The following is a 55,547-nucleotide window of genomic DNA, read 5'->3' on the forward strand; positions in this document are numbered from 1 at the left end:
CCCGTGGGAAGTGAACCAGCGGAAGGAAGACCTCTCTCTCACCCCCTCTTTCCCTCATTTGCATTTCCAATACATAAATCTTTGTTAAAAATTATACATCACATGGTAATTTTTGGGCAAAGGTGGAAACTTTATTTATAAACACAGGCAATGAGTTGGATCTGGTTCCAATGATCCAAACCCTTGCCACATAACAAGGGAGAGAAGGCCAGGTCAGGCTGAGAAATACCCAGCACTCTCCCCCCCACACCCGGGATATAGCAGGAATGCCACAGGGAGCTCCTCCATTGCCCCCCCCCAAAGTCTCTGCTTCTACTGCTCTCCCAATTGCCCTGGATCCAGTGCCCCATTCCATGCCTGCCACCACCATCACACCGGGCTCCCCTTCTCCCTTCCCATTCCATGCTCAGCCCACCTCACCCTCCCTTGCCTTCTCTCACCCACCCTTGGCCCACCCTGACCCTCGCTTGGCACACCCTCGGCCCACCTGCACCCTTGCCCGTGCCCATACCCCCATCCTGCCTTCTCCCTTCCCTCACCCATGTCCACCACTCCCTTGCTCCCCAGGCCCTCTCCCCACCAACTGCTCTCCCTGCTCTGTCCCTGCCCTCGGCACCTGTCCCTGTGCCACTGTGCTGGCAGCAAGGCCTAATAACTGCTATGCAGGATGACATCACAGAGGTCTGGCCTGTGCCAACATTCTGTGCAGGTGATGTCATCACCCTCAGTGGGACTGTGAGCCACATATGGAGCACACTCACTCTTGTTCACTGGGCACTCTCCATATTGGTCCACTTCCCATCCCATCATGGGGTGGCAGGTGTAGATGGGCTCTTACGGGGCTCATGACCAATGTGACCTAGTTTTAAATGAACCCCAGAGCAGGGGTGAGTAAGTGTACAACATTCCTTCAAATCAATCACAGCAGAGCTGCCCCTTCTCTGCTCCTAGGTCTTCCTCAGGCTAGGTAAGAGGTCAGTGCCGTGGGCTTTACCCCACAGAAAATGATGACAAATTGATCAGACCACAATGGGACATGGACACTGACTGATGGAGTTATGAACCTTGCCCCTAATGCCTTATGTGACCTCAGATCTTAGCTAAGGACATTATGCTCTCCCATTTGCCAAGGCATTTTAAACTCCTCTATTTCCTGTTTTCATATACATTGGATTAGACCCATGATGCAGTGTGTCTACAAAAGGTTCTAGGCAGATTTCCATCTCTATGCACAGAGTCTGATGACTCTAGAGGTGTGGGCGTTGGGTCCCTGGGCTTGGGGGTGTTCTTGCAGTGGGATCCCATGCTGCCATGTCAGCCCATACAACTGCCATGGAACTGGCAAGTTCCACACTCACTGTCCCTCTGGCCCCAGTCAGGTGTCACATAACTATGGGACATTTCCTGGGAGCCTGTTGGAGATAAACCAGCATACAGGGATGAGGAAGAGGTGGTAGTGAACAGCAGATTTGATTCCAACCTCCTGTTCCACCTCTAGACAGAAAGGAGGAGGAGGTGAGGGAGGTGGAAACAGACAGCTCCCTGAGGTCTTAGCATCCTCAAGGCTGTTCCTGTCAATTTCCTACAAAAGTAGTCAAGTTTTCTCCCTTTGTCCTTCCTAATCTCATATTTGTTATCAAATCTCCAGAGCCTAACTTACTACTTAGAACACATTATGTTGTCGGTAAATGTTTAATGGGAGAATGGCTTTATTAATAGCTTGATCAAGAAATTCAGCAACTTGAACCATGCCGGGAGCTGGCGGCACTGCAGGTCAGCGATCACCACCGACCCAGTCAATTCAGCAGCCTGGGTCACCCCGCGTTGCTGAGCCGCAGCCCCCCCATGCACACAGCTGGAGGAGCTGAGCAGGAGGCAAATGAAGATAAAACAATGTCTGCAAACCTGAAACACCCTTCCTTGGGAATTTTGGTCTTTCAGAATACTAGTTTGGTTCTAAAAGAGGAGGGACCACGTTATCTATCTTCCACAGCAGTGGTTATTGCTGAACTTTGGAAGATAATGGCCTATATTTTATTAGTTTACAAAGACGACAAATATAGTCTAAGAGCACTGAGCCAAGTACGACAGGATGAGATTCTTAATAAACCCATGGAAACATTATATATATATATATATATATATATATATATATGTGTGTGTGTGTGTGTGTGTGTGTGTGTGTATATATATTTCACCTTTGAAACTGTGGGAAAATGTTATGGACAGTTGGTGCCTGATCAGTTAGATCAATTAGATTTCCTGGTGTCACACAATATGATTGGGTGACTATTGTTCACAGAATCTATTATGTATTTTATGAGAAAATGGAAGAAAAGAGCTCAGGGTTCCAACCATAAAATAGTGTCACAAGATAAATGTGCATTTGATCAGTTCAATTTGTATACATGGATTGAAATGCCACACTGTAGCCCATAAATATTACAGCTGTTGTTAACAAAAAAATGAAAATACCAACATTTTATTTGGTGTATAAAATTAAGAGATGTTAAAATGTTTACTATCACAACTAATATTGCAGTATTTAGAAACATTTCATTAATATTGAGACAAACATAATCTGGAAGTAATTGGTCTTACCAAGATGAGTGGAAAGGCTACCATGGTTTATTTTATTGTTGCCTTCAGTTAAGAAAAATGGAATTAGAGCAATGCAAAAATGTGAAATCAAATGATAGACTATTTTTTAAAAATTGAGATTTTACTGGTGTTGAGAATCAATACACATTTTGATGTGTACACAATTCTTAACATACACACCAAGAATCTTAAAGGCTTAATGTTCACAAAAACACAGTAGAGTTAGAAAGGAAGAATATATGCCAGGACAATAAAGAGTAATCAAATTTAAAAATATCAACTATAGTCATCCACAATAAATTAGCAGTTTTCAGGCTCCTCTCAGAAATGATGTACCCGGGAGTGTCTGCCCAGCTGTAATTGTCACATGTTTTAATGTTTATTTCATGCTTTGGAGAGTTATGTGGTCACCACAGAATAAAATCAGCATATTTGCATTGATGAAAAGATATTTTATGCAATTCCTCATTCTCCACCAACAGAGACAACTGTTGATTTAAATTTTTCTTAAGAGATTTGCCTTTCCTTACATGTCTGTATAATTGGATTCCTACGGTAGAACAGTGTTTAGTCTTTTGATTCTGATTTCTTTTTTTAAAAGATTTATTTATTTTATTTGAAAGTCAGAGTTACACAGAGAGAGAAGGAGAGGTAGAAAGGTCTTCCATCCACTGGTTTACTCCCTAGTTGGCCACAACAGTTGTAGCTGCACTGATCTGAAGCCAGGAGCCAGGAGTTTCTTCCAGGTCTCACACGCGAGTGCAGGGGCTCAAGGACTTGGGCCTTCTTCTACTGCTTTCCTAGGCCATAGCAGAGAGCTGGATAGGAAGTGGAACAGCCAGAACTTGAACTGGCTCCCATATGGGATGCTGGCACTGCAGTCAGTGGCTTTACCTGCTATGCCATAGCACGGGCCCCTGATTCTGATTTCTTTATGTGTTTCTTTTAGTTTGTTTCTTTAGTGACATGTTTTTTCTTAACTTCATTTTTGACTGCCACATAGAGTTAATTGTGAAGATACACAACTCAATTTTTTTCCTTTCACATAGACATTTGATGTTTTCCCATTTGGATTTCATGAATAGTGCCGGGGTGGGCCTTTGTGTTCATGTCATTTTATATTTTAGGGGCATAACTGCAAGTGGAACTGCAGATCAATAACAGTAACTTCATCTAAAACACTCTGAGAAACTACTCAACTGTTTTTCAAAGTGTCTGCACCATTGTAGTGGAATTGCATGAAGCTCTCATGATCCTCAGTCAGATCTGTCAGCATTCATCTCTTGCTGAGCCATAGTCATTTTACTGGCTGGGAAGTGGTATCTTCTTGAGGTTTTGATTTGTGATTTCCTAATGACTAATAGTAAGCATATTTTTGCATGGTTACTGGAAAAAATGCATAATTTAATTCATTAAGTGACTTGAACATTGTTTATCTCCATTGTATTTTATATTTTTTGTGTAGTATTAGGGTATTCTTAATATTTTTATTTGTATTTTTCTTCTGCTATTTTTTTCTGCTGTTTTTTTCAGAATATTCATTGTTGCACAGAAATACAATTGATACTTTTACATCTGTTCTATGCCCTGAAAGATTACTGAATTTTACTTTGAATATATAGTAAATTCATCAGTATTTCTTTTATATGCAGTATTTCTTTTATATGTCTTGAACAATGCAAAGCGATTTTGCTATTTCCATTTGAAATCTGAAGACTTTTTCTTTTTCTTTTCATGATTTATTTAGTAAAGTTTTCCATTACCATGTTGAATAGAAGTGGTAAAAGTATTTGTTTCTTGTTCCCAGTCCCAGCATTTGTAGATTTTTCCATGGGTGGCCTTTCCCTGACAGAAGTTCTCTTCAATTCCTAATTTGTTTAGAGTTTTACTATAAGATAGATTTAGAAAAAAAAAAAAACACAAAACTTGTATTTATGGGGTTATCGTATCTTGACTTTCCTTTATTTTACTAGTGAGTATAATATTAACTGAATTTTTAAATTTTAAATTTTTTAATTTGAGAGATGGGGACTGAGAGCTCCTACATGCATGCTTACTGCACAGATGCCTACAATGGCCAAATCTGAGCTTGCACAATACCACACCCCCAGAAACAGAATCCACATTCCCAATGTTGGTGGCAGGAACCCAATTATTTGAGCTATCACCACTGCCTCCAGGGGTGTGCATTGGCAGCGAGCTGGAGTCAGGAGCCCAGGCTGAGATTTAATTGTGGGAATCTTAACCAGCATCTTAACTGCTAGACTAAATGCCCACCAGTTCTCTCTTTATTCTATGCCTCTAGTCTGTGTATCTGATGTTATGTCAGTATCATCCTATTTTGATTGCTGTTGATTTGTAGAGAGTTTTGAATTCAGGAAATGTGAGACCTCTAACTTTGTACTTCATTTTCAAACTTATTTTGGTTGTTTGGGGTCCTCTTACATTCTATATGAATTCTAAGTTGTTTTTAACATTTTCTGCTAAAATGAAATGTTGATGTGTTTAGAAGGATTGCTTTGAATATGTAGATCATTTAGTGTGGTACTAACTTCTTAAAATGCTTTTTATTTGTGTCATCTTTAATTCATTTCATTAACACTATAGTTTTTGGTGTTTAAATATTTTATTTCTTTGGTTAAGTTTATTCCTAAGTAATTTACCCTGTTGATGCTATTGCAAATCCAGCTGTTCTCTATATTTCCCTTCAAGGTTGTTCAGTTTTGTATATAAACACAACTGCTTTTTCTGTTTATTTTGTATTGTACAACTTTGCTGAATTGTTTTTGTACCAGCTTTATTGAGGAATCTTGAGTGTTCTCTACATACAAGATCATATGAAAAAGGCAAAGATAAAGCTTACCTGCAGAATGTATCTGCTGTTTGCCATGTGGGAATTAGAATAACATCTAGTAGACTTATGGACTAGCACTGCTAAAGGAGTCCACTGATTCACCCATTGGTGTATCACTGCTATCTATCTCCCTGCACAGACTCCCCAGGAGACTTCTTAAGGGATGGCCTACACTGACAGATGCCTGTTGTGTGTTGCTGACAGCTGCATATAAGAAACATGACTGGGGCTAGTGCCATGGCTCACTTGGTTAATCCTCCACCTGTGGCACCAGCATCCCATATGGGTGCCGGGTTCTAGTCCCGGTTGTTCCTCTTCCAGTCCAGCTCTCTGCTGTGGCCTGTGAGGGCAGTGGAGGATGGCCCAAGTGCTTGGTCTCCTACACCCACATGGGAGATGAAGAATCACTTGGCTCCTGGCTTCAGATCAGCGCAGCTGTAGTGGCCATTTGGGGAGTGAACCAAGGAAGGAAGACCTTTCTCTCTGTCTCTCTCTCACTGTCTATAACTCTACCTGTCAAAATAAATAAATAATTTTTTTTTAAAAAAAGAAATGTGATTGATCTCATGTGCTCATTTCAGACATGGGTACCTCCATCTGGGTGTTCCAGAGCCTTGTGTGCCATGGGATGGTGAGTCTGTGTGCACCACATGATGGCTTGCTGCAGCTCAGGTGCTGCTGATATTGGAAATGACCCCCTAAAATTATATCAAAATGTGGCCCTTTTAAGTTCCCCAGAGCACCATCTGGGATGCCACATATGGTATTGAAATTTGAGGTGCCATATGTTATCACCAAATGCTTATTTAAAAATCTTTCATATTAATAAGCCTGAGAGCATTCGTGCCTTGGTTTGAATCCTGGCTCTGCCTCCAACCATAGGTTCCTGCTAGTGCACACCCTGGCAAGCAGCAGTTGATGGCTCAACAATGTGGGAGACCCAGATAGAGTTCCAGGCTCCTGGGTGTTGCCTGCCATGGCCTGGCTCTTACAGGCATTGGAGATTGAGCCAGCAGTTGGAAGATATCTATGTCTCTCTTTCTTATAATAATAATAATAAATGAATAACATAATTAAAAGCCTAAATCCTGACACTGAGCAGGTGTTGGCAAAAGTTCATTCCTAGAATTTCAGCAAACAGTTACCGCAGACACAGGCAATGACACCTATGCTTACATTGTCATCTCTTCTAAAACCAGCCTGGAGGCATCTGGGAAATGTCCCAGCTCAGTTACTGGAGGAAATGAGCACCCAGTTGATCCCAGAAAAGCCAGCTGGGTGGTTAAAGTGAAGGCAAAGCCAGGATGTTGGAGCTGCTTCCTCCACTTCTATCACTTGTCATGTCACACAGGGTGTGATCACACTGGCCCTGCCAACTCCACAGGCCATTTAGGTTTACCTATGGGGCAGGTGTTTAATTGGAGTTTAAGAAGCCCATGTCCCACTCTGGAGTGCTTGAGTAAAGTCCTGCAACTGGCTCTTGACTCCAGCTTCCTGCCAATACACAGCCTGGGAACCAACAGTGATGGCTCAAGTGATTGGATCCTTGAACAGAGTTGTTGTTTCCTGGCTTTGGCCTGGCCAAGCCCTGGTTGTGGTGGGTATTTGGAGAGTGAACCATCAGATGAAAGCTTGCTGTCTCTCTGCTGTTCAAATAAATGCCTACATGCAAAATTTAAGTGAAAAATAAATTTGCCCATAATATTGCTAGTATTCACTTGCTTTAACCCAGGGATACAGTAACAAGCAAGATGTGTTTAATTAGGGACTTGTGTTGTGAAGCAGCATGTGATGCCAGCATCCCACGTCAGAGCACTGGTTCAAGTTCTGATGCTCTGTGCCTGATCCAGCTGGTGTATATCTGGGAGAGAAGTGAGGTATGGCCTGAGTGCTTGGCTCCCTACCACATGGGAAACCCCAGTGGAGTTCCTGGCTCAAGACCTAGTACAGCCCTGTTTTAGCCATTTGAGGAGTGAACCAACAAATGGAAGATCATTCTCTCACTCTATCTCTCTCTCTCTCCCCCCTCATCTCCTTTTTTCTCCCTCTCTCTCCATTTTAAATAAATATTTTTTTTAAAAAAGATTCAGTGATCCACCCATCATCCCCAGACATGCATGTTGATTGCTAAGCATTCACCACCACCAACAGCTAGTGGAGCTGTGTGATTTGGGAAGCTTGCAGCCTTGCAAAATAAAAGTCATCACCCCCACTTTACAGAGAGGAAAAAAGACAGTCTGACACTTGCCATAGGTGAAATTGGTATAGAGAAGGCCCTACTTCCAAGTTTAGCCTGATAGGGCTGCCACATTTAGCCAAGAAAAAAACAGAAGTACCTGAAACAATAATAGCAAATGCCCAGTTCCATTTGCATGCTACATAAACATTGAAAGACCCCTTAGTGTAATCATATCCCAAATGTTCCATGGAATGCAATATATTTGTTATGTTTTTTTATCCATTCATCTGACGTGTGAATTGATCTGGGTTGATCAGAAATGCAAATGCATCTAAATATTGCATAGAATATTAAATAAACTCATGAATTATGCATTGGTCAACTGTTGAGAAAATTCATCTTGGAGTCCTGTATTTTTCCTTTAAAAGATATTTTAAAGATCTATATATTTATTTGAAAAGCAGAGTGACAGCACAGGAGGGAGAGACAGAGATATGTTCCATCCACAGATAGACTCCTGAAATCCTTGCAACAGATGGGGCAGGGCCAGGCTAGAGCAGTGAGCCAGGGCCTCATTCCAGGCCTCCCATCTGGGGGCAGGAACCCAATTTCTTGAGCCCTTGGTGTTGCCTCCCAGGGTCTGCAGTAGCAGGAAGCTGGAGTCAGGAGCAGAGCCGGGCATCAAACACAGGCACTCTGATGTGTAACAGAGGCAGGGGAACTCCACTTTTTGAATAAGTTATCCTTTCTTTTTTGAATTCCCTGTGGTACTGAGTAAAAAAATTCAATTGAGTATATTTGTGTGGTCTACTTGGGTTCTCTGTTCTGTTTGTCTAAGTCTGTCCTTTTCCCAGTGTCACAAATTCTTGATTACTGCATCTACAGAGTGAGACTTGACATTGACTGCAGTGAATCTTCCCACTTTGTTCTTCCCACTCTCCCAAGACTGTCTTAACTCTCCGTATGAATTTTAGAATAAGTTCACCTAGACCTACAAAAATCATGCTGGGATAGTGATGGAATTGTATTAGAGTTATTTACTAATTTGGGGAAACCAGCACCTTTATTACATTTATCCTGTAATCCACGGGCACAGTACAGTTTCCAGTTCTTTAGATGTACTTCACCTTTTTTAAAATCAGTATTTTGTTATTTGGAGTGTACAATATTACACATATTTTGTTAATACTATACATAAGCATTTCATTTTCTCAGATTAGTTGAAAGTGGCATAGTTAATTTCAGGTTCTACATCTCCATTGTGAGTATTCAGAGAGAGAATAAAATTTTTCATGTTTTTAAGCTGGAAAACATGCTAGAAAGAGAGAGAGAGATAGAGAGAGAGAGAGAGAGACTCAGGCAGCATGGCCCTTTGCAGTAGCCAGGAGAGGCCAGGCCCACACAGCTGGGACAACCTGTCCCCAAATCATCATGACATGAAGAGAGCAAGTCCCACTCACCTGGACCTGAATCCATCCCCGTGTCCTGAACTTGCTTGCTGCCTAGAAAACAAACTCCAGCTCAGCCAGTCACTTGACACAGGAGTGGCCTCTAACTGCTGTAGAATATGGAAGGAGCAGTGCTTGGCAATGATGACATCATGTAGCGCAGTCACAATGGCACCCTCCTAGATCAGCAAGTCTCGGGGTCAGGGTTCCCAACCCCCTGAGGAATAAGAATCCCCTAGCAGTGGGGCCTGTGGTCCCTCCTGGGATCAAGAGAAAAGGGCAGATGTGGGGGAGATACGTCATGGGCTCAGATGTCCCGGTTCCCTCTGTCACTCTCTGGACAATGTCCCAGGTCACTGCCACCCTCCATCCTCCATCCTCCTTTTCCTCCTCTACAATTATATTTTGTATTGACTTTTGAACATTTCCATTTTGGATTAATATGAGAGCAATGTGTGCCCTCACAATTGACATACAACTACCTGAGGTCCCCGTACTTTGCCTACCCTTGCAATGACCAGAACTGGGGAATCCATGTGGCACCACCCCCTGCCACATGACAGGCTTACCCTAGCACTGCTGATCCAGGCTGTGCCTCTTGCCCGCCTCCTGGCTTCTCCTTGCTGCTGCTATTGATTTGGGTATCAGAATCCAGAGACTAGGGTGAGTGGTGAGGCAGGCTGCCTGCCACCTGCCTGGGACCTTGAGCCAGCAGGGACCAGACTATCTGCAGGAGGAACAGGGACTCTGTCCTGGACACAGGCAAGAGGTGAAGTATTGAGTCACTGTGACTTCACCACCAGCCCCTGACACTGGTGCTGACCACAGACACTGATGTTGACAATAAGCATATGGTGTCAGGAGCACCCACAATCCCTAGGGCTCCCAGATAGGGGACATCCACATCTGGGGGACACCTTCACTGTCAGCACCATTAGACCCCTTCCAGCTCCTCGGCCGGGCATGGTTGCCTCTGGCTCCTGCAGGGACAGTGAATGCCTTGCAGGATTTGTGGAGCCTCCTGGGTCCTGCTGTGGCCAAGCTTCTCACTACTCTCCCTGTCCCAGGGGACCTGAGCTGCAATATCCCACTGGGTACAAGTGTGAGCCTGTGTGTGTGTGTGTGTGTGTGTGTGCGCGCACACAAGCCCATGTGTGTTCCTAGCTATACAGGTTCCATTGCTGGTGTTGTATGTACCTGTCTCCTCACCACCCTTGTCTGGTCTCTCCTGGAGTGAGGATGGAGGGAGGCCAAGGGCAGGGTTCTGTGAGGAAGCTGGGCCCTGGCTAGTGGAGGTGACTGTGGTGTGGTGCTGGGTGTGCTCTGCAGAGCAGGGATCCCCACCCCACCCCAGACATCATCACATTCAGGGGCTCCAAGGATGAACCACTTCCCAAGGTCTCAGGCAGCTGGGTTACCAGGTGCTGCTGACCAGGCCATGGGTTGAGTAATACAAGAAGAAAGGTAGGAGAACTCACTTCAGGGACATTGCTTCTGTCACTCAGGGGGTCATATGGTGTCACCTCCCATCTGTCATCCCCCCTCTGCCATCCACCCTCATCATTGGAGACTAAACAGGGTGAAGTCATGGCAAACATGTCCCTGCAGCCTATCCTACCCTCCTGAGGCCCCACAGGGTCCCACTCCCTGTTCCTTAACCCTGACTCACACTGTGATAACCCCACACCATTGCTGGCCTGGCCAGGGCATGTGACCATCAGGGTTAAGGAAATGACAGAGCTCCTCCCACACAGAGGATCCTGAAGCCTCCCAGTCCTGCTCCTGCCAGGACAGTCATTCAGGCCTCACCTAACCTTGCTTAGTCTTGGATCCCACCCTCTCTTAGGCTGCTACACTCCTGCCTGACAATTCTCCATCATCCCCTCATGGTCCTGCTTGTGCTGACCTCCTGTGAGCTCACAGCTTGCCCAGTAACTGAGCCCACAGTGTCCAGTGTCTCCAAGGACTGCACTTCCACAGTCTCTGCTCAGGACAGGCCACCAGTGTCCTTGTCCCAAGGAGACTCTTCATGTCCATGAACTCACCAGTTGTCTCCATCACCCACTGGTCTACTTCTTCAGTTGTTAAATTATAGTATATATAGTAATTATTCTTAGTCAATTTGTTTCTCTTCTCTAGGTTGAATCCAAAGATTTTTGATCAAATAATTAAAAGAAGAAATATTTATAGAAGATAATTCACATTTTCCGTTCCTAATATTTAGGTGCCTATCAACAAACACTGTGTCTTTTCTGTGAATCCATAGAGTCTTGTGGTTTCTGGTCCATAACATGAAGCATTTACTGAGTGAATGTGTTATTTTGAAACTACCAAGTGTCTGCTGCATGATAAAATAATGTAAAGAAGCTCCAATACAAAAATATTTTAATAGTTTTTGAAATATACAGTTATAGAATTCTCTGAGTATTACTGATAAAATTAGCTTCTCATTTGAAAATATTATATTAAAACACAAATAACACATTGACAATAACCCTTGTGCTCCAAGAATATTCCCCATCAATACTATAAATCCCAAACACATAAAAATCCTACAGATATTATTTACATATTTAAACCAAACTATGATTATAGTAAACACATTCATTGATCAAGTACAATACATCAGAATTGTGGCTTAGAGACACTACGAACACAATTATAGGTGCAGTTTCATCAATTTTCATAAATCTTCTACCATAGCCGCCCTAGCACTGTCTTTGTGAACCCATTCCATATATATGGTAGTGCAGCACACATCATACTGAAGACTACTTCCCTTTATTACTGAGCTGTTTATGTTACTGAGAAACAGGCCAAAATTTAATGCCAGTGAAGACAAAAATGTAAAATTAAAACAAAATCTTGAAAATATCATTCTAATTTTTTTAATTGCATGAGTACTATTTCATCTTAGGTAGCATCAAAATAAGCAATAAGAATTTAAATAACACAAAAGATGATCAACTGTTCCTAAAATATTCATAAATATTTTCAATAAAAATAAAAGCACTTTGTCAGTAAAGAAATAATGTCATATCTATTGCCAGTTTTAGGTTGTCAGAGATTTGAAGATAAGTGTGCAGCATAATATATATATATATATATACTATAATATAAAATGTGGTGTAAAAATTGTAAACAATATTTTAAAGGGATCATGTAGGTAAATGTAGTATAAACAGCAATATACTTGAATGACTAAGGTGTGTTCACACTGTATAAACTACAGCCCATACTCACATGGTTTACCTGGCACTGCTGCTCTGCATCATGATCGGTCCCTCCATTAGAGAGACTGCAGCACAGGATTCAATCATCTAAAACACTCTGAAGCATGCTAGTGAGATCCTTTAATCCAAAAGTGCACCCTCAGCTACTTCTTTGCTAGGAAACACATGAGCAAAACTTGTGATTCCCTTGCAGACTTGTGCAATGGCAACCAGAAGGAAGACAGCAGAAAATCTTCTGGCAGGGAAAGTAAGATTCTGTGCTAGTCTTCCTGTGACATGCTTACACGTTATGTGACCTAAACTATGACAACTGTATTTTAAGGACATATTTTCTTTCTAGAGGAATGTTTAAAAGTGGAGTCTAAAATTAAAAATTGTCATCCTATAATTCAGTAGTCTACCATCTGGGTTAAGTTTTCACACATGAGAACGTGCATTCCACAGGCAGAGCAAAAGTTAAACAGTTTCAATCAAATTCCCTAACTGGCTTCTCTCTTCCTATTGATTTCTACTTCACTAGGCTGGAGGGGAAAGAGAGGGGCGCTCCTCCAATCCACCCCCACCAGCTCCCACCAGGAGCAAGGGCTTTGTAAAGAGAAAGCTACACTCCACCCTGCAAACATGAATGTGCAGCAAGAATGTATCCTTTCTCTAAGGGAAGCCAGGCTGGGGCCATCTGCAGGGAGGGAACCAGATGCAAACGCACAGCCCTGCTCCTCCTGGGTGGGGGGCTCCCGGTTGGGGTTGCTCAGTGCTCCTGAGATTACAGTGTCAGGCGCAAGCAAGACAAAGCAGCTTCCACAACAGGCATCTTCTATCAGACCAGTGCTGGGGAGAAAGGCATTTCAAAGGGTGCTTTTGTGAAAAGTCCAAGTGGTTGCCAAAATTATACTCCAGGGGGCATGGGTGCAGCAAGGGGAGGCACGGGACAAGGGCAGGGGTGTGGGGACAAAGCTACACAGCCGGGTCAGCAGGAGGGTCCAGTGGAAACTGGGGGGCAAGGGCGGCCCTGGACTGGGGAATGAGGATGTGCCCTGAAGAGGGCTGTGAAGCGCAGGGAGTGGAGAGGAAGGAAGGGGCTCGGGACTGCTGCGTCCTTCATGGCCACAAACGGAGCACTGCATGGCCGTTGTCTGGCTGGGTGGCCCCTGTCTGAGCCCCTGGACCCAGTGCCCAGGCCTTGCCAGAAGGGTCTGTGGCCCTCACAGCCCAAAGGCCTGCCAGACCAGTCAGGATCCAGGCTCCTCATTGAGCCTCTGGGGTCAAATCTGCCCCTGTAGATCTGAAAGCAAGGGATGCATCCCCAGAAGGGGGCGCCATGGAGCCCACTGCCCAGGAGTTGTCCCACCTCCTCCCTCCCCTGGTGAAGTGGAACTGAAGCCACCAGCTGTCACCCAAAGACACCCCTCAGGCGGCTTAACCACCCTAGTGTCCCCCAAACAGGCCCAGGTGAACTCTGCAGTGTGCAGCACTTCCTGGTGTTGCATGCTTGCTGAATTCCAAGCCATCTCAGTGACTATCAGGGAGGAAGCACCATCTTAACAAGGTAAGTAGAGGCTTCTGTGGCTCATACCTGTGTGCAACCACATTACTATGTGAGAGGAATAAATCTGTGGTCCCCACTGAATCTGAGCTGGCCTGGCCTGGGTGGTGCTCCCCCCCTCACTGTATCACAGGTGCCAGGAATCAGTCTGCCAGGGTGGAACACCGACAGGCAGCTGGCTCTGGGAACACCTTGTCTCTTTCTGTGCAGGGGGCAAGTTCGTGGGCTGAGAGGGAACCCCCTGCCCCCTGTGAGTTTGGGAGCCATGTACACTGTGAGTGTGGGAATTCTGTGACAGAGATGTGGAAATATGTAGAAAACTGCCAGTGTCATTATTCACTTAGAAAGAAAAATATTTGTATGGTGCCACAAAGGACCTCAGCCAAAACAGACATAAGTAAAAAGGACAAAGCAAGAGTAATTTTTCCATGGATTCGAAATATAAAGATATTTTCAATACATTCAGGAAGGTGTGTGAGCACACTCAAGAAAGAACTGTACCAACAAGGTTTGAGTCCACCACTTTATGTGAACTGGAGGCATGGGGTGGTGTCTGGGGCAGAACTTAATTAAATATTCAAAGGGGGCAGGGTTGGGGGAGGGACCTGAGTACCACTCATTTCCTTGACCTTTTTGAGAAATCCTAGAAGTGTCATGGCTTCAGGTGCATGATGAGAGTAGGGTGCCAACCATGGTGAGTTTATTACAATGACTTTATAATGAGCTAAAGGCCATCATGGAGACACAGTTGGCAGCCCTGTTGGTTATTTCCAGCTGGCACCTGTTGTAAGTGCTTAAACTGCAGGAGCTTCCATTTTCCACTGCATGGAATCTGGCGTGTTTGGTGCTGCAGCAGTCAATCTTCCTGCTAGCTATCCCCCACCCTGACATACATCAGTGGAACCCCACACATAGGTACAATTTTATGTGCCTTTTAAAATTTGTTTTAATTATTTTTATATATCACGTCTCAGCCTTTAGGCTAAGATCAAGTGTAAAAACTTATTTTTTTAAAGAAAATTAATTTTCCCTATGGAGTCCAGAAAGAACACGGCCCAGCTGACACCTTGATTTTGACCCAATGAGACCTTTGTTGGTCCTCTGACTTCCCAAACGCTAAGATCAGACAATTTTACTGTTTTAAGCACTAAGTTCCTGGTAATGTTTTAAAGCAGCAATAAAAAATTAATACTATCACTTAAAAAATACTGTCAGATAATGACATAGACAAAGATGTATAAACTAACAGAACAGAAAAAGAAAAACAGCTTTGGGGCAAAGGGCCCAAATACATACAGTGGGAAAAATACAATCTTTTCAGCAAATGGTCTGGGGGAAAGTTGTATCCACATTCAGAAGAATTAAATTAGATCCTTATTTCATACCATAGACACACATAAACCCAAAATACATTAAAATCTTAAATATAAGACCTGAAGGTGTAAAACTACCAGATAAAAGCATAAGAGAAAAGCTCTACAACATAGGCATGGGAGATAATGTTTTTGATAGTAACCTGAAAGCAACAAAACAAAACAGACAAATGTGACTACACAAAATGAAAGTTTTTGCACAACAAAGGAAACAACAATGTAGAGACAAGACAGACAAAGGACCTCAACATACATATCTGAAATGAAAACATGCACGTGAACATGCACATGGGAAATGGCTGGACACCACCAAAAATCAGGGAAATGCAAATTCACACCACAGTGAGCTGCCAGCATCACATCCATTAGAATGGCTTTTATCACAGATGAAAGATAACACGTTTTTGTGGATACAGTCTAAAGAGAACTTGTGTATCACTGCTGGAAGTGTAATTGTACAGACAGTGTGAGAAACACCGTGGCCATCCCTCAACAAACTAAAACAGAATTACCACGACCAGGTGCATGCACAGAAGAAATGAAATAAAGTGTGTTGAAGAAATACTTGCTCCCATGTTCACTGCAGCAGTTTTCACAAGAGCCAAACTATGAAATCAACCTACATTTCCATTTAGGATAAAGAAATAAAATGTAGTCAGTGGGATACCATTCAGCTGTTAGAAAGATAAGGCTGATACTTTGGACAACATGGATGAACCTGGAGGATATCACACTGAGTTAACCGAGTCAGAGAAAGAAAAATACCACTCAGTCTCAGAAACCACGTGGAATGTTTACAAACTTAACTCAGAGAGGAGAAGGATGGCCTACAAAGGCTGGCATGGAGGAAAGGAAGAAATAGCAAGTTGTTACTCAACGCATACACAGTTTCAGATATGCTGGAGCAGTAAGTTTGAAATCTTTACACCTTGCAGTGATTACAGTCAACAACAATATATCACCTATTTTGAAATTGCTAAGGGTTCATTTCAAATGTCTTAACCCAAAAAACAAATAAGTTGACAAGGTGATGGACATATTAATTCACTCAGTTTAATCATTCCACATTGTTTAAAGATACAAAAGCATCAATTGTACCTCATAATTGTATGCAATACAATTTGTTAGTCGAAGATTCTATTAATATTGAAAGACATGTATTAAATTATTAATAGTGGAAATAATAAAGCAATTGAGAGCAGTACTATTTGGATGGATGGGCTGGTTCACAATACTGTAATATATGTTTAAAAGTGTTTAAATACATATACATAGTACACATTTGTAAGATTTCACTGGGTTGAGCAGTGCCATTTCAGTGACAGATGTGTGTTCATCACAGAAAATTCCACAAACATAATTTAAAGACATATATATTAAAGACATTACTGATAGTGCTACTTACAAGTTACTAATGGCACTATTTCTCTGGATTGTTATTTTCAAAAGTCAATCATGCCTGCATGGAAAATAATGTGTAAAGACATGAGAGGGTACTTTAAAAAGTTCATAGAAAATGGAATTAAAAGATAATTATGAAAAAAAAAGATAATTATGGAGCAAAAAAAATGAAATTAATTGATAAATTTTCAGAATACATATTTGCATAAACTTTGAAGGCCCTTCATATTTCTTTGATCTTTTTCATTTTGAAAAATATTCACTAAGTACTGCATTTGTGGCTAGTCTATGTCCTAAGTGATAGTAATAAGGCATCTAACAAGACTGACAAAGTATCTGCTCACAAGGAGTTCACATTTATTTAGAGAAAACATACAAAATCCCAAAAATGTAAATATTAGAACTGTAATCAGAGTTAAATGCTGTGGGGAGCAACTGAGACTAGACTAAGTTACTGGAATTAAGACTTATTCTATGCATCTGCTCTCCCACAATATGGTGCTGAGGGAGCAAACAACCTCTACACAGCTGCCTCATCAGTTTGATAAGCTGCAGGAGCTGATCCTGCTCCTGATTGGAGGAGAGCAGCGTGCTCGGCATGTGGGTAGCAGAGTTGGGATTGGTGGAAGAGGACTATAAAGGAGGAGAGAGACAACATACACCAGGAAGATCTGAAAGGAACACCTGAGGAACATCTGAGCAGCACCCGAGAGAGCCGGCTGGCGCTGTGCCGCTCCTCCGTGGAAGCAGGGAAAGCGGCGGGGGGGTGCTGCCTCTCCACGGAGGTGGAGGGGTCGGCAGCTAACCTGAGACGGCATCGTTCCTCCGCGAGTGAGGGACCGGCAGCTAACCTGGGAAGAGCCGGGCAGAAAGAACAGCGCAGGGTCCTGTGTCGTTCCTCTGCAAATGGGGGAGTGACAAAATGCTATGAATACAATCTCCTAAGTAAGTGGAATAGAGAATGGTGGGTGGAACTCTCCAACATATAGATGGTAAGAAAAGACTATTTTAAATTTGTATTCATATATTTATTTAAAAGGCAGAGAGAGACAGGTGCAGAAACAGGAAGAGAGATTTCCATCTGTTCATTCACTCCTCAACTGCCTACAACCACTGGTGTTGGGCCAAGCCAAAGCCTGGAACTCCAGCCAGGTTCTCCGACATGGGTTGACAGGGACCCAAGTACTGTAGCCGTCACCCAGTGCCTTCCAGGGTACCCATTACCAGGATGGGGGAATGAAAATGGAATTGCAGGGCTGGTGTTGTGGTGCAGTGAGTTAAGCCAACACTTGTGATGCCAGCATCCCATATCAAGTGATGGTTCAAGTCCCAGCTGTTCCACTTCCAACCCAGCTTCCTGTTAATGTGCCTGGGAAGACCACAATGTCCCAAGTACTTGGACCTCTGCCACCCATGTGGCACACCAGTATGAAGCTCCTGGCTCCTGGCTTCAGCCTGACCCAGTCCTGGCCTTTGCAACCATTTAAGGGGTGAACCAGCAGATGGAAGCTCACTCTCTCTCTGCCTTTCAAATAAATAAATTGAGAAAAAAACTGATCTCAGACTCAAACCCAAGCACTCTGATATGGAATCCGGGTTTCCTAACTGATGTCTTAACCACTGTGCCAAATGCTCACCCCAGAAAAAACTATTTCTTACGACCTTTGTCCTTTTTTTACATTGGTGCACACAGGCGGCTGAAATGTTTCAGAAGTATCCTTTGTTTTATAAAGATCTACTATGTCTTCTTCCAGTTGTCTTTTCTCTTCTTCAAGCTTTATCACCTCCTTGTGTTGAATCCTCTTCAGGTTCTCGAACTTGTCCTGTAACTGGGACATCAATGTGCAGTTGTGACTCAAAGCACAGTGCGGCAGAACAGCTGAAAGAATATACTTGCCTTTTAGGGTTATCAAACAACTCAAACATTCACAATAAAAGAAAATACTCAGATGTGGGGTGTCCTTGATGTTAATTTTGACTATGTACCCATGGAATCAAATGTAATAGAATCCACAGCTGTGAACAAAAAATATGAATTTTTCATTTTTCCTAATAACCTATATTTTCTGAGTCAACATTTCCTCCTCAAAACATGTTCTAATAAAGTTTAATAAATCCATGCTCACTAAAAATACATGCACATTAAGATACACCATGGTTTGTGAAACAGCAGCTGAGACTTTAATTGGTAAAGATGCTTTGAAAGAAAGTCTTATAATTTCCTTGTTAAGTAAAATCAGTTCATGTGGAAAACAACAAGAACTCACTTACGTTTTAGCTCCTCGGGAATTCTTATTCATGTATGGGGCTTAAAATCAATTCAATTAACTATGCAAAAGAGGCAGAGCCACCTTGGATCTCATTAGAGGCAGGCCTGCATCTCTGATATGATTTGTCAACAGCACAAAGATTGTTATATGCATCAGAGAAGCTCTTTGTAATTCAAATTACTTATTCAAATTATGTACTTACTTAAGCAGAGAGATATAGAGGCCACTATCCACTGGCTCACTTCTCAAATGCCCATGAGCTGGGAACTACATCCAGGTCTAGCTTATGGGTTGCCTGGATCCAACCACATGGGGCATCGCCAGCTGCCTTCTACGGTATGCATAAGCAGGAAGCTGGACAGGGAGTAGGGCCAGGACTTGAACCCAGGCAATCTGACACAGGATGTGAGTTTCTTCACTGCTATGCCAAATACCTGCTCTAGAGAAGGTGTGCTTTTTAAAGTTATCATTTGCATGGAATGATACGATGAAAGAGAGGTATAATTGTGGCTTAAGTTTTAAAAAATACATATTCTGGGGACTTTTGCTAACACACTAATGGTCAGTAGGCTGAGATGACTGTCAAGAATGCAAGCAGTGTTGATTTCAGTGACTCTCAGTGCTGGGTGTTCATTAGTCATCCAGTGAGCCTGTAAGTCTCCCAATGTGTAGACTGCATACAGATCAATTACATTAGAATACCTGGGTTGAAATCCATGGGACAGAGCCTTCAAAAATTCCCTACATGATGTTAGAGTGGGAGAAGGACATGGAAGGTCAGACAAGGGGCACAAAAACACAGTAGCAAGGACCTAGCAGGTTCTGGTATTTGACATCCCAGTGGGGTGATCACTAGCCTTCAGGGAAATGCAAATCAAAACCACAGTGAGACTTCACCTCATCCCAGATAGAGTGGCTCTCATACAGAAATCAACAAACAACAAGTGCTGGCAAAGGGATACCCTAATCACTGGTGGTGGGAAGGTAAACTGGTAAAGGCACATTGGAAGACAATATGGAGGTACCTCAGAAATCTGAATATTGACCTGCTGTATGACCCAGCCATCCTACTCCTGGGAATTTACCCAAACAAAAAGAAATCAGTATATTAAAGAGTTATCTGAACTCTATGTTCATTGCAGCTCAATTCATAACAGCTAAGATATGGAATCTACCCAGATGTCCATCAACTGAAGACTGGATAAAGAAATTATGGTATATATACACCATGGAATACTACACAGCAGTAAAAAATGAAATCTTGTCATTTGCAACAAATTGGATGCAACTGGAAACCATTACACTTAGTAAAATAAGCCAGTCCCAAAAAGGCAAATACTATACGTTTTCCGTGATCTGTGGTAAATAATACAGTACCTAAAAGGTAATCTACAGAAGTGAAATTGACACTTTGAGATATGATGATTTTGAATAGCCTTTGTCTCAACTGTTGGGAAAGTGTTTTTTTGCTTCATACTATTTGTTGAATTCTTTATTTAGTGTATAGTAAATATTACAAGGATAAAATTAACTGAAAAATAGTCTTTGTAAAACATAAGAAGCCGGCGCCGTGGCTCAACAGGCTAATCCTCCACCTTGCGGTGCCAGCACACCGGGTTCTAGTCGGTCGGGGCGCCGGATTCTGTCCCAGTTGCCCCTCTTCCAGGCCAGCTCTCTGCTGTGGCCCGGGAGTGCAGTGGAGGATGGCCCAAGTGCTTGGGCCCTGCACCCCATGAGAGACCAGGATAAGCACCTGGCTCCTGCCATTGGATCCGCGCAGTGCGCTGGCCGCAGCACGCCAGCCACGGTGGCCACTGGAGGGTGAACCAATGGCAAAAGGAAGACCTTTCTCTCTGTCTCTCTCACTATCCACTCTGCCTGTCAAAAATAAAAAAAAAAAAAATAAGAATGGGAATAGGAGATGGAAGAGGAAGAAGGGTGGGAGTGTGGGCAGGAGGGAGGGTAGGGTAGAAAGTATCACTATGTCCCTGAATCTGTATATAGGAAATACATGAAATTTGTATGCCTTAAATAAAGTTGTTTTTTTTTTTTTTTTTTTTTTTTTTTTTATTTTTTGACAGGCAGAGTGGACAGTGAGAGAGAGAGAGACAGAGAGAAAGGTCTTCCTTTGCCGTTGGTTCACCCTCCAATGGCCGCCGCGGCCGGCGCGCTGCGGCCGGCGCACCGCGCTGATCCGATGGCAGGAGCCAGGAGCCAGGTGCTTTTCCTGGTCTCCCATGGGGTGCAGGGCCCAAGCACCTGGGCCATCCTCCACTGCACTCCCTGGCCACAGCAGAGGGCTGGCCTGGAAGAGGGGCAACCGGGACAGAATCCGGAGCCCCGACCGGGACTAGAACCCGGTGTGCCGGCGCCGCTAGGCGGAGGATTAGCCTAGTGAGCCGCGGCGCCGGCAAGTTTTTTTTTTTAAAGAAACAAATCTGGGTAAGACTTGAATTCCACAGCCACTGTCCCTGTGAATTCCTAGGAGTGCATGTCAGGCCCACCTTAGGCCCGTGGTGACACACTGAAAGAAGTATTACCTAACATAGCACAGGCCTCTGCACAAGGCCAAGTAACTTCAGAGGCTGCATCCATGAACACCCCCTGGGGTGGGGTACAGGTCTTTGGGCTTTAACAGGTGCTGGGTCTCGTGGCAGCTGCTGGATGGGCTCAGAGCTCCAAAGCAAGGTCCTGAACTCCCTCTTCTGCCCTACTCTATAGCAGCTGTGGTCCTGTTCCAGTTTCTGCCAAGGTTTGTGGGAGGAGTGACAGAGGTTGTCTGGCTATAGAAAGCCCAATACTCAGTCTGCAGGCACAAGCCTTAGGGGCAGCAGCCACAGGGTTCTGTGTGATTTTGAATTTTATTGCAGTGGGCCTTGCACTGGAATTCAGCTCCCTCTGCCTCTCACAAGCAGCAAGTATCTCTCTCCAGACTGTGCTGATTAGAGCAGGGGAGGGATGACACAGGCATCTCTTTCCTTTCTGATTTCTTCATTGCAATGCTTCTTATTATTCTCCTAAAGGCACTATGGTCTCCCGCCTGGCATCTGTGGCTCTTGTGATGGTGACTTGATGTGTTGATAATTGTGAAACTTTCTGCCTCCATGGGAAGGTGGTCCCCAGATCATCTTACTCAGCCACCATCCTGCTTTGTACCACCTATAAATGCCTTTTGAACTGAGTAATGGGCACAGGCTGGAAGAATTATAGGATTAAGCCAGAAAAAAAAAAAAAACCTAGATCCCCATAATTTCAGCATAAAGGGAAATACTGCTGAGGAATAAGAAGACAAGAGCTGCAGGGAAAATCTAAATCTTCTCAGGCATTAGTTAGGACCAAGTCAGAATACTGATAGAAATACAGACAGTAAGGCCTTCTTGATGAAGTTGCAGATAGAAACAAAGTATTAGAAACTTCAGTAAAGACCGTCCTCAGTGTACAGTTCCAAAGAACATGGCTGAATTGTTCCTGTGTCTAAGGCATTATTCAGGACACAGTTTAAGAGCCACGAGCCAGGGTATCTGGCAGAAGGGAAATCTAAGGAGCAAAGCAGCCAAGGGTCTACACAACTTTTAACTACCTCCAGTAAAAAGAGGAGAGAAATTATTTAAAGATGGAATTTATAATTAAAATGGAAGGAGGAAGTAAAATTTTGAAAACCCTAAAGCTGGCCCTGTGAATAATAATTTTCATGTTCAGGAGAGAATACTAAAGATGTACCCAAGTGGCCATTTGCCAGGGGTTAATGTGGCTGTCAGTTACCCAGGTTCTAGTCATGAAGACAAGGCTTTTCAGAGGGATCTGTGAGGCAAACCAGGGCCTTCACCACAAGATTCCTGGAGAGGCCCCTTGGGGATCTCAGCATTCATTTCTCTGCTCCACCTCAGGACTCTGCTCCCCAGATTCTGGTACAGCATCCTGGACCACCACAGTCATCGCCAAGTGAGCTCAGGTGTGGCCTGTCCCACTGCTACATGAGGTACAAGCCAACATTTCTAGCAGCATCCACACGTTGCTAATTCTGTGGCCACACAGACTGCAAGAGCTGTGGAAACACAGATGTCTCTATCTAGACAAAGGATAGTATGTGGCAATCTGGGGCCCAGGTAAAGACTTGACACAGGGCTCATCCACTGCGTAGAATTCCCACCACAGCAATGCCTCATACTTTTTGAAGTCAAGCAGCCTCAAAAACTTCAACTGATCTCTCAAGTTTACCCCCTAAGTTAGGAAGACCACTAAAAGTTGATGTAAAGTATATCAAACCAGCAGCACCTGCCTCTTTCTTAGCTTCTTTAAATGTTGCTTCTTTCTCCCTCACCCATTGCATAAACCTCTATTTTAGTTTCATAGATCTCCTGAAAGCTAAAAAGCACATTTGTATTACTCTCACATTAAAATGCCCACATAAATAAACATATAAAGATATATTTGTAGGCTAGGTTCTATAAAAGAACATTTACCAATATGACAACTTATAGATCATGGGATATATAAACTGAGGTATAATATTTAACCTTAGTATATGTAGACTATAAATAAAGAGTACTAAAAAGGGTACTATAATTTTTAACTGCTTATAGTAGTGATTTCTTATTTCTTCCATTTTCTGTACTTCTTATATTTTGGCAATAAATTAGAGGAAAGTTCTAATGATTGAAACTACTTTCAAAATAGTTGAAATAGGAGCTGGTGTTGTGGTGTAGCAGGTTACACCATCACCCGTGATGTCAGCATCCCATATGAGCACCAGTTTGTGTCCTCGCTGCTCCACTTCCAATTAGTTCCCTGCTAATGCACCTGGGAAAGCAGTGGGAGATGTACCAAGTACTTGGGCCTGTGCTCCCATGTGGGAGACCCAAATGGAGTTCCAGCTCCTGTCCTTGACCTGGCCTAACTCCAACCCCAGCCACTGTGGCCATTTGGGAAGTGAACCAGTGGATGAAAGATATCTATCTCTGTCTTCCCAACCTGTCTTTCAAATAAATAAATCTTTTTAAAATAGTTGAAATAAAGCTAGGCATCTTTAAAAATATCATTCACTTAAGATAGTTCAATTCTGGTTGTCATCAAGGAATCATAACCAAGTGACTACTAAAGTACTATAAATACTGTTACAACACAAATACCATCCATCTTCAATAGCGCTAAATACATCTGCTCTAAAACTTTTCCACTTGACTTCCAAGACATTGCATTAATGCTTTTCAACTCTTTCCTTCACCAAACCTTCTTAATTTCTTTTGCCAGTCTGTCAGTGTTTGCTTATATTCACCAATCTCTTCCCTAATTCTGTTTCACATAAATACAAAAATCAAAACAAAATAATACCTTGGATACATTTTTCAATATACACAAATATTTCACTTATAAATGAGCTTTTTTTATATTGCTTCTATTAGTTCCACCTAAGACTTAGGATGATTAAAAAACCTAAAATGAAGGATGGGTTGGGATGGGAGAAGTACAATTATCTGCATGCCCAAATGACTACACTTTGTGGTTGTAGGGACTTTCTAAATTATTCATCTAGTTGTTCCAGCCATGTCTGTACTCACCTAACTGGCTGGTTGTCTGGGCCCACATCAGTGAAACCCATTGACTGCAGTTTGAAGTACCTGAAACATTCTGGTTTCAGGTGGACGCTGAGTGTGCGTCTGTTCTTTCAGGTCTTCCATATTGGTAGAAAGAAGCACATACCGGAGCTGAACAAAGTCACAGTGATTTTCATTTTCCACTGGTTAGAAAAACAACACATCTACAACATTCACTGTCAATACTTGGTACTCAGTAAGCTTTCTCAAAAGAATGCAAGAATGGAAACCACATTTAAAGGAAAGCCAACATTATCATCTGAATAACAGCAATAATTCTTTTAACAACATAACTGTGTTCCTACTAATACATACCAACTATATGAAGTTTATTTCTAGATTAGCAAATTTTCTTTAAATTCAATACATAAATAAAAAATAAAAAATAGTAAAACAATGTGTCTCATTAGCATCCACTATAGGTTTTCATGGTTAGTGTGTTAGTACTTTACAAACTATCCTGAAGGTATTTCACAGACTTCTAACAAAGTATGTATTATAACATCACTGAAGGAAATACTTTTATTAAGTAAAATTCTGCTAACAAAAATATAATATGCAAAAGATAGATTATACATGCTTTAGTTATAAAATCCCATTTATATTCCATACATGTGTTTCACTAACCAGTATACTGAAATAAACCAAAAATGCAGAAGCAGCTATATTTCTATCAGATAAAGTAGGCTTTGAGGCAAAAACTGCAAACCAAGAATTAGAAGGTCATTATATAAAAACAGAGGAGTCATTTAATCAAAAGGATATAGCAGGACTGGCATTTAGTCTAGTAGTTAAGATGCCAATTAAGATACCTGCTTCACATATTGGAGTACCTGGATTCAGTACCAACAGTCAGCTCCTGGCTCTGGCTTCCTGCTAAGGCAGCTCTGGGAGGCAGAAGTGATGGCTTCTGCATCCACAAGGGCGGCCTGGACTGATCTTCCAGCTCCTGACTTTAGCCCCAGCCCAGTCCAGTGACTGTGATCATCTAGGGAGTAGACTGGTAGGAGGACGCTCTCTCTGTATAACTGTCTCTCTGCCTCTCAATTCAATAAATATATTCAAAATGACATAGCACTTATAAATATATTTGCATCTAAATATATATTTTCACCTAAATACAAATATATACTTATATATAAGTATATTTGTACCTAAATATATAAATCAAATATTAATAAATCTTTAAGAACAATATAGACTGTAATATCATAGTAGCATACTTAGAAATCCCTTTCAGAAACTGGCTGATTGGGGCTGGCATTGTGGCACAGTGAACTAAGCTGCTGCCTGCAATATCAATATTCCATATGTGAGCACAAGTCCTGGTTGCTTTGCTTCCAAAATAACAATACGTCACCATCTTTTAAAAATAAATAAATAGGCCAGCACCAAGGCTCAACAGACTAATCCTCTGTTTAGCGGCGCTGGCACACGGGGTTCTAGCCCCGGTCAGGGCACCGGATTCTGTTCCGGTTGCCCCTCTTCCAGGCCAGCTCTCTGCTGTGGCCAGGGAGTGCAGTGGAGGATGGCCCAAGTGCTTGGGCCCTGCACCCCATGGGAGACCAGGAGAAGCACCTGGCTCCTGCCTTTGGATCAGCGCAGTGCGCCGACCGCAGTGCGCCAGCCATGGCAGCCATTGGAGGGTGAACCAATGGCAAAGGAAGACCTTTCTCTCTGTCTCTCTCTCACTATCCACTCTGCCTGTCAAAATAAATAAATAAGCCGGCGCCGTGGCTCAATAGGCTAATCCTCCACCTTGCGGCGCCGGCACACCGGGTTCTAGTCCCGGTTGGGGAGCCGGATTCTGTCCCGGTTGCCCCTCTTCCAGGCCAGCTCTCTGCTATGGCCAGGGAGTGCAGTGGAGAATGGCCCAGGTGCTTGGGCCCTGCACCCCATGGGAGACCAGGAAAAGCACCTGGCTCCTGGCTCCTGCCATCGGATCAGCGCGGTGCGCCGGCTGCAGCGGCGGCCATTGGAGGGTGAACCAACGGCAAAGGAAGACCTTTCTCTCTCTGTCTCTCTCACTGTCCACTCTGCCTGTCAAAAATAAAAAAAGTAAAAAAAAAAAAAAGTTTAAAAAAAAAAAAATAAATAAAATAAATAAATAAATAAAAAATAAAAGAAAAAATAGGATATGAAATCAACCCAAGAGTCCACCACTCAATGAGTGGATAAATAAAATGTAGCAAATAAGCACAATGGAATACCATTCAGCCTTAAAATGAAGGAAATTCTGTCATTTATAACAAAAACCTGGAGGCCATTTAACTACGAAATAAGCCAGGCACATGGGCAAATATGGCATGCTTTCAGTTATTTAAGGAATATTAAAAAGTTTAATTTACATAAATAGTGAATAAAATAGTGGTTATCAGGAGCTGGATAGAGTAGTGGATAAGGGAGATTTTGGTCAAAATATAAAATATTTTGTTAGATGAAAGTGAAAGTTCAAGACATCTACTGTACATCATGGTTACTATTGTTAACATACTGCATTCTTAAAAATTTCAATACTGAGTATATATTAATATTCTTACCACATAGCTTATGTATATGGTGATTAGCTCAATTTAGCCTTTCAACAACAGACACATAGTTCAAAGTGTCACGTTGCATATGAAAAGTACATACAATTTTGTCAATTAAAAATTCTTTGTTAAAAAACCAACTCACATGTCTTTCTCTTGTGTTGCCATTTCCAAAAGTCTCAGGATGACTTATTATTTATAGCACATGATAATTTTATATTTTATTTATATTCATTATATTTATTTTATATGATAATTTTACTATAGCTTATTTTACTTATATTTATTTATATTATAACAAATAGCAATATAGTAAAATTTGAATATTTCATAACTTTGAAACTCTAAAAATCCCACAGGTGACAGACATGGAATGTTTAACTCCGTATTTCCAGAACCTGCACTCTTTCATCACATTTACCTTGCAAAACTCCCCAGGGGTAGTCACGGCCTCTGACCATCCTTTTTCCAACTTTCACCTCATCCATGCTCCCTGCCACAGTGAAAGGCCTAGAAAATAAGAGTGATATTAATTGAATTCTTTCATACTAATGCGGTTGACACTGTACAAAAATAAGAGATGAGAACGTCACAATACATCTAATTAAACAAAGGGTATATACTGCATCAGATCTCAATACTTGACAGCATATATGTGCTAACAGATTTTTTGCCAACATTGATCTCAGATTATGCACATAACTGAAAATTATCTACTGAGCAGAGCTTACAGCAGGGTATCATGCTGTGGGGAATAAAAAGAAAAAAGATTTTAGTGGACATATAATTCTTCCCTATATTTATCCTGAAACACAGAGACATTGTTGAGAAAATGACATTCATACCACTTTTAATTCTAGTATAAAAATTAAAAGAAAATGGTGCAGCCGGCGGTGTGGCTCAACAGGCTAATCCTCCGCCTAGCGGCGCCGGCACACCGGGTTCTAGTCCTGGTCAGGGCACCGGATTCTGTCCCGGTTGCCCCTCTTCCAGGCCAGCTCTCTGCTATGGCCCGGGAGTGCAGTGGAGGATGGCCCAGGTGCTTGGGCCCTGCACCCCATGGGAGACCAGGAGAAGCACCTGGCTCCTGCCTTCAGATCAGTGCGGTGCACCGGCCACAGCGCACTGTCCATGGCAGCCACTGGAGGGTGAACCAATGGCAAAAGGAAGACCTTTCTCTCTGTCTCTCTCTCTCACTGTCCACTCTGCCTGTCAGAAAGAAAAAAAAAGAAAATGGTACTAAAAATAACTAAAACAATGTTACTGGATAAACACAGCATTTGCTTATAAGGAATATTATATGCATCCCAGTGAATTTGAAGTGCAATTTAGAGCAAAATGGGGTCTCTATGGCTCATGACAGAGAGGTTCTCCAGGCCAAGGATGTCTGAAAAATGATAACCAAAAAACCAGTACACAGGATTTTTTTTTAGATTAGGCATTGATAAACTTATAAGCATTGTTTCTTAGATACATACTAAGTAATGCATACATTATGCCAAGAATTCAAAGAAAAATATGGAGAATAATATAATGAAAACTGTGATCAGATTTTTAAAAAGCAAAAGAATTTAAATAAATCACTTTAAATAGGCACCATACTAATTTGAAATAAGGAATATTTTGTTTACCTATGTAGTTATACATACATCTATACATCTAAGAAAACATGTATGGTTTATTTTTTCATCACACTGTCAATAAGAATCTTTGCTTGTTTACAAAGGTTAGAAAAATGTGCTATTTAAACCAAGCTACAGTTCAACATTTCAAAGCACACTAAAACCGTAAGATTACTCAAAAGCCATAAGATTACTCAATTTCATTATGGTAACATCTCAGCTGTTACAACAGTGGGGGGAAGAAGCATTCAAGAGGTTAAGTAGCAGGGTTGGAGTTATTGAATTCCACATACCAGCTGCACCAAGAACCCAAGAGCATACTGACTACAGAAATGAACATGCATCCACCAGTAACTTCAAAGTTCTGGAATAGCTATGTTAATCCCTTTTGATGTGTGAAAGTTTAGTATATGACAAACATTTCACTTTAACCCCCAAAGAACCCAATCATACCCGACACACACACACACAAATCACTTTCTAGTTACACTTCTGCATGTCTTTAACAAAATAAGGGATACAATCATAGTGAACCACGTGATACCTTATCAGCACGCTATCTAAAATGCCTCATTTAAAAACACTTGGTAAAAACATATTCACAGCAGCTGCTGTGAATGGCTATGGTAATTTTATAATAGAAAAACCCTGCTCCAGCAGTGCTTTCCCCAGCAGACATCTGAAATCATAGCATATCATCACCCTGCTCACTTCCTGTTATACTATAATACACACAAAGCCCAAAAAAAGCACCTTTTAACATCATATCACGATTTTGAAATGTGGGAAAAAATACAAACAAAATCCACTGTGTGGATAAAATGGTCTCCATGATATCTGGGCAGAGTGCCTTTTAAGTTTTTTATATTATTGCACAGACATTTGTTCTCACATGTTTTTCAGTTTTTATGTCTTTTCTTAAATGTGAATAAGTGCTACGGATAAAATACAAATGTAGAAAATAACAGCAGCATGATTTGTCAAAGTTAATCTCTAATTTAGTAAGAAAAATAGGATTTCTAAACTGTACTAAATGTTTAAAAATATTGTTCTAATGCAGTGTTAAGTCCTCAAAAGCCGATTCAAAGTCACGTCCACCCTCCCTGCGCAGCAAGCGGAACTGAGAAAAGCAGCTCAGCTGGAAAGAGTCCCTTCAGCTTCCGTGTCGGGCGTTCCCAGTGAAGAAGTCTGGAGAGAAGTAGCCCACCTGGGCTGCTCCCCCGGTGACTGACACCTCATGGCCCCTGGCTGCACGGGCTACACATAGACCGGCTGGCACCCTCAGTCAGATCCACCAGATCGGAGTTTTCCAATCTGAGTTCTCAGACTGTGAAGCCTCTGCTCCTGAAGGCTTGGGGCATCTAAAGGGGAAGCCACTGTCATCACAGCACCTTCAGAAAGGGAATTCACAGAAGGCGAGCTCCGGTGCCTGTTTCCAGGGCAGGCAAGCGTGTCCCAGGACTTGGTACTCCCTTCGCTGGCCTCCTTCCACAGGCTTTCTTTATCTATGGGGTCAAAATTTGAGGTGTCCCATGGGGTGGCTGCTGGTGGGCACGTAGGGGGCTGGCTGCTTCCAGATGTCGCTGGAGAAGTCTATGGTGTGAAGAAGGGGTGGGCCTTCAAGTCATCGGCCTGTCCCTCCCCCAGGCAGACTAGAGCAGCTCAGCTTGGTGATAAGGTTGACCTGGCCCTGGGCTCAGCTTGACCTGGGCGGGAATGTGGAGGTGTTCTCCCTGTTGACCACCTTCAGTTTGGTTTCTGTGAGTGTGGGCACCAGCCCAACCGGCATCTCAAAGAGAATCACGCTGACACTCCACAAGGGTGTACCTTTGCAGAGGAGTGATGTAATGTGGCGACCCAACCAGGGGGTGCACCAGACACCGCTGGTGCTGCTTGCTGCCTGCTGTTCCAGGGTCTTCAGCCTGTCCTCACACTGACAGTTAGACACATTGTCCCAGAGGTCGCTGGGCTCCATGCTGTCCTGTCAGATGTGGTTTCCTTTCTGGTAGTATTAGGAATTGTGAGTTCCACCTGCACCCCATGAAGAGGCCGAAATCTGTCCCTTTGATGTGACTATCCAGCTCTATCCAAATGTTGTCAGGCATGATGTCCCAGTGGATAAAGCCTATCTTGTGGACACTCTCAATGGCCAACATCAACTCTATGATAAGAACCAGGCCAGGTGCTCAGGGAAGACCTCCATGTGGATCAGCAGGCTCATCACATCCCCACCAGGGACCAGTCCCTCACAAAGTACAGGCTGTCTTTGTCTTGGAAGGAGTAGTAGAGTTTCACCACCCACTCGTTGTCGGCCTCAGCCAGGATGTCCCTCTCGGCCATGACACGAGCCACCTGATTCCGGGTCAGCACATCCTCCTTCCTCAGAGTCTTCATGATGTACAGAGAGTGAGTGTCCACCTTACAAGTAAAGTGCACTTCTCCAAAGGCACCGACCCCCAGGGTTTTGATTTTCACAAACATGGGCTTGTTCACCTTGGCCCTCTTCAGCCTGCTGTAATTAGACTCCTCCTGGTAGAGGATCTCCCTCTGTTCCTGCTCAACTTTGCACAGTCCAGCTTTGGCCATCCCTTGCTCCAGCTGCATCCTCCGGTTCACCTGCTGGTAGGTTTTTATGACATTTTCCACGTGTTGTTCCATGAATTACTTAAAGTGTGACTCGCTTCTCCTCCTCCTTGCTGTTTTTGCAGCCAAGGACTTAGGAAAAAGTCTGGATCTGCTTTTTGTCCTTCCCGCATCTGTGCCCCTTGGCGCCCTGGTGGCTCTTGTCTGCCCTTTTGGCGGGCTTGGCTGCCGCACCCCCTCGGAGGCTCTGCTCCATGCCCACACACAGGCCGTCCAGGTCGTACTGCTCCGACATGCTGGGCAGCAGCAGGTGATTCGGGTAGGGGGGCAGGTACCTGCAGTGTGGGCTGCCCAACTCCAGGTCTAGCGGGTATGGACTGCCGAGGGTGTTGGGGGCCAGCAGGGAGGGCTCGGCCTGGACGGGCACGCAACCCGCAGTTGCTGGCTGTTGAAGGAGTAGGTCCTTCTGGGCGCGGGGCCGTCGGGCTGGCCCTTGGCTGTCAGGCCCCAGTAGACCCCAGCCTCAGGCAGCGCCTTGCTCTGGAACAAGAGGCTGTGCCGCACGCCTTAGGCCAGAGGCTCCCCGGGCACCAGCAAGAGCGTGGCCTTAGGTCGCGCCAAGTAGCGGCAGCGAGGAGCCCGCAGTGCGGGGGCCCGGGAAGTGCGCCCCCCGCCCCCTCCACGCCCGCTGTCCAGTAGCCTTAGGAGGGGTGCGCCGTCCAGGGGAAGGCTTGGCACCTCCTCCAGCGCCGCCCAGCAGGTGGTAGGGTGGGAAGGCGTCGCCCTGGAAACTGGGCCTCCTCGACATCGTCACCGGGGTTGGCACCAGGCCCTTTCCTGGGGAGTCTGCTTAATGACTGGCACTGTCTGTTAGTTCCTGGGGCCCAGGCAGCCTCTTACTGATGTATTCCAGGGCCGTTTCTATACTCCTGCTGCCAGTCGGCTTGAGCGCTCTGCCTGCCACCTCCTGGTCACACCCTGCATTCACCAGCCTCTGCAGCATCTGCCGGTTCCCAGCTGTGCAGGTGCTGGATTCCTTAGCATCTGATTTCCCACAGGGCTTTCTGATTAAAGCGGTGGCCCTCTGCCGTCCAGGGAGGCATCACTGCTCTGTCCCTCGGGCAACCCCTGAGTGGAAGGCCTGGGCGGCTGTTACAGCCTCTCGCGGGTCTCTTGCAGTCGCTGCCAGCTATTTCCAGAGTAAGTCATGGCAGGAAAAGTCTTTGGCCTCGTTGTTAGTCCAGTTTCCTTTCACCATAAATCTTCTTAAAGTCTTAAATTATTTAAAATATAAAAAGCTGTCAATATTGTAAATATATTTTCAAACAACTTCCTTTTGAAAATTTGCCTTCCTTCGACTTTTATAGTCCCTAGAGAATCTAAATGTCGCAGAGCCTCCATGGTGAAGTCCTCACTCTCCTGCAGCGTGGTCTGCGCCCTCCAAGGTGTCCTGGCCCAGGGCTCTGGGCCAGAGACCTGATGACAGTGGCTGGAGCTGGTGCAGGCCCCCCAGGGACAGGGGCTGCCCCGGAGGCAGCTGCTCCATCTTCCCGGGCTCTCACGCTGCGGTTCCAAAGCGCACATCTCCGTAGGTTTCACAATTACAACTTTAGGATCTTGCTAATTCTTCCCACTGTGAATGCCCTCCTTGCTCTTCCCTTTCTTATTCTCACTCTTATTCTTTACTAAGATCTATTTTAAATTAACTTTATATATATATATATATAATTAACTGTTAAGTATAGAATTCAATGAATTGTATGAAAGAGAAAAAATAAGGAAAATATTATAAAGGAAAAGATAAAAGATATAGAATAAAAAGCAACAGTCAAGAGAAGGGCTCCTGAAAATCGTTGCTTCTCAAAGTGTGAATTTCATTTCTACATGTTGTCTTTTAGGTGCCTTATTAGTTATCACAGGTCAGGGAGAACATACAGAGTTTGTCCCTTTGGAACTGGCTTGTTTCACTAAGTATGGTGTTTTCCAGTTTCATCCATTTTGTTGCAAATGACCGGTCTTCATTTTCTTTTCATTTTTTTTTTACTGCCTGCTATGTTGTATTCCATGGTGTACATATCCCATAATTTCTTTATCCAGTCTTCAGCTGATGAGCATTTGGGTTGATTCCATGTCTTTGCTATTGTGAATTGAGCTACAATAAATATGTGGTACAGATAGCTCTTTCATATGCTCCATCCTCCAGTTATAAGGTCAAAAAGGAGAAATGTTGATTACCTTGTTTTGACCAGTATACACTTTATACATCTATTGAAATGTCACAATGTAGCACATAAATATGCACAATTGTTAATTTTTACATAAAAAGAACTAAAGGAAATTCTTCATGCTGAAAGCAAGAAACTTCTGTAGACAATTCAAATAAATATTTTTAAATAGTAATTGTAATTATATAATTATAAAATAATGGCTTAAATGTATATCCTGCTTATCCTTTTAATTTTTAAATAATATATAAAATATTTATATAATGTTTCTGTAACCTAGAACACATAGAAAGGTATTACATTTGTAACACATTTGCTAATAACCATGCAAAGACTATAGGCAGCACCAAAGCTGAACTGGAATGAGGAAATTACTAATGTATTACTAAGTTTGAAATATAAAAATATGTGTATAACAATAATGCCACAGAAAATATGAAAATTGAATACAGCTATATAATAGTAAAGTTTCTATACTATTTAAATCAAAAGTGGAATATACGTGAAGTCAGTTCTGGTAAACTAAGGTGTATGTATATGGTGAATCTTGAGCAACTACTATAATCAAAGCTAAAATTTCAGTGAAGAGGCATTAGACAAATTAAAAGTCTACATAAACATTTGCTTAATGGCAAAAAAAGAGAATAATAGAACAAATATAGCATGAGAAATTTAGAGAACAAAATGTAAGATGGCAGTCACAAATCAAATTATAGAAGTAAGAATATTACTTATGAATGGATTAAACAAGTGAATAAAAGCACAAATTGCCAGACTGAACAATTAAGCATGTCTCAGCTCTATCTTTTCTGCAGGAGACACAATTTGGTTCAAAGACACAAATATATTGAAAGTAAAAGGATTGAAAATGCGCATCATGATAACAGCAACTACAAGAAAGCTGTGGTGGCTCTTCTAATATTAGATAAAATATTTTAAACTTTTCTACTAAAGTTATAAAGACTGTCTTACTTATAATTTTACATGAAAGGGCCCACCCAATCCTTGATTTATGAATCCATATGCACCTATTCACAAAGCACCAAAATCACACACAAGAAATGAAAACAGAAATGAGGAGGTAAACAGGCAATTTAATAACACTTACAGACTTCAATACCTCAACATGAAAAGTGGACAGAGCAAAGTGAAGTTCAACAAACAGAGATTCAGACACCACCATAAACTAGAGTTAACACTCCAATGGATAACAGAATATACATTCTTTTTAAGTGTACATGGAAAGTTCTCTAGGATAAACCACATGATAGGCCACAAAAGCAAATATCAATACGTATTAAAGAATAGAAATAAGAAAAAATGTCTCTGGCTATTTAAAACTAATGATAATGTATCTAATGGGAGACACAGGCTCCAAAACAATAATAATAGGAGACTTAAACATCCCACTTTCATCAATGGACAGATCAACTAGGCTAAAAATCAACACAGAAACAACAGAGCTAATCTACACTATGGACTAAATGGACCTAACTGACACCTATAGAACATCTCATCCTAAAGCTGCAGAACACGCATTCTTTTCATCAGTGCTTGAACTTTCTCTAGTGCAGACCATGTGCTAGGCCATAAAGCAAGATTCAACAAATTCAAACAGCTGGAATCATACCATGTATCTCTTTGTCCACAATGGAATGAAGTTGGAAATTAACAACTTAACAGTCTCTAGAAAATATGCAAAGTATGAACATTAACAAGACATTCTTGAATGAACAGTGTGCCAGGAAATAAAAAAACTCCAGGAAACAAATAAAGATGACAACACAACATATCAAAACTTGTAGTATATAGCAAAAGCAGTTTTAAGAGAGAAGTTTATAGCAATTAGTACATCAAAAAATTGCAAACACATCAAATAAATGACTAAAATTGCATTTCAAATACTAGAAAAATAAGAACAAACCAAACCAAGTAGGAGGGAAAAATAATTAAAAGTGGAAAACATTTTTCAAGGTCAAGAAAATGTCTCCTCGCACTGGATTTTGGGGAAAACACATTATTAATCTTCTTTTTGTCAGATACAAATGAAACATATGACTAATACTGCTACTTATAAATGGTATCTTCATTCTCACATGTAAAACAATTAAACAGAAGCTTACATTCATGGAGGAGTTCACCTGACTCAGAGTTTCATCATCTGTCAGGAAGTGGTATATTTGGATGCCATTGCTGCTCAACTCACTCATAATCCTACTCTTAAGCTTCGGTAAATTACTCTTAGAAATCGTATCTGCTTTGGCAATCAATGGTATAATGTTCACCTATTAAGAAGAAAGACAAACAAATTTCATCGTCTAATGATTTGTTGTTTGTCTTGTAGTTTTCAAAAAGCCTCACAACCTCTGAGAATAAATTTGTATAACTAGATGATCTCTGGTTATCATATCTTCCTTCCAAATATTTTTCAAAAATCATTAGTACCTTTTAATATTCGTCTTTTATAATTCATCAATGTTGTTTTTCTCCTAAAAGTCTTTCACTTACAACACATTTTGAGTTAGTAAAATGTAAGCTATTCTATGAAACAGACCATCTATTTCATTATCAATTTTATTTCTTATTAGACTGAGTGACAAAAGTCAGAATTAGAAACCTTTCAACACAATTGTGGAAGAGGATTTTTATGTCATAGCTCTCAGTCATGCACAGCACCTTCTCCATAAAGACATCCTAATCAGGGTCTCATCTTCACCTATCTGTGCCCGACCTACATGTCCTTGCAGACAGAGGCCAGCATTGTGGTACAATGGGTTAAGCTGATGCAGACCTCCCATACTGGAGCACCGGTCCAGGCTGCTCTGCTTCCCATCCAGCTCCCAGACAGTCTGCCTGGGGAAGCAGCAGAGAACAGTCCAAGTACTTGGGCCCCTGCCACCCATGTGAGAGACCTGTAAGAAATTCCAGGCTCCTGGCTTCTGCCTGACTCAGCCCTGGTCATTGCAGCCATTTGGGGAGCGAACCAGTGGATAGAAGTGTTCTCTTTCTTCCTGTCAAATAAATATAAATGTCCTCAAAGAGAGGCCAGCACTGTGGTGTAGCAGGTAGCCTCCACCTGTGGGGCCAGGATCCCTTACAGGTGCTGGTGCTTGTCCTGGCTGCTCTACTTCTGATCCAGTTCCCTGCTAATATGCCTGGGAAAGCAGCAGAAGATGGTCCAAGTCCTTGGGCCCCTGCACCCACATGGAAGACCTGGAAGAAGCTCCTGGCTCCTAGCCTTGGACTGGCCCAGATCTGGCAATTTGGAGAGTGAGCCAGGAAATGGAAGATCTGTGTGTGTGTGTGTGTGTGTGTGTGTGTCTGTAACTCTGCCTTGCAAATAAATAAATAAATCTTTTTGGAAAATGTTCTTGAAGATGGATTTGCTTGTTTCCCAGAGACCACATAAATGTAATAGACTTTTTTGGTTACCATAGTTTAATGACTGAGTGTGAATGTGCGTGTGTATCTGTGTGTGTGTGTATGTATGAGTATGTGTGTGTGAATGTACATGTGTGTGTATGTAGGTGTATGAGTATGTGTGTGTATGTGTGTGTGTGTGTGTGAAGGGCACCTTTCTAACAAGTAAGTTAACTTGAATTTGCAAAAATGAATTATTTTCACATTTAAAGTTGAATATTTACATATTTTAGGTTGAAGCTTTACAAATAAGCTTTTTTCCAGTTCTACTATATGATCGTTCTCACATCTGTGAATTTATACTGAAATAGCTAAACTTGTAGAAGTAAAAATGTCCAAAATTCTAAAATATGCTTTACTACTGTTATATTAAAATCATAGCTTCACAATATCAAAATGTGGCAAACAGACATCAGTGTTATTGGATAATTTTTGTTTTAAATTTCTCAAATCACTTTTTAAAAAACACTGAGCAAATACAAGGCTTCAAAGTTAAAACATAGTTGTTCAAAATTTTGTCAGAATGGGCCATCAAAGGAGGTACCTTTCTCTGAAGGGAGGAGAGAACTTTCACTTTGATTATGGCCTTGTCTAAATAAGGTTGGAGTTTGTGAACTCAAGAGGCTTCCATAGCCTTGCCAGCTCATGACAAGAGCCTCAGATGATTACTGACTCATAAATAAAAGTGTCAATTATTGCTGGTGCCGCAGCTCACTAGGCTAATCCTCCACCTGTGGTGCCGGCACCCCAGGTTCTAGTCCCAGGTGGGGCACCAGATTCTGTCCCGGTTGCTCCTCTTCCAGTCCAGCTCTCTGCTGTGGCCCAGGAGGGCAGTGGGGGATGGCCCAAGTGCTTGGGCCCTGCACCCTATGGGAGACCAGGAGGAAGCACCTGGCTCCTGGCTTCAGATTGGTGCAGCGTGCCGGCCATAGGGGCCATTTTGGGGGTGAACCAACAGAAGAAAGACCTTTCTCTCTGTATCTCTCTCTCTCACTGTCTAACTGCCTGTCAAGAAAAAAGAAGTGTCAATTATTAAATCAACAACAGGCATCACTGTGTACTTACACCCCATGTAGCATCTCTGTCCTTAATGTGTTGTACTATGTGAATTAACAGTAAAACTGGTCTTCAAACAGTACTTTATACTTTGTGTGTCTATGTGGGTGCAACTGTTGAAATCTTTACTTAGTATATACTGAGTTGATCTTCTGTATATAAAGATAATTAAAAATGACTCTTAATGGTAATTTCCAGATCCAAGATGGCTTAATAGGGAAAAGATGTGCTGACTTTGACCATGGGAATATAACAGAAGAAAAGGGTGGAACTGCATTCTGCAGGGGACAGTTGGAGAGAAGTGTGCAGTGGAAATTCTACAGAAAGCAGACAGACACCATGGAGCAGCGAGGACGGTACAATCACACAGCAGTGGCAGGGCATCACCAGCAACTCACACAGCTGCTGGCTGGAGGGGACACCATCTATCTGCATCCAGGTGCCCGGTGACCAGCAGGGAAGAGGAGACACCTCAGCAAAGCAGGTAGAGACTGCTGCAGGCTGCACATGACAGGGAGTTTACAGAGGGATAGATCCGTGGTCCACACTGACTTTGAGTCTGGCATGAACAATTGGTGGGGAGCAGGGCACCCACTTAGGCCTGTGAAGTGCTCCCCTCCCATCACTCTACCAAGGCACCCAGACTCATTTTGGCGAGGCAGAGCAGCACCATCTTCTATCCAGCAGACATCTGGCTCTGGGAAAGCAGCCGCTCCCTCCACAGCCGGGGGAGGCTCACACTGCTAAGAGTGGACCCCCCACACCCTGTGACTGTGGGAGCTATGTGGGCTGTGACTGGGAATTCTGTGACTGTTGGATAGGGTGTGGGTGTGGTTGTGTAATCATGTGTCTGGCTTCAGAGGCTCAGAGTTCCCTGAGTGTCTTGGGTGGGTCATTGCAGAGGGTTCTTCATGCACCTGAGTGGGTGAGGTGCATACCAACTGTGGGCTCACATTGAACAAATGGTTCACTTGGTAGAGAGAAGCTGAGGCTGTGATCATGACAGCCAAAGTGATCATACCCACCCTCTGCTGACAACAGAGATCTACCATGCCCAACAGGGGTGTCACCCCAGACTCTTACTCCACACTAGGGTGTTAACCAGGGCTCCATGGCCACACCCAGCACATGCTTCTGGATATCCACTGATGGCATAGACACTCCACTAAGCCACAGTGGTATATTTCAAAGACAAAAGCCCTCAGAGGAGAAAACCAAGTGTTTCCACAAATGTCTAAAAATAAACGGAGAAATACAACAAACATGAACATTTATCACCTCACCACAGTTAGCACAGCTATCATCCAAAAATCAAAAAATAGGCCAGTGCCGCAGCTTACTTGGCTAATCCTCTGCCTGCAGCACCAGAACCCTGGGTTCTAGTCCCAGTTGGGGCATCAGATTCTGTCCCAGTTGCTCCTCTTCCAGTCCAGCTCTCTGCTGTGGCCCGGGAAGGCAGTGGAGGATGGCCCAAGTGCACCTGGCTCCTGGCTTTGGATCAGCGTGGTGCACCAGCTGTAGCAGCCATTGGGGGATAAACCAATGGAAGGAAGACATTTCTCTCTGTATCTCTCTCTCTCACTGTCGAACTCTGCCTGTCAAAAAAAAAATGCTAGTGATGATATAGAGGAAAAGGTAACCTAATCCAATATTGGTGGGAATGTGAACTAGTACAAACATTATGGAAGACAGTATGGAGATTCCTCAGAAATCTGAAAATAGATCTACAATACAACCCAGCCACTCCACTTCTGGGAATTTACCGAAAGGAAATGAAATCATCATACAAAAGAGTTATCTTTACTCCTATGATTCTAGCAGTTCAACTGACAATAGCTAAGGTATGGAATCAACCCTAGACTGAAGAATGGATAAAAAAATTTGGTATATATATATGATGGAATACCACTCACCCATAAAACAGTATGAAATTCTGTCTTTTGCAACAAAACGGATGCAACTGGAGAACATTACGCTTACTGAAATACACAAAAACTCAAAATATTATATATTTTCCCTGACTTGTGGTAACTAATATATACAGTACAAAAAATAATGTTTTGAGTGAAACTGAAATTTTAAAATTTGATTATTATTTACAGCCCTTGTCCATATTCCTAAGGAACAGTGGTTTTCTACTTACTACTTGTCTTCACTACAAAGCAACAATAATAGCATGTGTATTCATTCATTTCACTTGTAAATGATCAAACTGGGAGAATCCTGTGGCAACTGGTGAAAAGTACTGGTGGGAATACCTAATTCCAACGATCACTCTAGAATTACTGGATGAACTGACACATGAGTTTCCACAAATACAGGGGGAAATGCAGGGCAAGCTGAAAAGGATTGAGACTGGAGTGTTAATAAGGCAAATAAGAAGCCAAAAGTAAGATGGACAAGTATTAGAGGCACTGCTTCTGGGTTCATCTTTGGTCCAGAATTCCATTTTAATACATGGCATCACTCATGTGCCTACAAACTGAAATTTTAGAAAAGCACCTACATCATCCTTCCCTAAACAACACCTCTAAAACAAGGAAATACTTTTGCTCAAAACAGCTACATATCTATTTCTTAATGTTTGTTTGTTTGTTTTTATCTACCTGAAAAACAGGGAAAGAGGTGGTGTAAAAATCATCCATCTGTTGGTTCAGCCCCGAAATTCCAGCAACAGCTGGAGTTGGGCCATGTGAACCCAAAACCCCATCTGAGTCTCCCATATGGGTGGTAGGGGCCCAAGCACTTGAACCATCATTTGCTGCCTCCCAGGACGCATTAGTAAGAAATTAGGTAAGAAGCAGATTACCTGGAATTTGAACCAGCATCTGATATGGGCTGCAGGGGTTCAAGTGGCAGTTTAGCTTGCTGTGTCACAATACCTACCCATGGTCATACATCTAATATCTTGTCAATGTTAGCAACAGGAAGACTAAGTGCCTCATATGATTTGTCACCGCAATGAGAATGTCATCAACAAGAGTCAGCATGGGTAGAACAGACATATTCACATACACAAGAGAAATCTTTGTCTGCAGCAAGTGTAACATTGACTTCCAACAGGGATCTGCTAAAACATCACAGACCTGGAACATTTTCTGACCATCTTCTGTTAAGCAAAATATACTCATACAGCAGACAGCAGCAAACACCATGGCCCAATGTCTGCCATTTCTGGGATAATAAGTGTCTTTAGGTAAATACAGAGAAAAACAATGTTTGGGCCAGCACAGTGGCACAGTGGGTTAACGCCCTGGCCTGAAGCGCCGGCATCACATATGGGTGCCGGTTTGAGACCCAGCTGCTCTACTTCCAATCCAGCTCTCTTCTATGGCCTGGGAAAGCAGTTGAAAATGGCCCAAGTCCTTGGGCCCCTGCACCCACATGGGAGACCTGGAAGAACCTCCTGGCTCCTGCCTTCGGATCATGCAGCTCCAGCCGTTGTGGTCAACTGGGGAGTGAACCATCAGATGGAAGACCTCTGTATCTGCTTCTTCTCCCTCTGTGTAACTCTGACTTTTGAATAAATAAATAAATCTTTTTAAAAAAAAGGTAGGCACTCTAGGCCTTGACATGTGGGAACATTATATCACCACAAAGTAGAAGAGCAAGACAGACACATATACAGTCATGGGCAGCCAGTCAGTAGCAATTCTACAACTTCTCCTATTGAAATGAAAATTCCCATCACAAATACAGAAAAATACATGACATATAAATGGAAGAGTGGATCACTGAAATTATTCCAAGTTCTGAAATGAAAGTACTGCCAACCAAGGATAGTTTGTTAAGTGAAACTATCTTTCATAAGTGAAGGAGAAACAAAAGCATGGAAAGACAGGAAAAATTTAAGGAATTCATCACCACCATGCCAGGCTTCCAGAAGATGCTTAAGGGACTCCTTCATACAAAAACAATGAAATAAACCTACCATTTAGAAGGACAATGCCCACAAAAAAGAACAAAGGGTAATCAAAATAAGCAGAAGCAACTTTTAAATTATAGGACTAAGTCATTACTTATTAATAAGAACTTTGAATGTAAATGATCTAAATTCCCCAATTAAAAGAACCAGACTGGCTAAATGGATAAAAGAAAAAGGCTCAACAATACGCTGCCAACAAAAATTTGCTTCTCCAGAAAAGACACAGAGAGACTGAAAGTAAAAAGATGAAAAAACACACTCCATGCAGGCAGAAACCAAAAGCTTTTTGAACAGGGGTGGCTATAAATATCCCAGACAAATTAGACTTTAATGTAAAAACAGACACAACTGGTGACCATATAATGATCAATAGGTCAACTCAACAAGAAAATACAACAGTTTTAGATGAACATATACTTAAAGCTAGATTGCCCAAACATTAATAGATCAAAAGCGACAAATAAGCTCCAGTACAACAATGGTAGCAGAATTCCACATTCCACTTTCATATATGAACAGAACACCTAGACAAACATATCAACAAAAACATATTAGAGTCTAGCTATATAATGATATAGGACCAATGAACACATCAGATACTTAGAGAGCATTCCATCAAACAGGTACAAAATGCACAATCTTTTCATCAGCACATGGAGCATTCTGTAGTACAGACATATATTATGACACAAAGCCAGCCTCATCAGATTAAAAAAAAGGCAACAAAAGAAACTCTAGTAATTTCACAAATATGTGGAAACTGACAGTATGCTTCTCAGTGAACAGCAGGGTCACTGAAGAAACCAAAAGGAACATTTTAAATTCCTTGAAACAAATAAAAATAGAAACACAACATACCAAAACTTCTGGGATACAGCAAAACAATATGAGAAGGGATATTTTTAACAAGAAGTATATACATAAAAAATAGAATACCAATTAAACACACTAACTGTACATCTCAAACATCTAGAAAAACAGTAACAAAAATGAAAAGGAAAGAAATAAAAAAGCAGAATAAATGAAGTAGAAACTTAAAATGCAGTACAAAAGATTGATAAAATAAGAGGTTTTTTTTTTTTTTTTGACAGGTAGAGTTATAGACTGTGAGAGAGAGGGAGAGAGAGAGAGAGAGAAAGGTCTTCCTTCTGTTGGTTCACTCCCCAAATGGACGTTATGGCCAGCACTGTGCTGATCTGAAGCCAGGAGCCAGGTGCTTCCTTCTGGACTCCCATGCAGGTGCAGGGGCCCAAGCACTTGGGCCATCCTCCACTGCCCTCCTGGGCCACAGCAGAGAGCTGGACTGGAAGAGGAGCAACTGGGACTAGAACCTGGTGCTTATATGGGGTGCCAGCGCCGCAGGCAGAAAATTAACCAAGTGAGCCACGGCATCAACCCCAAGAGTTGGTTCTTTGACATAAGTAAAACTGACAAACTTTAGCTGCAGTAAACTAAGGAAAAAAGAAGATACAAATAAGTAAAATCAGATGTGAAAAAGTAGATGGGACAACTGATAGAACAGAAACACAAGGGTCATTAGAGATTACTATAACAACAATATACCAACAAACTGAAAAACATAGAAGAAATGCACATATCTCTGGATACAAACAACCTACCAATATTTAACCAAGAAAACATGAAAAACACAAACAGACAAATGAGTAATTAAATCAATTCAGTAATTAAAAGTCTCTAATCTAAGGAAAGCCAAGGACCCATGGGTTTCTTCACTGCTGAATTCTACCAAATCTTTAGGGAAAACTAACACCAATTCTTCTCATACCAGCCCTCAAAACTGAATCAGATGAAACTCTCCAAACTCAGTCTACGAATGCAGCATTACCTTGATTCCCCAAGCAGAAAAGGACACAACAAATAAAATAGATAACAATATACTCGATGAGCATACATGCAAAAGCTTTCAACAAAATGCCAGCAAATCAAATCCAACAAAACATCAAAAAGATCATACATCATAATCAACTGGGATTTATCCCATGACAACTGGGATGGTTCACATTCCAGAGTCAGTAAATGTATATTATAATGGCTCTAGTCAGAAAGACAGAAAATAACAAATGCTAGTAAGGATGTGGCCAACATGATGCTTTCTTCTTGTTAATGGTCATAAACAGTTGAAGTTTTCTGTATTAAAAATAGGGCCAGCGTCAAGGCTCAATAGGCTAATCCTTCCCCTGTGGTGCCGGCACCCAGGGTTCTAGTCCCGGTCGGGGCGCCAGATTCTGTCCCGGTTGCCCCTCTTCCAGGCCAGCTTCTGCTATGGCCCGGGAGTGCAGTGGAGGATGGCCCAAGTCCTTGGGCCCTGCACCCACATGGGAGACCAGGAGAAGCACCTGGTTCCTGGCTTTGGATCAGTGCAAAGCGCCAGCCACGGCAGCCATTGGAGGGTGAACCAATGGCAAAAGGAAGACCTTTCTCTCTGTCTCTCTCTCTCTCACTGTCCACTCTGCCTGTCAAAAAAAAAAAAAAAATCCCATCCTACTTCAAGCCACGTTTATGTTAATACAGTAAAGAGAAAGATTACAAGTGATTGGCCAGCGCCGCGGCTCACTAGGCTAATCCTCCGCCTAGCGGCGCCGGCACACCGGGTTCTAGTCCCGGTTGGGGTGCCGGATTCTGTCCCGGTTGCCCCTCTTCCAGGCCAGCTCTCTGCTGTGGCCAGGGAGTGCAGTGGAGGATGGCCCAGGTGCTTGGGCCCTGCACCCCATGGGAGACCAGGAAAAGCACCTGGCTCCTGGCTCCTGCCATCGGATCAGCGCGGTGCGCCGGCCGCAGCGTGCCGGCCGCGGCGGCCATTGGAGAGTGAACCAATGGCAAAGGAAGACTTTTCTCTCTGTCTCTCTCTCTCACTGTCCACTCTGCCTGTCAAAAAATAAAAAATAAATAAATAAATAAATAAATAAAAAGATTACAAGTGATTAGCCATCCTAGAAACCAGATAGTAGTATTTTAATAGAACAAAATTTCACAAAGGCGCAGTAGAATTACGGAATTCATTTTATCCAGTGATTTGCATTGGAAACTGGGTGGGACATACTTCTAATGAATTCTGTGACTTTATGATTTCATGCGTAGTGTAAGACTTCCAGCCCTACAGGAATCACACGCCTGGGTTAGGCCACTGTTCTGACTCGGCCATCAGGCAACTACGCCCACTTCTTTCTGCATTATCAACGCTAGCACCCTTCAACTGCTTGACACCAAAAAAAAAAAAAAATGCCAATTTCAGCGACTAGTTTTAAAAGAGCAAGCTAAAAGTCTCAAAAGTACTTTCAACCTTCAAAGACAAGACTCTGGCATAACCCTATTTCTTTCAGCCCCTCGATTTTTTTTTTTTTTTTACTTTTTAATAATTACATTTTTTACATTCCACAGGAGGTTTTCTATATTTCTGATGGACACGCAATAATTTTACATATTTATGGGCTACACTGATAATTCAGGATATTGATCCTGCAAGGACGGATCTCTTTTCTCTTTTTCATTACTTTATGTTGGATCCTGCGAGCTCCTGTCTTGTAGTTGTCTGGCCTCCGCGTTGGCGCCCAGCGACTTGGGGGCGGCCTCCCGTGCCCCTCATTGCCGCTGCCCACTCCAGCCCTGCAGGTCGCCCCGGGCCCGCCGCCCGGGCTGCCCCTGCTGTGGCTTCGTGACTTCGGGGCGCCGCGAGTCGGAACAGGAGCCCGGGAGCACCCGGAGCCCCGCTTCCCGGCACCAAGAGCGAGCGCCCCGCGCAGAGAGGGCGCGGACGCCACCTGGAACGCCCGGGAGCCAAGGCGGGCGCCGCCTGCCGCGGTCCTCACTCGGGGGACGCGCTGTGCCGCAGCCTCCCGGCCCAGGCTCCACCTTCCGCGTCCTTGGTCCTTGACCTTTCTGCCTGGGCCGCCTGCCATGCCCCGGGGGTCCCGTGGCACTGCGGCCTGGGACCCTCTGCACGCCGGGACACCGCGTGCCCAAGCATTCCCAACTGCGGAATCGGAGCCGCAGGGCGCAGGCGGTTGGCGCGCGGGGTGCGGGCCCCGGGCGGGCGTCGCCGGTGAGGAGGAATGAGCCGCCTTCTCCACGGGCCGCCACCGCCGCCCTCCAGTTGCGGGACCCCGCGGGAACCGTTTCCAGTCTGGCTGTGCCTGGCTGAGGGGCTCCTGTGGGAGAAATCTCTGTGCATGAGGGAGCAGGAGCTCTGGTTACCCCTTGGCTCTGAGGCAAAGCCTGGCCTCACTCTCAGCCACCAACATGCGTCCACCAGCAGCCAGGATGCGGTCACCACAAACAGACCCGCCCTGGGACTCACGCAGAGACACCCTGGGGCTCACAGGGGCCTCTGGCCCCTCACCCTCATCCTCAGCCACCTGCCCGCACCGCGTCCCGCAAGTACATTCCCATGCCATGGGTGGCGCGCGTGCACATTCCAGCCCCAACACAGGCCTTAGCCTCAACCTCATTCTGTTAGGTAGGAAGTCAGTTATGAGCTTATGTGTGTGTGACATAAAGGCCTAAAGAGAAGATATCTATGTCCAGCATATGCATCTGTATCTCAAAGTCATCCTGACAATGTTTCAGGGGCAGCCCGGTATTCGCATCCTGCCCTGCCCCCTTCTACCTGATAACCTGCCAGGTGGAGGTCCCCGCCCCTTCTGCCTGACAAATCTTCCACAATCTCCCAGGTGCAGCCCAGTGTCTGCACTTCAAACACCCTGCTCCAGATTCCCATTCTCCAGGGGTCCTGCTCACCCTTCCTCTAAACTCAGGATGGTGCCAGCTAGGCTTCCTCCTGTCAGATACCTTCAGGGGAAAACTCAGATAGAAGTTTTTCTATTTACATCCAAAAAGCCCTTTGTTCTAAGAAGAGCAGAGGTGGGGAAGCAAGACCCATCTCTAAGGTTAAGCCCCCACCCCCACCCCCACCCCTGCCTGGTCTCAACTGGACTGTGCGCTCAGCCCTCTGCCTCTCTGATGAGCCGCCCCACCTGGCCTGGTCAGGTGTAATCTCTCCACTCAACCAAGTAACCTCTCTCCTTCCCCCCCACCCCAGTCTCTCAGGTCCTGTCTGGAGAGGTGCCCATCCGTTCTTACTGATGTCCCTTCCCTAATAAACCTTGCTATTTTACCTCCCACTACTCTCTGTCTCGTGCCTGAATTCTTTCTTGTGCGAAGACAATTTCTCCGGTAACATTTTCTCTCTGGGATCCCGGCATTTCTACATAGTGGTGGGCAGCCCCTCCAGGGCCACTCCTAGCTTCCTCCTTTGTTTCCTAACCCCATGGGACAGCCCACGAAAGCGGGGGTAAGTGGGCTGTTGTGTGTCTTTTCCTTAAATGGGAGAGAAAAGATTGTTGCACTGGGCACCCAGAGAGATTTGTTGCTGTAGACAGAAAACTAATACAAGACGCACTACCTATTGTAGATCTTATCCATAATATAATCAAATGTGTACAAAGTATTAATATTTTTTAAAACTTCCTTATTTGAAAGGGAAAGAGAGAATCTTCCATTGCTGGTTCACTCCCTCAATATGGCTAGAATATCCACGGCTGGCCAGGCTGAAGCCAGGAGCCCAGAACTCCCACCTGAATCCCCACGTGGCTGGAAGAGACTAACATATTTAAACTATCATCTGTTGCTTCCCAGGCAGGGCAGCAGAGAGGTGGATCAGAAACAGAGTGGCCAGGGCTCCAACCTGCACTCAGGTATGAGACGCAGGTATCTTAAGCCTCGACTTAACCCACTGTGACACAATGCCCACCCTTATTCAGCCTATTGCCCGGAGTCCTAACCCTGTTTTTCAAAAACATTTTCCAACAAAGTGACTTAAGTACTAAGGTGACATTCATTTTCTTTGATATTCATTTTCTTTTCCTAATAACTATTTAAAGCAATGCACCACTTGCGCCTGCCTTTGCTTCAAGCCTTTTTCTACTATATGGCTAGTCCTGTCATAAGTTTCACACAAATCGTTTCTATATTTAAGTTATAATGAATATTTTTAAATGCTTGTCTAACTGGTGAGATGTTTGTGAATGTTTAAGAGGAAAAACGCTGACTCGCAGCATTTGCTCACATACAGGTTAACACTGGCCTGTTGTTGATTTCAAGCCACCTGCATAATGCCCTGGAATGCAGAGCTCTCACTAAGTGCTAAGTGCTAGGTGCCAGCCAGCTTAGGAGCACCACTGGAGCTGGGTCATTCCCCACAAAGCAATATGTGAACCAGATTTTGATTCACTCTGCCTTCCAAATAATTTTTTTTTTGACAAGCAGAGTAGACAGTGAGAGAGAGAGACAGAGAGAAAGGTCTTCCCTTACTGTTTGTTCACCCTCCAATGGCTGCCACGGCACCGGCCCAAATAAATTTTTTGAAAATATATTATAACAAATGAGAAAACTAGGTGAAATACAAAAGAATTAAACATAACATGTTGCATATATAAACTGTAGCTTAATGACAAATTAAATCTAATAAAAGCATAAAGGGAGGAGGCAAGAAACTAAAATGACTACAAGTGCAAGAAAGAGTTAATAGTGTAATATAATTTCGAAAAAAACTATGATAGTCCATGTAACAAGATAAAAGGATGCAGCCAGCTGAACTTGTCTCTGCTGGTCAAAATTTTAGGAAATTCATGTTCAACTCTAAGGGGCACACTGGAACATTGCATGTCATCCCATGATTTGCAGAGTTCCTGATACAGTGTTTTTTATTAAATAACCAGGAATAAAGGCATCAAGGGAGGAAGAAAGGAAAAGGAGAGGAAGAGGTAGGAGGGACAGGAAAATGATGGAAAGAACCCAAAGTGGAGTGCTTAGCTGCATAACAGAACCTTGTATACGCAAAGTGAAGATGTGGAGAGGGAATAAAACAAGCATTTTAGAGGAATAAAGCCTGAAAATGCATGAAGATCATCATATGGAAAAGGTATTACATTTATTGTGGGATGCCCAAAAGAATGGCAAAAGGAGAGCAAGTTCCAAAGAACTAATTTTCTATAACATATGAAAGAGACTTTATCATAAAGTCATTCAGTAATTGAATAGTGGTGGAGGAATGAGCATTTAGCCTAGTGGTTATCCCACATTGGAGTGCCTACATTTGATGCTCAGTTTTGGCTCCTAACTCCAGCTTCCTGGAATCCAGACCCTAGAAGTCAGCTCTGATGGCTCAAATGATTGGGCTCCTGCCACTCAGCTGGAAGACCTGGATTATATCCCTGGCTCCTAGCTCCAGTCCTGGCCACTGCAGGCATTTGGAGAATGAACCAGCAGATAGAGTGCTCTCTCTCTCTCTCTCTCTCTCTCTCTCTCTCTCTCTCCCCTTCTCAAATTCATAATTAAAAAAAAATCCTAAATTTATAAATTAAGTGTGTCCACCTAAGCCTTAAATTCACATAGGAAAGGAATGAAAAACGGGCATTGTCACTAATGATGAGAGTGTATCTTGGCATAGTATCTACAATGATTGCCCAATTTTAAAACTTTGTACACTTTCTGACCCCACAATTCCATTTATAAGAAAATAGCACAAAAAACACATGAAAAGATAGGTCTGTTCAGTGCTGCAGCGTTATAAGAAATAGAGAAAATATCACCTTTCAACTACCCAGAGGGGACTGGCTACTGAAGAACAAGACATCTATGCACTGAGAAAGTACAGAACTTAAAAGGAATAGGTTGACCTGTATTTGCTGATACAAAAAGTCAGCCAAAGATTAGTTATTGCTGAGTTGAAAAGATGTTTTCTCTCTCCTATTCTTTAAATTCTTTAGTAATGTGAGAATGGTATTTTGTAATACTTAAAGCTATGTTGTCCAGTTGTAAAAGCATTCAATAAAAGGTTAGAAGATTACTCACTGCTGTGGTCTGAAATATTGGGTTCCCCCCAAAATTTGTATGTTGAACCCCAATCACCAAAGCAAGGTGTCAAGGGGTAGGCCACTGGGAGGTGATTAGACTGTGAGAGTTCTGCCCTCATGAAAAAGGCTTGATGGAAACTGTTTCTTCTGCCATGTAAGGATACACTGAGGGGCCTGGTGTTGTGGCACAGCAGGTTAACGCCCCAGCCTGAAGCGCTGGCATCCCATATGGCCGCCAGTTCAAGACCTGGCTGCTCCACTTCTGACCCAGCTCTCTGCTGTGGCCTGGGAAAGCAGTGGAAGAAGGCTCAAGTCCTTGGGCTCCTGTATCCACTTGGGAGACCCAGAGGAAGCTCCTGGCTCCTGCCTTCGGATCAGTGCAGTTCCGGCTGTTGCGACCAATTGGGGAGTGAACCAGAGGATGGAAGACCTCTCTCTCTCTCTTTCTCTCTCTGTCTAACTCTGACTGGAAAATAAATAAATAAATCTTTTTTTTTTTTAAAGAAAAAGTGTGGCTGATAGAAAAATAAAGGTGAAACAGATCATTCTCTCAGAGAGAAGGAAAAGGGAAAAAAATTGGTGGTTTGGCAGCTCAAACTTAGGTATAGAATTTGAAAAAAGAGAAAACACCAACAGGAATGCCATTAGTAATTAAGACATAAACAAACACTATTTAACATAACTGAATATCCATGTATAAATTTGACATTCTCCATCATAAAGAGTTCTGAAACTCAAGTTTCACTCTTTTGGACATACTACTCTATTTTTAATATAAATTTTAATATGAATTACCTTTCCCTAGTACAGAGGCTCATCTTAAAATGGAACTTGATTCAAACTGACACTCAATAAAGCAATCAGCAAGCATCGACCCAACCACTTCCTAACATAACTTCATTTAAAAAGTTCTCATTGGGGCTGGTGCTGCGGCTCACTAGGCTAATCCTCTGCCTTGCGGCACCGGCACACCGGGTTCTAGTGCCGGTTGGGGTGCTGGATTCTGTCCCGGTTGCCCCTCTTCCAGGCCAGCTCTCTGCTGTGGCCAGGGAGTGCAGTGGAGGATGGCCCAAGTGCTTGGGCCCTGCACCCCATGGGAGACCAGGATAAGTACCTGGCTCCTGCCACCAGATCAGTGTGGTGCACCGGTTGCAGTGTGCCAGCCACGGCGGCCATTGGAGGGTGAACCAACGGCAAAGGAAGACCTTTCTCTCTGTCTCTCTCTCTCTCACTGTCCACTCTGCCTGTCAAAAATAAATAAAATAAATATATAAAAATAAAAAGTTCTCATTGGCATGGCCATGGCACAGTGAGTTAAGCTGCTGGTTAGGGTGCTCACATCTTATATGGAAATGCCAGTTTTAGTCCCTGCAGCACTTTTTCAAATCCAGCTTCCTGCTAATGCACCTGGTAAGGCATCAGGTAGTGGCTTAAGTCCCTGGGTCCCTGCCACCCAAGTGGGGAGATGGAATTCCCGGCTCCTGATTTTGGCCTGGCCCAGCTCTGGCTGTTGTGGTCATTTGGGGAGTGAACCAGCTATGAGCAAAATCTCTCTCTTTTCTTTTACTTCCTCTTTTTCTCTTTCTGCCATTCTTTAAGATAAGTAAAATAAAACTTTAAAAATAAAAGGTATTCATTTTTGGTACATAACCTGTACAAATATCCTCATCCAGATAGCATTTTTCTTCTCACCTATTGGTAAGTTCTGGAATTTTAATACGTTTTCCTTTGCTGTTAAATAGGAATAGTCTTCTGAATTACTAACAATATCAGGAGACTCAAAAATGTAATCATGATTTAAACTGTCATTGATATTTAACTGCAAGGAATATAAAAGTTAAGAAAAGTTAATTCATATGCAGCCATAAAAAGCAAGCCTTTAACATCTGGGTCTGTACCAGTGTACTCAGTCAATAGTTTCCAATCTTACTGAAGCCCAGAGAGTTCTATTGGGAAGACATACTGAACTGTTTCTTCAGCATTAGGTTTCTTTGCAGGCATACATGTTGGTTTTTCTGCCATGTCAGACTGAAAAAGCTGAAAATGAAGAAATAAAGTCTTTAAAAATGTTCTTACAAAGGTTACATTCCTGCTTTATAACACCACGGACCTGTTTTGAGTTGCAGCTGTCTTGCTACAGAGGCTTCTACACAATAAATAATATACATTCAAGATACGTGGTAATGCATGTAACCATAACACAAAAGCATTCTAGGAAAGGTAACTTCCTTTTTGAAATCAAGAGGACAAAGAGCACTCACTCTTCATTAAAGGACTCTACAGTCATGAGAAACTAGAGACTTTTGTTTTAATCCATGCTAAACCAACCAAGAAGCCTGCATAATTGCTTATCTTTCCAGAACAGCTTACCAGGGGAGTCTGGGCATTAGAGTACAACAACTGAAGGAGAATTAGAAAGACAGAGCTTATAGAATATAAAGGAGTCCCTTGGACACTGAACTAACATAATGATAATTCTCACAAAGCACCTACTATGCATCCAGCATTGTGCCCAGGGCCTTGTGCTTTACCTCGTTTAGTGCTCCTAGGAGCCCTGAGGTGGACAGATTTTCATTGCCATCTGCCAGGTGGAAAAAAGACACAGAAAGCCAAAGGAACTTACTTGCCCAGAGGTCCAGCAGGTCTGAACTGGTCCCAAAGCTGGTGTTCTTCCTACTGGCCACACTAGTGGACCAAATCACCATTTCCTATGTTTGCAACAGTTGCAAAAAAGGAGGGGAGGATACAAAGGAGTCCTGTGTGCTGATTTCCCAGGACTGCCTGGGATGACCCTGCTACCTTACTTTTGAGAACAATAGCACAAAGATATGAAGAATAGGAGGCTTATTTTAAGAGGAAATATTATATATGGGTAACGTAAAAAAAGAAAAATTAACCAAATCAAAAAACGACTCTTTGTGGTGGTCTCTTCCCTGGATCTACTCTGAAAATTGCTACCCCTTAGAATATATAAATTCTCTCATTTTCCCTAACATTAGTTGAGTTCTCTTCTATAGATAACATTCTGTTCTATGGCATGGTTTACTCTAGCATAGATTATACAAAGACGCTATATTTGTTTATGTTGGGCATCACAGTAACTTCTAGTCATTTAATTACAATTGGTAATAAACATTTAAATTACTGGGAAAATGTTGCTCCCTAACTTCTTATTCACTAAGAATGCAAATAAGTTACTACAAATTCAAGAGTATCTGTTTCTGTATAACTGCTGATATATTGGCACATCTGCCCAAGTTTAGTTTGAAAACCAGACATTGGTTGTGTGCATTTCAAAACCCAGTTATAAATGAATTGCAGGAGACCAGCATTGGGGCATAGCAGGAAAAGCCGCCACCTGCAATGCCAGCATCCCAGCCCCTGCCTATGTGATCATCTGGGGAGTGGAGCAGCAGACAAAATATCTCTATCTCTCCGTCTCTCTCGGTAACTCTGACCTTTTGGCCTTGCAGTTAAGAGACTGGTTGGGGAGCCAGCGCTGCGCCAGAATAGGTAAAGCTGAGGCCTGTGGCACCAGCATCCCACATGGGCGCTGGTTCAAGTCCCAGCTGCTCCACTTCTGATCCAGCTCTCTGCTATGGCCTGGGAAAGCAGTAGAAGATGGCCTGAGTTCTTGGGCCCCTGTACCCATATAGGAGACTCTGAAGAAGCTCCTGGCTCCTGGCATCAGATATGCCCAGCTCCAGCTATTATAGCCACTTGGGGAGTGAACCAGCAGATGGAAGACCTTTCTCTTTGTCACTCCATCTCTCTGTAACTCTGTCTCAAGTAAATAAATAAATCTTAAAAAAAAAAAAAGACTAGAACAAAAGTTCTCAAAATATGGTCTCTGAGCCCCTGAGAATCCCTGAGACTTTTTGATGGGGTCCAGGATGCTCTCTTTTCTTTCTTTCTTTCTTTCTTTCTTTCTTTCTTTCTTTCTTTCTTTCTTTCTTTCTTTCTTTCTTTCTTTCTTTCTTTCTTTCTTTCTTTCTTTCTTTTTTAACAATACCAAGGTGTAATTTGCCTATCCCACTGTGTTAACACTTACAGTGATGGTTCAAAAGCAATGGTGGATAAAAACACCTGCTGATCTTCAGCTCGGCAGTGCCACAAAATTGTATTATTGCTCATTATGCTATTTCCCACACGTTCACAATAACAACAGAAAATAATGTAGAATGAGCCCTCATAAAGCACTTACGTTGTACATAGACGTGTTGGTTGTCTTGAGAATAACAGATTCTGTGAGTGGCAAGAGATAGTTATTTCTTTTTTATGAAACACTGTCAATTGTAAGAAAAACTGACGAACACTGGTATTTGGGCTTCGATATCTCAAGACAATTTCAGGGAAATAAATGAAGTGTGATATAAGACATCAAGAAAAATAACCAAGGGGTCGACTTTTGGCCCAGTGGTTAAGATGCCAGTTAAGATACCCATATGCCATGTCGGAGTACCTGAGTTCTATACCCGCTCTGGCTCCTGACTCCAGCTTCCTGCTAATGAGGATTCTGAAAGACAGCGGAGGTGACTGAAATAATTAGCTTCCTGCCATCCACATGAGGGACTCAGATCTGAGTTCCTGGCTTGTGGCTTTGGACCAGTCTAGCTTCAGCCTACTCTCTTTCTCTGTCTCTCCAAATCTCTCTCTGACCCTCTGACCCTCAAGTAACTTTTTTTTTTAACAGGCAGAGTGGACAGTGAGAGAGACAGAAAGAAAGGTCTTCTTTTGCAGTTGGTTCACCCTCCAATGACTGCCGTAGTCGGTGCGCTGCGGCCGGCGCACTGCGCTGATCCGAAGGCAGGAGCCAGGTGCTTCTCCTGGTCTCCCATGGGGTGCAGGGCCCAAGCACTTGGGCCATCCTCCATTGCACTCCTGGGCCATAGCAGAGAGATGGACTGGAAGAGGGGCAACCGGGACAGAATCCGGCGCCCCAACCGGGACTAGAACCTGGTGTGCCGGCGCCGCTAGGCGGAGGATTAGCCTATTGAGCTGCGGACGGCCTCCTCAAATAAAGTTTTAATATGTAATAAAATAACTGAAAATATATTCTGTAACTGATTAAATTTGAGCATTAAAGCTAAAGTTTGAGTTTTTGGAAAACTTTTATTCATCTTTTTTTTAAAATTTATTTGACAGGTAGAGTTATAGACAATGAGAGAGAGACAGAGAGAAAGGTCTTCCTTCTGTTGGTTCACTCCCCAAATGGCTGCTACGACCAGCACTGCCCGGATCCGAAACCAGGAGCCAGGTGCTTCCTCCTGGTCCTCCCAAGCACTTGGGCCATCCTCCACTGCCCTCCCTGGCTACAGCAGAGAGCTGGACTGGAAGAGGAGCAACCAGGACTAGAACCTGGTGCCCATATGGGATGCGGGCACCGCAGATGGAAGATTAACCAAGTGAGCCACGGCGCCAGCCCCTATCCATCATTATAATCTTGACAGCTTCCCAATACTTAAAAACTTTTCCAAAGATATTGGTGATTATGACAAATATAAACTTTTTTAAAGGTTTGTTTATCTATTTAATGAGATAACAAGAGAGGGAGGGAGGGATAGAGAGAGAGGGGTCCTCTACCCGCTGGGTCACTCCCCAGATGGCCACCATGGCCGGGGCGGGGCCAGGCTGCACCCAGGAGCCAGGAGCTCCATCCAGGACCCCCATGCGGGCGGGCGCAGGGCCCAGGTGAGCAGAGCTGGGATGCAGGCGAAGCCCTCCCGGAGAGAATTCCTAGCTGGTGTCCTGGTCACTGGGGAAGGGGGAACTGAGAATAAAGGCGCAGGAAGCTCCAGCGAGAAACACACGAAGGAGG

At 43.2% G+C, this 55,547-nt stretch overlaps 2 pseudogenes; both read right to left on the reverse strand.

Annotated features, from left to right (window-relative positions):
- Positions 1-16,800: 16,800 nt before the first annotated feature.
- Positions 16,801-45,775, reverse strand: LOC127489172 (septin-14-like; annotated as a pseudogene).
- Positions 29,907-32,816, reverse strand: LOC127489170 (serine/threonine-protein kinase LATS2 pseudogene; annotated as a pseudogene).
- Positions 45,776-55,547: the final 9,772 nt, after the last annotated feature.

Source organism: Oryctolagus cuniculus, chromosome 19, assembly GCF_964237555.1.
Source record: "Oryctolagus cuniculus chromosome 19, mOryCun1.1, whole genome shotgun sequence".
Taxonomy (NCBI): domain Eukaryota; kingdom Metazoa; phylum Chordata; class Mammalia; order Lagomorpha; family Leporidae; genus Oryctolagus; species Oryctolagus cuniculus.